The 71,422-nt window shown below is 32.2% G+C and overlaps 6 protein-coding genes and 1 long non-coding RNA gene across 10 annotated transcripts; 3 read left to right on the top strand and 4 right to left on the bottom strand.

The window, feature by feature from the left end:
• The first annotated feature begins 13,151 nt into the window (after positions 1-13,151).
• Positions 13,152-14,585, top strand: LOC118027978 (uncharacterized). The gene is given in 2 exon segments (XM_035031493.2): positions 13,152-13,168; positions 13,612-14,585. Coding segments are annotated over 2 exon segments (276 nt in total). The 3' UTR covers positions 13,871-14,585.
• A 6,325-nt stretch (positions 14,586-20,910) lies between these two features.
• Positions 20,911-23,724, top strand: LOC118027930 (putative HVA22-like protein g). 2 transcript variants are annotated; one of them, XM_035031431.2, is made up of 8 exons: positions 20,911-21,060; positions 21,146-21,263; positions 21,389-21,453; positions 21,612-21,710; positions 22,127-22,183; positions 22,269-22,332; positions 22,447-22,659; positions 23,273-23,724. In XM_035031431.2, the coding sequence occupies exons 3-8, from the start codon at positions 21,422-21,424 to the stop codon at positions 23,570-23,572; spliced, it is 765 nt and encodes a 254-aa protein (XP_034887322.1). In that variant the 5' UTR covers positions 20,911-21,060; positions 21,146-21,263; positions 21,389-21,421; the 3' UTR covers positions 23,573-23,724. The 2 variants fall into 2 exon arrangements, with proteins under 2 accessions (XP_034887322.1, XP_034887323.1); XM_035031432.2 differs by having other exon boundaries at positions 21,380-21,453.
• Positions 22,639-23,372, bottom strand: LOC118027931 (uncharacterized). 2 transcript variants are annotated; one of them, XR_012170219.1, is made up of 2 exons: positions 23,228-23,372; positions 22,639-23,025 (listed from the first exon to the last, which is right to left on the bottom strand). It is a non-coding gene; the product is annotated as an uncharacterized lncRNA (long non-coding RNA). The 2 variants fall into 2 exon arrangements; XR_004683916.2 differs by having other exon boundaries at positions 22,639-23,041; positions 23,228-23,366.
• Positions 23,725-28,827: 5,103 nt separating the features above from the next.
• Positions 28,828-34,393, bottom strand: LOC118027959 (transcription factor E2FA). 2 transcript variants are annotated; one of them, XM_073410269.1, is made up of 14 exons: positions 34,010-34,393; positions 32,283-32,475; positions 32,029-32,082; positions 31,843-31,928; positions 31,678-31,766; positions 31,512-31,566; positions 31,198-31,250; positions 31,061-31,111; positions 30,912-30,960; positions 30,742-30,807; positions 30,580-30,656; positions 30,244-30,472; positions 29,596-29,662; positions 28,828-29,510 (listed from the first exon to the last, which is right to left on the bottom strand). In XM_073410269.1, the coding sequence occupies exons 1-14, from the start codon at positions 34,202-34,204 to the stop codon at positions 29,413-29,415; spliced, it is 1,362 nt and encodes a 453-aa protein (XP_073266370.1). In that variant the 5' UTR covers positions 34,205-34,393; the 3' UTR covers positions 28,828-29,412. The 2 variants fall into 2 exon arrangements, with proteins under 2 accessions (XP_073266370.1, XP_034887363.1); XM_035031472.2 differs by having other exon boundaries at positions 33,998-34,391.
• A 2,792-nt stretch (positions 34,394-37,185) lies between these two features.
• On the bottom strand, positions 37,186-38,334 carry LOC118027963 (protein SEEDLING LETHAL 1, chloroplastic-like). Its single transcript, XM_035031476.2, has one exon. It carries the CDS (start codon positions 38,259-38,261, stop codon positions 37,206-37,208), a length of 1,056 nt encoding a protein of 351 aa, XP_034887367.1. The 5' UTR covers positions 38,262-38,334; the 3' UTR covers positions 37,186-37,205.
• A 4,408-nt stretch (positions 38,335-42,742) lies between these two features.
• On the top strand, positions 42,743-45,909 carry LOC118027961 (2-Cys peroxiredoxin BAS1, chloroplastic). The gene is made up of 7 exons (XM_035031475.2): positions 42,743-43,116; positions 43,265-43,339; positions 43,695-43,776; positions 43,870-43,949; positions 44,794-44,919; positions 45,296-45,409; positions 45,570-45,909. Exons 1-7 carry the CDS (start codon positions 42,919-42,921, stop codon positions 45,684-45,686), a joined length of 792 nt encoding a protein of 263 aa, XP_034887366.1. The 5' UTR covers positions 42,743-42,918; the 3' UTR covers positions 45,687-45,909.
• Positions 45,910-48,641: 2,732 nt separating this feature from the next.
• On the bottom strand, positions 48,642-53,562 carry LOC118027958 (cytokinin riboside 5'-monophosphate phosphoribohydrolase LOG7). Its single transcript, XM_035031471.2, has 7 exons — positions 53,386-53,562; positions 52,168-52,265; positions 51,273-51,303; positions 50,828-50,927; positions 50,573-50,643; positions 49,136-49,279; positions 48,642-48,993 (listed from the first exon to the last, which is right to left on the bottom strand). The coding sequence occupies exons 1-7, from the start codon at positions 53,491-53,493 to the stop codon at positions 48,898-48,900; spliced, it is 648 nt and encodes a 215-aa protein (XP_034887362.1). The 5' UTR covers positions 53,494-53,562; the 3' UTR covers positions 48,642-48,897.
• Positions 53,563-71,422: the final 17,860 nt, after the last annotated feature.

The following is a 71,422-nucleotide window of genomic DNA, read 5'->3' as shown; positions in this document are numbered from 1 at the left end:
TGCTTTCATGAAAAATCTAAACTCTTAATTTTATTTTTTTAATGCTGCATCGTATGAGCTTGGTCATGTGCACGACGATTGTAGCTAGCACTCAAAAGTCAAATTAGTATTTAAAATAAACAAGGATAGCTCCGCTGGATTATAATTTTTGTCTTAGACAAACAAACAAACCCTATAGCCGTTTACTCCGCAGGCTTTTACCTGTCAAAACCTTGGAAGAAACCATTACATATTTCTTAGGAGAAAACAACTAAACTTTGGCATGGTAATAAGTGAGATAATTAATGACTTCATTTCACGAGAGAAATATTAATTTTCACTAATTTCTTGACCAGACAGTATAGAAGTTGGTGTCTTTCCATTTCAATTTTGCTTCGGCATTAATTGTGTCGCACGTGTGTGGCGGCGCGGCGATCGTCCACCCTCAATGAAAAAAAAAACGGAATATTTATTCCTGGCAAAAAGGGAGAGACAAGGAATTCTTGTCTCTACAAGTGAAAATATGGACTGAGAGTCGCCACCTAGTATTCTGGTTACTAGGAACCCTAACTGGTCTCAGAAATGGGGTACGGAGACTGGTTGCGTAAAGAGAAGGTATTAGCACCCCAACTACGCTCTACCTAAGGTAAGCTGCATTGTTTTGTCTGATAAAATTTAAGATCGTGTTGTGGTTTCTTATTGTTTGGAATACGCATTACATGTAATGTCATACCCCGGGTTCTATTGTCCAAAAAAAAAAAAAGAATTAAATATCCAGAATATGCATTACGTGTAATGTCATACCCCGGATACTAAGAGACAAACAAAATAAAATTTTTGTTGTTTTTGAAATTTTGGCCAATATTCTCTTGACTTTAATAAACTGGTTATTAAAGCCAAAATGTATGCTAAAACATGGTTTTTTTTGGTGTATGAAAAATACAATATGATTTTTTAGCTTTGAGACACTTGGCCGTATGCACAAAAACATTTTTTTCTCTTTTTTCAATTTTTTTGTATTTTTGGAAGTTTTTTTTGACGAAAACCAGGTATTTTAATATCAGATTTTTGTATTTTTAACAACGTAAAATACCACCCAATATTAATCAAAATGACATAAAAATTACGCGGAAAAATTATAAAATGCTGAAAAAAATGTTTTTGATTTTTTTCTTTGAAATGGGTCGGGTTAGGCCCAAATACATGGGTTGGGCCGAACCTGGCCCAAATGCATGGGCTGGTTACTGTGCACATAGTAACCGGGTTACTGTGTGCACAGTAACCAGAGAATTAATTAGCGTGTATAGTAACCGGGTTACTGTGCACACAGTAACCCGTGAATTAATTAGCCAGTTACTGTGCACAACACAGTAACTGGCTAATTAATCTTCATCTGCATGCAAAACGTTAAGCAAAAAAAAAAAATGACAGTGGAGAAAGTTACCTGGAACGGTGTTGATGTTGGCAGCAGCTGATGCGGCAGGGGTGGTGGTGGCGGTGCTGGCGGTTCGCGGTGGCCGGCGGTTTTCCTTCTCTCTCTCTCTCCTCTGTTTTTTTCTGTTTTCTTCTCTGCTTCTTCCTTTCTCTTCTTTGCCTTCTCTCCTCTCCTCTCTCGGTCTTCTCCCTCTCTTCTACCTTCTGTTCCCTTTTCTGTTCCCCCTCTCTCGGTCTTCTCCTCCTCTATTTATAGAGCCAGTGAGCGTGGCTTTTCACTGTGGAGCCAGGGAGCGGGTCACGCGGCGACTGGTCGGCCATTGGGCACGACAGCAAGGCGCCGATCCCTTGATTTCGGCAGGGTGCGCGGCGGGTTTTTAGGAGCAGCCTGCAATCATTGGTGTGGGGCTCTAGCAACATGCGGGAAGAGGAACAGTGTCAAAATGACACTGTTCGTTTTTTTTTTTTTTTTGTATTTATTATTTTTTTGTGGGGACCCAAAAATGGGTTACAACAGTTGCCCCCCTCTTTACAATGCTTACGGAGCAAAGATTTGTGCATAGTAAGTGTTGTAAAGAAAAAATAACAATTGTCTTCCGAAACTGGTCGACTCAAAATTTGATTGACCTAAAACTTCAACTGGACCCAAAGTCCTGTGTGTGGTTGGGTTAAACTGAGATTCCTTTCGCCAATCCCCTTTAACCCGAAACTTAAAAAAGGAAAGAATGTGAAGTGTAGTCTCATTGTAATGGGTGACCTACCCAGATAAAAATGGAGAAATTGGTCAGGTTGTAATGGGTGACCTACCCAGAAAAATGTTGGTGAGGGCTCAAAGGCGCACTCAAAAGGAGGTAGGGTTACAAAACGCACTACCTGAATGGTGGTGGTCAAAGGCACACTAAAAAGGAGGTAGGGTTAGAAAACGCACTACCAAAGGGATGAGGGCTCAAAGGCGCACTAAAAAAGGAGGTAGGGTTAGAAAACACACTACCAAAGGATGAGGGCTCAAAGGCGCACTCAAAATGGGGGTGAGGGCTCAAAAGCGCACTAAAAAAGGAGGTAGGGTTAGAAAATGCACTACCAAAGGATGAGGGCTCAAAGGCGCACTCAAAATGGAGGTGAGGGCTCGAAGGCGCACTCTAAAGGAGGTAGGGTTAGAAAATGCACTACCAAAGGATAAGGGCTCAAAGGCGCACTCAAAATGGAGGTGAGGGGTCGAAGGCGCACTCAAAAGGAGGTAGGGTTAAAAAACGTACTACCAAAGGGATGAGGGCTCAAAGGCGCACTCAAAATGAAGGTGAGGGCTCGAAGGCGCACTCAAAAAGAGGTAGGGTTAGAAAACGCACTACCAAAGGGATGAGGGCTCAAAGGCGCACTCAAAATGGAGGTGAGGGCTCAAAGGCGCACTCAAAAGGAGGTAGGGTTAGAAAACGCACTACCAAAGGGATGAGGGCTCAGAGGCGCACTCAAAATGGGGGGTGAGGGCTCAAAGGCGCACTCAAAAGGAGGTGAGGGCTCAAAGGCGCACTCAAACGGAGGTAGGGTTAGAAAACGCATTACCTAAGGGTGAGGGCTCAAAGGCGCACTCAAAATGGAGGTGAGGGCTCAAAGGCGCACTAAAAAGGAGGTAGGGTTAGAAAACGCACTACCAAAGGGATGATGGCTCAAAGGCGCACTCAAAATGGGGGGTGAGGGCTCAAAGGCGCACTCAAAAGGAGGTGAGGGCTCAAAGGCGCACTCAAACGGAGGTAGGGTTAGAAAACGCATTACCTAAGGGTGAGGGCTCAAAGGCGCACTCAAAATGGAGGTGAGGGCTCAAAGGCGCACTCAAAAGGAGGTAGGGTTAGAAAACACACTACCAAAGGGAAAAGGGCTCAAAGGCACACTAAAAAGGAGGTAGGGTTAGAAAACGCACTACCAAAGGGATGAGGGCTCAAAGGTGCACTCAAAATGGGGGGTGAGGGCTCAAAGGCGCACTCAAACAGAGGTAGGGTTAGAAAACGCACTACCTAAGGGTGAGGGCTCAAAGGCGCACTCAAAATGGAGGTGAGGGCTCAAAGGCGCACTCAAATGGAGGTAGGGTTAGAAAACGCACTACCAAAGGGATTAGGGCTCAAAGGCGCACTCAAAATGGAGGTGAGGGCTCAAAGGCGCACTCAAAAGGAGGTAGGGTTAGAAAACGCACTACCGAAGGGATGTTGAAACACTGATCTGTCAATGTTGAAAGAAAATGCATTATGATTGATATGCATGTATACTTACCTCAGAAATATAGGCCCCCATTTCTCCATGGTGTCCTTCTTCTCTCTCAAAAGTTATAGTGTTGGTAGTAAACTTCGATGGCTTTTCCACTTTTGCTTACTCGGGTTACATATTGTGATCTTGACCTCTGGGAAGGGTTTGATGTCATCATACATCTTTGTCCTTCACCCTTTATCTCAAGAGTTGCCAATTTTGCCCGACATTTTCCTTAGAACAGGAATCATGGAGCCAGCCCTACCATGTGTTTTTGATTGCCCCCCAGCTTGATCATGCCCCCCAAGTGTTCAACTTGGGTTTAGTTTGGGGTGAGGATATATGAAAGGAAGTTTGGGTTTTTTGTACAATGAATGTTTTCATGCAAAATTTTTGGAACTTCCAAGTTATTCCAATCACAAAAATTATTTTGACATTGGTTCAAAATAAACTTGTTCTAAAAAATTCAAGTGATTCCTATGGACAGGTTTCTTGAAGTGATGAAAGCTTTTTGCTTTTGGTTAAAGATGAAGGTGACATCTGGTTGGTCACAAAAGGTGTAAATGTCAATTTGAGGGTTATTGAGAACCGAATGATTCAAAGCATTTATTTTATTTGTATGAATAATGATTTGACTTGCGCTAAAAAGCACTGCATACCGATCCAGATTGCTTGCCTTTGATCAGAAAGGGTTTTATCAGGTGCGTAATGTAGGCTTTAGTTATTGGTTACAAAGAAAAGGATATGTTGTAGGCTCAAAAGGTGTTTAAGGGACTTTAAGACTAAGGATCACAAATGCTTATATCCCAAACTCTTTTGTTCATACATTTTTGGACCTTAGAATTGATTTGTAAAATGGTCCACGGTGCCCCCCAGTGTTGGGCTTGGGCTCTTTCTCTTTGTTTTTGTTTTCTTCATTTGATTTTGAGCATCATTGCATTGGCCTTGTAATTTTTGCTCAAAATTTTGAATCCTTTGGATTTTTCTTCATGCCCTCTAGCTTTGTATAGGCACCTTTGATGATTGAGAATTTTCTTTTATGCCCCCCAGTATTATTTGGGCACTTTCATTGTTTGAAGACTTTTTCATGCCCCCAAGAGTTATTTGGGCACTTTCAATCATTATGGATTTTTTTGCACTTGCCCCCCAGTGTAAGGGTGTGATACTAGCCAGGGTTATTTTTCAAGAAAAATTTATTAGGCTCAAAAGGGGACTACAAATGATATATTTCAGCTTTGTGAAAGGATTATCAAAGATGGCCTTTCTTCATCTCAAATGCATGCATTTAGGATCGGTAAGCCTTGCTTTCATGCGAGTATGCAATGTGATTTCTCATTATTCATGCAAATAAAACCCAGCTTTTGGAGTCACTTCATGTTTTTTTTTTTTGTTTTTCTAGGTGTATGGTTACCTCTCTAAGGAATCACCTGAATTTCCAGAACTCGTTTGTTTCGGACAAACGTCAACATGATTTCTGTTTTTGTACTAAACTTTGAATTCCTAAAAATCCTCACATGCGATCATGCATAGTTTTGGAAGAAAAGGGAAAAGCACCACAAGATTTTGGGCGCGATGGTTTCATGCTTAAAGGTTATGCTCAATGTGTTATTTGCATGAAACAACAAAAATGAAGGCATGTGATGAACACAGCAAAACACATGATTTTATTAACAAGAAAGGCTCAGTGGACAAGGAAAGTCTTGTGGAATTTTTTAGCCAAATGACCAACAAAAACTAGAATAGGTTGAAACAAAAAATCAAGTTTTTGGAGACATGATCAAACTGAGGTAGTTATTTTGACAGAGAAAGAACAGGCTCCATTCTGCAATGATAATGCAATTCCCCTTTAAATTGTGTTGAGGCTCTTGATCATGTGGGCCCTCAATTTCTTCAGGTTGAGTCTTTGTTGGGGCTTTGAACAAAAATGATAGGTCAATTGGAGGGACCTTTACCAGAGGCATTTCTCAATATATGCTCGAGTAAGCTAGATGTGAGTCAAGCTTTTGTTCAGAGACTCCAACTGTTCTTGAAAATGGACGTTGCGGCGAGCACACTTCTTTATCTCCAATGTTTTTTTCCACTCAAATTTGGGTGTTGTAGATTCATAGGGGACCTATCTTTCTTTTCAGGTGCATGCATGCCGAATGTATGAACATGTAATCTATATGATGAATTCGCCCTTCAAAGGGGTGACATATGATTGTAATTGTTGCATGACGAAACAAGAATCTTGATTCTTGCCCAAACTCTACAATGAAAATTTTTGGAGTGACGATCATGAGTTCAAAATGTGCCAAGGAGGGTTTGCCCATATACAAATAACGATAGCACATACAACCTAAGGACAGGTTTTATTATGTGAACATGGGTAGGTTGGCTATTCAGTCTCTAAAAAAGGGTCTCTTGCTGTCCCAGTGATCGCCCTCGTGGAGGCAATATGGGGGCTTGTAGGCAATGAGATGGCACGTGTACCAACTGTTACCAGTCTAAGCACTCAGCGAAGAGTTGGGGTTTACACAAACTTAAACCTTGACTAAAAGTCGTAAGGTAAGTTGCTAGTCCCCCACTTAACTTAAAGTTTTTCAGTACAAACTCTCATATGAATGATGCATGACACAATCTATAATGCATGAACAAATATGTACAAATTTAAAGCATATGAGCAAATAACTAAGGGAAATTCATCTTAAAAATAAAACACAATAAATCCAAAGAAAAAAACTAGACAAAACAATGCTTAGTCCACAAGGTCCCCAGTGGAGTCGCCATTCTGTCGCACGTGTGTGGCGGCGCGGCGATCGTCCACCCTCAATGAAAAAAAAAACGGAATATTTATTCCTGGCAAAAAGGGAGAGACAAGGAATTCTTGTCTCTACAAGTGAAAATATGGACTGAGAGTCGCCACCTAGTATTCTGGTTACTAGGAACCCTAACTGGTCTCAGAAATGGGGTACGGAGACTGGTTGCGTAAAGAGAAGGTATTAGCACCCCAACTACGCCCTACCTAAGGTAAGCTGCATTGTTTTGTCTGATAAAATTTAAGATCGTGTTGTGGTTTCTTATTGTTTGGAATACGCATTACATGTAATGTCATACCCCGGGTTCTATTGTCCAAAAAAAAAAAAAGAATTAAATATCCAGAATATGCATTACGTGTAATGTCATACCCCGGATACTAAGAGACAAACAAAATAAAATTTTTGTTGTTTTTGAAATTTTGGCCAATATTCTCTTGACTTTAATAAACTGGTTATTAAAGCCAAAATGTATGCTAAAACATGGTTTTTTTTGGTGTATGAAAAATACAATATGATTTTTTAGCTTTGAGACACTTGGCCGTATGCACAAAAACATTTTTTTCTCTTTTTTCAATTTTTTTGTATTTTTTGGAAGTTTTTTTTGACGAAAACCAGGTATTTTTAATATCAGATTTTTGTATTTTTAACAACATAAAATACCACCCAATATTAATCAAAATGACATAAAAATTACGCGGAAAAAATTATAAAATGCTGAAAAAAAATGTTTTTTGATTTTTTTCTTTGAAATGGGTCGGGTTAGGCCCAAATACATGGGTTGGGCCGAACCTGGCCCAAATGCATGGGCTGGTTACTGTGCACATAGTAACCGGGTACTGTGTGCACAGTAACCAGAGAATTAATTAGCGTGTATAGTAACCGGGTTACTGTGCACACAGTAACCCGTGAATTAATTAGCCAGTTACTGTGCACAACACAGTAACTGGCTAATTAATCTTCATCTCCATGCAAAACGTTAAGCAAAAAAAAAAAATGACAGTGGAGAAAGTTACCTGGAACGGTGTTGATGTTGGCAGCAGCTGATGCGGCAGGGGTGGTGGTGGCGGTGCTGGCGGTTCGCGGTGGCCGGCGGTTTTCCTTCTCTCTCTCTCTCCTCTGTTTTTTTCTGTTTTCTTCTCTGCTTCTTCCTTTCTCTTCTTTGCCTTCTCTCCTCTCCTCTCTCGGTCTTCTCCCTCTCTTCTACCTTCTGTTCCCTTTTCTGTTCCCCCTCTCTCGGTCTTCTCCTCCTCTATTTATAGAGCCAGTGAGCGTGGCTTTTCACTGTGGAGCCAGGGAGCGGGTCACGCGGCGACTGGTCGGCCATTGGGCACGACAGCAAGGCGCCGATCCCTTGATTTCGGCAGGGTGCGCGGCGGGTTTTTAGGAGCAGCCTGCAATCATTGGTGTGGGGCTCTAGCAACATGCGGGAAGAGGAACAGTGTCAAAATGACACTGTTCGTTTTTTTTTTTTTTTTTGTATTTATTATTTTTTTGTGGGGACCCAAAAATGGGTTACAACAAATTGCCCTGTGCGTGAGCCAATGTACAAGAAAACAATTTTAATTACGGTATGGTAAACAGGTTGCTTTGACATTCACGGTGAAACCCAGTCATCCAATGATTTATTTTTATATAAAACTAAATGAGTCATTCAAGTTAGTGTACTAGATAGGTCACGGACATGCCAAACTTTTTCCGACACTTCCAAAAAAACAAAAATTCACCTTAATCCAAGTAAGATAATTTGAAAAACTTATGGATCAGAAAAATTCAAAAACAAATTTAGTAAAAAAACCAAATGTTCATTTAAAAAACCCCAAGTTAACCTAGATTAAATTTGCCAAACTGCTCTCGGAATAAACAAACAAAAATAAAAGTGAAAAAATAACATAATTTAAGAGTAAATAATTTAATGTAAAATGATGAAATTAAAAAAAAAAATATATCATAAAAAAAATCAAGAAAAAAAAATATGAGTTAGTTCGGGTTAACTAGACTAACCCATTACCCATGATATTAGATCAGGTTAAGAAAAAATTAGATTAAAAAAAAAAAAACCCAAGTTAAATTTAAAAAAAAAGCATTACAAAGAAAAATACAAGTTGACTCATGTTAGCTTGACCAACCCGCTTTCAAAATAACAAAATAGAAAGAGAAGCGAAAAAAATGACAAAATTCAAGGGCGAATAATTTAATACAAAATAATTAAATTAAAAACAAATAATTAAATTCATTAAACAAATTGAGGACAAAAACTAAGTCAATTCAGGTTAACTTGATTAACTTGCTACTCATGACATGAAATCGAGATAAAAAAAATATAATTATAAAAGAAAGACCTGGCAAAAAAAGATCAAAATTAAATAAAAAAATTAAATATAAAAATACAAATTAACTTTGAGTTAACTTGATAAATATATACTCAGAATACCTTAGGTTAAATTATTTATCCTTATATAATATAATATTTGATACACCAGTGACTCTCACGCAAGTAAGAAATTATATATATATATATATATATATATTATATATATATAGAGAGAGAGAGAGAGAGAGAGAGAGAGTACAACCATTTAGTTCGTTACAATAGAATTGAATTTGTTTATATATAAATACAAGCAAGGTTTCTAAAGACGCATGTTGGGTTTACCGTGGATCTATTTTCGGTGAAGTGGTTAAAGAACTTTTTTGTTATTCTTTGTTAAGTCTAACCTCGTGATGGTTTAACAGGCAGCCATGGTTGAAGTGTTTTATTTCGCTTGAACCTGATTTCTTTCCTTTTGATGTTTGAGCACACATTCCATTTTGCTTGTTTCGCCTCCAGTTTTCGTAACCAGCATGATACTCTCTCTTAGCGTGCACGTGGCCTCGTATGGCTGTTTTTGCGGTGGTATTAAAGGCCAGCCCCTTCTTTTCTTGTTAAACCTCCTTGGTGCCGCTGGACCATTTATGTGGATTGCCTTCTGTTTAAGCTTGTAGGAATGGGCTGTGACATAGGTTAGGTCCTGGTTTGGGCTTTTGTTTGCATGGGCTTCCTTTCTTCTTCCTGGTTCCATGGGCTGAGAAAGATAGGCCATGTTTTGTGTCTGTGACCATGCATATGTACTCGGGTTTACTTGGTAAACTTGGGCTGGGTCCTTTTACCCTTGTCTTGAGCTATTTTCAATATAAATACATAATAAAAAAAAAATATGAAGAAAAAGATCAAAGAAAAATAACAACAAAAAAAATTAATTTGGGTTCATATTTTTACATAGCCAAGTTCTTAAAAAAAAAAAAAAAAATTCATCGTGGCAAACCCTAGCATAGCATTGTAAGGGGAAAAGGGAAGAAAATAAAATCTAAGTTCTGCTCACAAAAACAAAAATCCAAAAATAAATAAATAGTTTAGTAACAAGTTTATTAATGCTATCAAAACTTCATTTCACAATATTATAGCATTTCCCTCTAAAAACCAAATAATTTGTTCTTTTTAGTTTGATGTGATGTTGGGTAGTGACACTAGGTTTGAGATATTTAATCACTTTATATCGGATTTTATTTTTATTTTTCAACCCATATATAAGTTATTTGATGTCATACCATTTATGTAGGTCTTTAGAGATTTTAGTTGTTTTCATGTAAAAATAGCTTAAAAATAGATTTTTTGAATCCAAATATCATTTTTTTTTTCTGATTTTCTAGCTACCTCTATAGGGTTTGATTCTGAAAAGCAAATAACACGTTATTTGTCTTGGCAGATAACCTATTGTCATTTTATTTTATTAAAAAAAAAAGGGATCCCTTATAAAAAGAAGAAAGAAAAGCCTAGGTGCGCGTTGTTCCAGTGGTTGGAAGAGTAAACAAATCAGTTATGACCTCCTTGGCTTATATTGTTATCAATAGTAGGCTCGTTGTGTTTCAGCTAACCATGCATCAAGAAGACTCCCTTGCTTTGGTTCGTAGATTTGATTCTTTCTTGAAAGAAGACCGCACCGCACCGCACAGACAGCAAATAATGCCGCTGTGGATGGCATGGTCAAGTGGTTCTGAACTCGACCATTCATTGTTCAGTCTCTATCTCCTTTAACTTGGATGAATTCGACTGAGATGGCTGATATTTATAGGAGTAGATATAATTAATCACCAATTAACAACAAGGAGGAGGCAGTTTTAGTGTAACCCTCCTCTCTCTCTCTCTCTCTCTCTCTCTCTCTCTCTCTTTCGATTGTTTTTAGTTTTTCCACAATTAATTTTATTAAAAATTAAATTTTATAATTTTTTTATTAACAAAAAAAAAAAAACTAAAGGTGGACTGCTCGTTTAACTTACCCCTCATCATAATAGTTCTTTGTATTTTTATTTTATTATTTTTTAATTTTATTTTTTAAATGGAGATTGAATTTTATTAATTTTTTTTTATGTTGTTATCCAATCTCATGACTTATGCCGTAAATTGATATGTTAACTTGGTCAACTCAAGTTTTATTTTTCTTTTTTTTTAATTTAATTTTTTTTAGTTTCATCTTTTAACATTTGATTAATTAAAAATTAAGTTTCATGATTTATTTTGATTTGCTTCCTATAAGATTTATTCTCACCTTATGACCTAGGTCATGAGTTTTAGTGGGTTAACCCGAGTTTATCTGAATTATTTTTTAATTAATTTTTTAATTATAATTTTATCCTTTAAATATTAAGTTTATTGGAGATAAAAATTTTATAATTTTTTTAATTTAATTTTCATGATGTGGTTATATTGTAATGTATGTATGTGTGTGTGTATAGCTTTGGTTAAAAATGAATCTTCCTACTAATAGATAAGAATCCATTAAAAACGAAATAAATAAAAGGAACACGTGAAAGAAAATTGCAATTTAATTGGAAGGCTGAGAGGGAAAAATTATAAGGTGAAGGCAAGTAAAGACATGAAAAAAAAATGATAAAAAAAAACGATAAAAAAAAAAAATTGTCATGGATAATTAAGATAGTAAAATCAAAAGGATTTGAATCTTCAATTTAGTTAGGTGGTCGTCGTTCTGAGTCATCTTCAACAATTCACAGATCATTATTACTCTTGGAAAAGAGAGCCTGCATCAAGTCAATTCCAGACATGGCCATAAAACTCCATAAATGATACTAAAATCTCTGCAACTCTATAGGGATAAATAATCGTCAGATTTCATTTTAATGGCAGTATTGGGAAATACACAAAGTCAAGTCACCAGAAAATAATATATAAGATTCCTAATTTATTTCCCACTGAAAATGCATTAAAGCAAATGTCTCCCTCTTCTTCCAACTTACTAATGTGTTTCAAATCCCAACGTCAATGACCTGCACCTATCTTTCCCCACCATGGACGCTCTCTTCTCGAAACCTGGCAATGATTCTGACCACCTCCGCCATCCCAATCCAGCGTCATGAATAGCTGTGCCGCTCTACGTCTAGCCTCTCTTCTTGAGAAAATTATGGGCTAATTATTTATCAAGTCCATAATTTTTCTTTTATCATATTCTGAATTTACCAATTTTATTGGTGGCATGCTCCATAGTGTGAGTCACCGTGTCAAAATTATAAATAAAAAATAATCTTAAAAAATCAAAATTTTCATACTTTGTTGTAGGTTGTCAATTTCGTTCCGTTCCATCTGAAATAGTCGAAATATTCCATATCAATTCAAAAAAGGAACAAAACGGAATAAATTTCATCTCATTTTAAATCTCGGTCTGTTCCGGATTTTTCGGCTAAATTCCGCCCGAAACGTTCCGGTTTCATTCTACATGTTTCGTACCGCTCTTGAAAAGCCAATGAATCAAATTGAATTTTGCTCAATTTCATTAATTAAACCACCCGATTATAAAAAGCTCTTTTTCATTACTATTTTCAATATAGCAATGATATTAATAATAATATTAAAAATTATTATTATTATTTTCATTAACAATGATATTAATTTTTTAAAAATTAGATTTATCACTAATATATATGGTTTATATTCATGTTGTTTTTTTTCATGTCTATGCTTTATAGGAATTTAAGCAAAAACAAAGGATGCTTTAGATTCCATTAGCCACTTGATAACATTGACCTAACTTTATATTTAAATATTTTTGTTAAAATATTTTACTTTCATAATATTTTGATATTTTGTTAGTTGAATTACTTTAAGTTAAAGATCTTTTTTAATCTTGACTATTTATAAATATTTTAAATTTTAAAATTATATTTGTTTGGCATTGTATTTGTATTGCATAGTTTATAATTAATTTATTTTGAATTTGAATTATGTTTGTTGAGTATATATATATATATATATATATATATATATATGAACAGTACAACCCTGAAACGGCATGCCGAAACACTTTAAAGTTGAAACATTCCATTCCAATTGAAAAAACGAAAACACCTACCGAAACGAAATTGACAACCTTAATTTAAGGAAGGAATGCCTTTTTGGCTAATATGCTGCCTACTGCCTGGCAATGCGAGGTGCTTAGAGCTTGTTCATTATTTTTTATGTTAAAATATATATTAATAATATTTTTTTATTTTTTAAAATTATTTTTAACATTAACATATTAAAATGATTTTAAAATAAAAAAATTTAAATTTTTTTAAAAATACTTTTAAAACGTATAAATATAATCTGAAGCTAATTTTAACTCATAAAGATGTATTACAAAGTGAAACAACAACAGAAACGAAAATTAGTAAACAATGGCTAACAATGCCATGTACTTGTGCTGGACGCATAGATTTATTCACAGCTTGCAGCTCATTCATTTGATCAGGAGAGGAAACATGAAATATTAACAGTTTGATTTTATTATCCCAAAGTAAATTTGCATTAAAAGCATAGATAGATAAGATTCTACAACTCTAATTATTTGTACTTTTGCCATTACATAAACCAACAAATGTACAAAAGTTAGAAATGTCGCTCCAGACATTTTTTGCCATTACATAAACAAAAAACCAGACCATGCATAAAGTAACTTACAAAATTTCTTGTCAACAAGAAAAAGAAAAAAGACTTCCACTTTATTACGCAACCATTCATTCTACACAGGAATATTTTGTGCTCAGACAGAACTTTCACGTGCAGAACAGCAAGAACCAATTCATAAATCACGTGACTAGCAACCATAGTAATAATGTAGTTGCTTCTCGGAACCAGTACTAGTTGTGTCGGTCCTCGTAGAGAAGACTCCATTCCAGATCTCAGTGAAAGCTCTAATAATAACCCCATGACAGTAAGGCGAATTTAGTTGCAAGAAACAATCAAGAAGCTGTCTAAGATCATCTTTCGAGTAAATCTCCTTCTCCAATATCATCTGCAACATTGAGTGTCTAAAATCCAAATAAGGGTCATCAGAATCTTTCTCAACAGCAACACTTTCACCTCCAACACGACCGAATCCTCGTACAGCTGTTGAACACTTCATGTTGTTACCTGTGTCGGAGAAGAAATGCGGTGGTGTGTCCACTGCTGGAGAAAATGTGTTCGGGGTGTCATGATTTTCATGGCCATTTGGAGATTGGTTTGTTGTTATTTTTGATGAAGAGGTTGAAGAGGAGGAGCAGTAGAGATCTTTTTTGTGTTTTTGGTAAGTCGGGGTTTGGAGTTTTGGTTTTGGTTTTGGTTTTGGCTGGCATATGTTGGAAAGTTTTGGTTTCTTGCAGCTGCTACAGCCTAAGTTCAGTGAGACTGTGTTGAGAAGGAACTTTTTCTTGTTAGCGGACATTGTTGATTGCTAAAAGATGCGCGTGACAGATAGGTAGAAGAAAGGAGTCTGTTGGGATTTTCCTTGAAGAGTGCCTGAGGAAGTGAATGAGTAGAGATGAGGCATTTGACTGAGTCTGGGGGAGGTGAGGGTTCTCTATAAATCCTGCATGAGTTAAGATGGGTCCATGCTCTGCCCCTGAATGATGTATGACTCGCCTGATGATATTTATTTATCACATCATGTTCTTGACCGTACACTCATTATTCTTGATCAGATAATTATTTTTATTTTTTTTTGGTGTGAGATCAGATAAATATTGTCATATTGGGATTGTGTAAATCAAATGTTTGACTTGGTTCTGAAGGCCATCTGATAAGCTGCATCGTTTATGATGAAAGTAGTTTAGAAACGTCACCATTGTTTTCTTCTTTCTAGTTTAATCCAAGTAGGTACTATGCCATGATTTGAAGACAACTGTAACGAAGCTGGAATCATAAATTAATTATGAAAATATGCTTGGAGATGATTTATGGTCTTTTTCCACGTACAGGTCAGGTCAGACTTTGAATGTAAGGCAACTAATACTGCATAAGAAAGCTTGAGTATCATATTAATTAAGCAGGCATTTCAGTCTTATAAAAAAGATAATACAACAGTCCCAGTGCCAAACTTCTAACTTTTGGCACTTTACATGTTCATAACATGATCAACTTTTACAAAAGTCATCAATTAAGATGGTAAAATTTAATTTTACCAGCCAAACGACGATAAAGTTCTGTTTATGATAAGAGAGGACTAGGTTGAAGAAGACAAGGGACAAAACTAGGCTAATCTCTGCCGTTGACAATGCTTCTTTCCCAAATGAAACAATATAACAACATGCACTGAAACCTATGAAGAACTCGAATATGTTTTAGCATGGAACATGTTCTTTTTAAGTAAACTCCCTGGATTAGTGTAGGGAATGGTGAAAAACTATTTTCACTCAATAATATGTGAAAGTTATTTTAATGGAAGCACAAATAATCCTGATACTTTCATCTCTACCCTTACAATGCCAGCAATTCCCACCAACATGTAGAAAATTTTGCTTTCCAGCCTAACACTCTGGTCAATCTATGAATACTTGAGAGATTCGGTAAAATTCCCCAATTTCAAGAAATATATGAAGTTATGATTATGAAAGATTCAGAATCGTACAAACTTCGCAATAGATTAAAGTAGAGGTTTGCTGCTCTGCTTTTGCCCTGGACCCATGCAAATGGCTTGGCCTTTAATGTTCATTTCTAAAAACTTGGCCTGGCAGTATCCAGCTCGAATTTACCACAAAGAGGAGTTAATTTTGAGATTTATCGTTAGTCAAGTCAGATAAGTGAGACATAGAGCAAGGGCGGTAGAGACAAAATTGGGTTCCAAACCTGTCCTGGTCTTAAATCATTGGCACACAGTACCCAGGGGTAAAAAAGAGTGCATGAAAAAAATGACAAAAGAAGAAGAAGAAGTGAGCTAACTGCATTTATAGCTGGAAGAGTGGTGAAGAAATGGGGTTACAATGGATTTGTTAGTTAACCGAGAGTTTTGTTTGCTGGTGTGATTCTCAATTTACTTTTAAATATTCCATTGATCAGATAAATAAATAAATAAATAGATGGGAATTAAGAAGTTAGGGTTTGAGTACACGCTTTTTTCATTGAAGTATCAAATCTGATGCAGCGGGAACTAAGCATTAATTATTCATGCGCTGAAACTAATGCTCACAGCGATGCCAATTCAGTAAACAAAGCAGAGCACATAAGCAATCATGTATTTTATCAGAAATGTGATTATATCAAATAAACAACTGTGAGAACATATATAGAACTGCTCATTCCACTTGCACATTCGCTTTGTTCATATTGGTGGTGGCTTTTAGTTGGAAACGTGTTTTTGATGGTATCAAGACAAAATTGGGTATTTCATTTCATGAAAATCAAAGTCACGGGGGGGCAAGGCTTTCGGCGCACAAAATACAAATAAATAATGAAATGACACACAATAAAAAAAAAATTTAGTGAAATATAATAATTTAAAAATGTTACAGTTTAAAATCATGATATTTAATTATATGTCATGGTTTAGAACCACAACAAAGAAGGCAACTAGCCTAGCCATAAGAATCAATTCAACTGGATTGACCTTATCTAAGGGGTCTCCTAAGCTATTTTAGTTGTAGATTGATGAGGAATACTAGATAGGAGATAAGGTACAAGGGATTGCGAGAAAATACATAACTATGCAACACTTATTTTTGGATGTTATTCATGCTTATTTAATAGAAGCTCATATGTCATTACTTTTTTAGATATAAACACTTATTTTTGTAGCAATCAATCAGGCAACCTCGAATTCCATTTGCTTTTAAAACCATTCTAGGCTCTCAATAACAAAGTTTATACACCGTCAAACTTAAAGTTATTGTCCTTGTTTTTTGTTATGTTGTATTTGTATATTTTTATAAAAATCAGTGTAATAAGTTGACTCCTTAAGCTTTATGATGTATTATTTTTTAGGTAATAATTTCAATCATAACAATGTGTATTAATGTTATCACCTCTAATTCATCAAATGTTTATTACCATGAATATTGTTTTTTCGTGGAGACGCCATGTGTTTTTTTTCCCATGAACTTCAAAGGGGTATTATAAGGAAATTCAAAATCTAGATTATGATGTTCTATACATAAATTTATATTACAAGAGTGACGGTTCACAAGTTAGGCCATATAATAATAATAATAATAATAAAGGTGAATTGGATTTAAGTGGTATAATTTTAGACCAAATTGATGATAAATACCTAGAAATAGAACATGTGAGTCTAAAAATACTTCATTTAAGTTAGAATTTCTCTCAAATGATATATCAAACCAATCAATTATTGAGAATGCTTAGGACTTAATATTTGATACGCTAGAAAATTATCATGTTGTAATACCTGAGGTACACCTAAATACATATATAAACCCTAGCTTTTTTGTGAAGTCAAATATTCTATGATTTATTTTGTGTATATTCATCATTTTTTAGAATCAAATCTATCATTTGTAAATTAATTATTTATTATATATATTCCTAATATTGTATAGGAAGTCATATTTGATAGCAGTTATAAGACACTTATGAACAAAATGATAAAATTCTTATAAAAAAAATGGAACATGGAAACTCTTTGGTCCATCACTAGAAAAGAAATTAATCAAATAAATGTGAATGGATTTCCACAGTAAAGTAAAACGTTGATGGCATGATTAAATGCTTTGAAGTAAGATTGGTGGTAAGAGATTTCATTCAAACATATAAAATCAATTACATAAAGACATTTATACTAGTAGCCAAAATCAACACACCTTAAGTTTCATTATCTTTAGTTGTGAACTTGTATTGGCCATTAAAATAATTTGATATAAAGAACACCTTTCAATATGAAAAATTATCCAAAGATCTCCCACTAGGGTGTATGATACCTAAAGTCATAATTAGAAGATGTACATATTGAAGAAATTATTGTATAATTGAAACAATATTTAAAAGTATGGTTTGGGAGGTTCATAAAATATATGATAGTCTTTGGCTACTATTAGAGCAATCCATATCATACATTATTTCTAAAGAAACAGGAAGGTAAGATTACAATACTTATTGTATATGTAGATGATATGTTAGTAATGAGAAATGATCCTAAAGAAAAAAAAGGGTCATGTAAGATTAACTTATCCTAAGAATTTGAAATGAAAGACTTAGGTCCTTTCAAATATTTTCTTGGAATGAAAATGTCTTGATCTCATAAAAAATATTTTCTATTTTAAAGAAAATATGTTTTAAATTTTGTATAAGAAATTGGTATGTTAACATGTTAATAAGTTGATACATCAATAAAAAAGCGTTTAAAGTTTTGTGTTGAGTCCAATTAGATATTGGTTAATAAAGAAAAGTATAAAAAACCTTGTAGGGAGATTGTTATACTTAGTACATACAAGACCATATTTAGCTTATGCATTGACTATTGTTAGTTAGTTTATGTATAATCTAATAACACAATATATGAATGTAATTATGAGTATTTTGAGATATCTGAAAGTTGCAACTAGAAAAGAAAATTTTATTTATTAAAAATATAGATTGTCAAAGCATAAATGCATATACTAATCCTGACTAGGCTGGAGTAGTAAATAATAGGCAGTATATTTCTAGTTAGTTTATCTTTACAGGTGGTAATCTCATTACATAGAAAAGCAATAATCAAAGTGTTGTAGCTTGCTTAAATATAAAAGTTGAATTTAAAGGTATGACTCTTCGACTTTGTAAAGCATTGTGATTAAGAATTCTATTGTAAGATTTTGTAATATAGGATTTTGGTTATTCATCCAAGCAACTTATTCAACTATTTATGACAATAAAGTCACATGTGTTATTACTTACAATCCAATTCAACATGATCGTATAAAATATGTAAAGGTAAATAGATTTGTTATTAAGAAGAAAATTGGATAAAAACATTATAGAGTATCCTAATATTATATTTAAGGATCAATTTCTTATCTAAGTAGTTTTAAATCGAGTTTTTTTTTTAAAGATTTTTAAACAAGTTAGGCATGTGTGTGACATTTATGCATCAATTTGAGAATAGTGCTTAGATTTCTTGTAAATTTTATAAAGATTGTATAGTTAGGACATAATATTTAGTTTCAAGATTTAATTAGAGCAAATTATATATATATATATATATATATATATATATTATTGTACACTTTACTTTCTTTAGAATAATATTAAAAGAAAACTAAAACTAGAATGGAAATTGATATGCACCTAGACTCGAAACATTATTTATTGGAATAATATTATGATGAAATTGCTCTTATGCCAATAAACTTTTAACTAGGCACTAAGGTCACTAAAGTCTTTTTATCATGATTCAATTATCATTTTTAAATTGTGTGGGAGTACAATAGTCTTTTTACTTTTTTGCACAGTAAAACAGCTTGACTACCCCTCAAATCAAAAATATTAAATCTAACATTCAAGGCCTTTTTGGTTTTTTCAATTATTTTGGCATAATATGATTACTTGATTACCCTTTAAGAGAAAAATCTATTAAAGTATCTTTCGAGAGCTTTTTAATCTTTTCATTATGGTTTTATGGTTAATATTAAGTTGACTCATGGGCATTTTTATATTTGATCAAATATTAAATATTAATAAAAAATTGTTGGTGCCTGTGAGGTTGTTCAGTGATCAAATGTTGCGCTCCTTAGTGGTGTTTGAATCGTCTTAGCATCTCCTCTATGATGAGGCTACACATATGGTAATGTCCCTCGACTTAATGTTGACCACCTTTTTCTTTTATTTTCTCTCTCCTCATCAATTTTCATATCTACCCTTTCAAAACTTCAAAGTAGCCCTTCATTTTATTATTCTTTCAGATTTAATCTATATTTTTTTATTTAGAATAATTTATAAAAAAAAGAATTTTTTTTCAGTTTATCCCCCTTTGAATAATTTAGTCTTAGATTTATTTTTTATTTGAAATAGTTTTTTTAATTTTATTTAAAGAAAATTCATTCTATGTTTTTTCCTATCAAATTTGTTTCATATTCTTTTGATTGCTATTTTTTTACTGTGACAGCTTCTTTTAATCGATTTTTTTTTATTTCATCCTTCAACATTAAATTAGTTGAGAATTGAGGTTGTTTATTGAGTCCGGGTCTAGGATTTTATGGGTTATGAGTTTTAGAGATTAACCGAAATTTAAGAGTTTTGCCTAAGTTTGCCTCTTTTTTTTTTTATCATTTTAGACCGTTTAGTTGGTTATTAGACAGTATTTTATAGCATTTGACAGTAAATAGAGAATTGAAGATAGAACAATTAATGCTTGTGTAGCTGCGGAATGAGGTAAGAATTGAAAATATGGAGGTTGGTTGTTTTCCTGATTGGCTGCTCTCCATGGCTTGGAATTGGACATGGCATCGATCAACTCTTGGCATACAACACACTAAAGTCAATGCCTATGTTTTTTTACCTGTCAACTACCTGAATTAAGGTCTCATGTTTCCAAAGTCAATGCCTGTTGATGTAGTTTAATTCTCTGTTGCTCGGCTTTTGATTTGGGGGCGCGCGCACACGCATATATGGGACGTGATTCCACGTTTGACTTGCATGTTTGTTTTCCAGCTATCTCTAGAACAAGGATGCATGGCTTTGATCTCTTAATTTCTTGCACGAGATTTTATTAATATCTGAAATGATAATTTGCCAACCAATTAAGTAGATAAATCTAACAACTAATCCATCTATTTTCGGTTGTTATTATCTGAAAATGAGATTGAGGGAATTAAAGAGATGAAATTAGTGATACAAACTTATAAATATTCTTTCTTTCAATATATAATATTTGGGAGCATTGCCCCAAATATGGAGAAAAGATGAAGAATTTATTACATGGCTTGGGAAACAAATTACATGGAGATTGCCCTAAACTGGAGCTTTACCAAAACTGCCTCCATTTCTTATGGCTCCTGAACTAATTGACAGAAACACCCTCAGGAAACAGGGAGCTTTTAACTGCCAAACGGTGAATCCGTTGGCAGAATCCCAAAATAATCCCTTCTTTCCCTCCACTTAAAAAATATTAGAGAGGCGTCCATTGCAAGAAATCTCTCCCTTCTCCATTTTTTTCTCCTTTGCCCCTCGCTATTCTCTTCTTTAATTAACTACAGGGCTGCTTCCCTTTTTCCTATATATACACACACACACACTCATTAATTCTGTGTTTTATAAAGAATTTTTGTCTGTCCTCTGCTCTCACGTCTCTGCGGATTTTCTTGCCATTATTCGCAGAAACAGAGATCCCTCTCTCAAAAGGTTTAAACCCCATTTCTCTTCTAAAGAATCTACAATCACTGTACTAATTCCATGTTTGGTTGATTTATATCTTTTTATAATGCAGAGTTTGAAGAATTCTTCACGTGAAAGCTTCTTCAAGATTTTGTTTCTTTGCATAAGTAGATCATTGCAAGTTCATTGGTGTTGGTAGTTTCTTCTTTTGGTAATTCATTTATTTACAGGTGCTTTATCTTCTTCTTCTTCTTCTTTGGATGTCAACTTTTGTCTTCTGGTTTACCGTTTTTTTTTTTCTTTTTGTATTGCATATTGATTGAATGTTGAGAATTTTCTCTTAAAGTTGTTTCAGCAACTTTGGAGAGTGTATGATCAGAGATTAAGGATGGTAGGAGATTTCATCATCAGATTTCTTGTGTAAGTTATTCAACAATATTCCTTCATTTCCCCCCTCCCCCTCTTGTTTCGTTTGTTTCTGTTGTTTCACTATGATTTTTATCTTCGTTGCTCTTTCCTTTTCTTTTTTGAATTACGTTTCTTGAAATTGAATATTGTGTTTTTTTGGATGATGCCAGGTTGCTTTTTGGATATGCATACCCAGCATTTGAATGTTTCAAATCTGTGGAGAAGAACAACGTGGATATTGAAGAAATTAGATTCTGGTGTCAATATTGGTAAGTCCCCATATGTTCATTCAATCAACCCATCAGACATGGTCTTCATTTTTATGTTGAAATTGATTCTATTCAAGGTCTCCTCAGAAAGTTTAGTTTGATGTTCTTTCGCGATAGCAAGGTGAATAATCCATTCTGTTTCAGAAATTATTAGAAAATGAAAGAAATTGAGATTTTGAGTTGGAATGGAGAACAGCCAAATCTTTACTGGTGGTGATGGGGATCATGTGTTGGGTTCTCTATTCCCTGATCCATCCTGGTGTAACTTCTTAAAAGCAGTAGCAACACTGCATAAATCATCATTGCTTAAATTACAAGGGTGTTCCAGTTCCATTCGTCGTCTTTATGCATGAATTTTCTTTTATCTTTATGCTCTGCAGTCGAATTATTAGTGTAATTCTTATTAAACTTCGCAGGATCATTATTGCACTTGTAACGGTTTGTGAGAGGATGGGAGACATATTTCTTTCATGGTAAGCAGGGTTCTGAGGTTCTCATTGACATTCCCAGCAGCACCTATTTTGTGGTGTCTGATTTTATTCTCATTTTATGGTGAAGGTTGCCGATGTATGGTGAAGTGAAGCTGGCATTTTTTATCTACTTATGGCATCCAAAAACAAAGGTAAAGAGAGAAGATGGTTAGAAGAGACTGGGGAAGGAATTCTGTTAAACTTTTGCTCAAATTTGTTCACCAAGTTCTGCAAATCATATAACGTTAAACTTTTGCTCAACGCAGGGAACTGGCTATATCTATGACACCTTGTTGAGGCCTTTGGTAGCGAGGCATGAAACGGGTATCGAAAGGAAGCTACAGGAGATGAGGGCTAGAGGTTGGGACTTTGCCATGTACTACTGGGATATCTGCACAGAACTGGGGCAAACTAAATTCTTTGAAGTTCTGCAATACTTGGCGAGTCAGTCAGGAAAGTTTACAAACAACAACAGTGAGGTACATTATTTTTCCTTCAAAACAAGCCATCGAATCAGTAAAATGATTCCAAAAGTGGACGCACAAGTAATTACTAGCTAGAAGCAAGCACTTTCACCTCCACAAGCAAAATAGAAGTTGCATTTGTTGTTCCTTCTTGCCCTGCCAATATTCTTTATTGCTTAGCATATCTGCATCCCACAAATTCCACTCTTTCTTCAAAGGGTATCTAGCTTGTAAAAGACCTCACGACTTTACCACTCTGCAACCCTCAAAGTATTTATGCTCAAATTCAAACTCCCCATCACACACTATCGTTACTAACCCAACAGTTCAAAAAAAGCTCTCGTCCCCATAGGCTATAGCTTTGTAATGGACTGCCCAGATCTTCAGGAAGAAACATCTGTCATTAGAACTAGTGAATTGGATCCAACTTCAGAATCAACAGGTTAAGCACATTGTATTTGTAAATAGAGCAGATTGACAATTTTGGCATTCATTAATAAACAGACACGCACATGCATTCACAACTTTGGTTTCTTTGATATTATATATAATCACAGCTCTTAATATACATAAAAACACTAACCTTGATCAACTAAACTAGCTGTGATTTCTCGAACCAACCTTGCAGAAGAGCGATGGCGATGAACCTAGCGCTACGTCTCCAAATGAGTTACCATCATTGGCCAAGAATACAAGCAGGAACTCCAACTCGCCACCAAGACCACCGACACCGCCTGGCAGCAGCACAATCAACCGAGAAGTTGCAGGATCCCCAAAATCCAAACGAGTACAAGTCCACCTCAATGAGGAAACAGAATCTGTTATCGCAATGGACACGGACAACTCAACTAACCTTGATCCTAATGTCAATGAAAAGCTCCATCAATTTCGTATGAGGCTACGAAGATCAAAACCAACTCAAGAATGAGAGAAAAATGTATTAAAAGAAAAACTGTACTAAAAAACAAACTCGGGAAAAAAAAAAGATAGAAATAATTTAAAAAAAAAAAAAAAAACTTTAGACGTCCTTCTTTTCTTCATTTCCAAATTGAATCCCAATTATTCTTTCTTTTTCTTGTACATGATTTTTTCTTTCTTTTTTTTCTACACTATTTCTGGGTCATATAACTCAGATATGCATTGAAACTGAAATTGAGAATGAGTTACTGCTATTTGTTAACGTAGACTCGAATGGCATGGAGGATCCGATCAAAAGCACTTGTTATGCTCGGAATAACATGACCACTAAGGAACCGAAAACATGCAGTGATGGGATTCTTGGTGGAGAACCGAAACCAGAGGCGTCGGAGGAAGTGGCCAGACGAATCAGCAGAGGGGGACATGGGCTGGAGGTAAGCCCAGGCAGCATGTTTGACAAGGCGGTTGCGAATGGAAATTTCATACGGGGATGTGGTGGTGGAATTCGAAGAAGTCGGAGAGTTAACGGTGGCCGAAGGCAGAAGGTCTTTAAGAGAAGTGTAGGATGAAGAGGATTTTGGAGAAAGGAGGGAGATGTCAAGGGGAGAAAGAATGGTGCCATTTAAGTGTGATGGAGGGAGGATGGAGGAGGGGTGGAGGGAGAGCTTTGTTGGGATAACTGATGACATGGCTATTGAGTTTCTCCGGCGAAGGGTGGCTGTTTGTGAGGGCGCTGGTTCTTGGTTCATCGTGAGGGAAAGAGAGGGGAGAGGGAGGGATGGAATTTTAGAGTTTACTTGGGAATACGGCGGCTGTTTGCATCGCGTTGTGGGTGGGTGGTTCGTTGGGTCAGTGATGGCTGAGGACTAAAGGGCTCCTGCCTGCCATTCTTTTGACGGCAACATTTTTTGACATGACGTCGTTAATGTTATCTTTTACGATGTCATTGGTGCTCCTTTGTTGTTTTATCGACAGTTATTCAGCTCCGCTGGTCCTACCTGATCCGAGTTGAGTTATAAGCGTGCACGATTGTACGCTTCTTTCTATTCAAATCTAAACATTTATTAATTTTCAATTATATGATTAATTTTCAGTTTAAAAATATTTTTAAATAATCAAAAATCAATACTAAAAATAACTACACTTTAAAATAATTCAATACAAATAAAATATAAAAATAAAAAGTTTTAATTCAAAAAATAAACATAAATCAAACATCATTCACATAATTAATATAAAAATAAAAATCTTAATTTTATGTAGTGGTATATAAAAAAAAGTCATCAACTAAATATTCTAACTAATAATTATTTTCATTAAGTTCGTCCTCTCTATTAAAATAAATCTTTTTATCCTCTAAAGTTAAAATAAACAAAAATAATCTCAATTATCTCTCATTTAAATCCTCTCCTTCAAAAACTATATTCTTACAAATTTACTTATTCAATAATTCAATATTATCAAAACTAATGGGAGGATCTAAAATATTTTTTATTTTGCTTAAATTCTTACAAAGTACAAACATGAAAAAAAAAAAAAAACAAGAATATAACCATAATATTAGTGATAATTCAATTTTAAAAAATTAATAGTAATTTTAATGAAAATAGTAATAATTTTTTTCAATATTATTATTAATATAATAATATTAATATTTTACCTTTATTGAATCCTTAAATTATAACAAACAAAAACCAAATCACTTTAGTTTTATCAAATTTTTATCTGGAATAGAACAGACAAAGTAAACCTTGAACATCTTGGATGGAATTTGAGCGAAAAATCTGGAATGGACCGAGATCGTACACAAAATAAAATTTATTTTATATTTTTTTTAAAATGGTATGAAATATAAAGGCTAGAATATAACGAAATTAATAATCTTGATTTAAAAAATATATATATTAAAAAAATTGTAAGATGTACTCATTAATTTTCCACTTACATCTACTCCTAATGATCTGCCCAGCTGCTGCTAAAAATTTCCCACCGGCAATGCTTTTATAAAGATGTACCCTTTAATTTTCCGCTAGTGAATATAACTTGTTTGATAAAACATAAATAAAGAGAGAGTGGCCAAACCTTCCATCTTCTTTCAAAGCAAAGGAGATTAAAAGCCCAAATTCATAAATAAAGAAACAAAAAAGCCCACCATGCTTTAAAGATCAACCTAGTGCATTTGTTTTTTCAGAAAGTGATTTTCAAAAAATTATTTTCCAAACTTTTTTATGTTTGTTTGCTAATAGAAAAGTTGATCAATGAAAAAAACACTTTCTAGTCAAAAGAAAATTTAGCTTAATTTTCAATAAAGTGTTTTCCTTTTATTTTGGACGGAAAACATTTTTTAGAAGTTGTGAAAATTTTAAAAATGTAATATTATTTGCTGATTGTGTCAAATTTGGTCCTCAAACTTTTGATTGCTATATATATTTTGTTTTGAATATTTATTTTTCAATTTCATCCCTTACAATTTAATTTTTATCTATCAAATTTGGTCCTCATTCTTTTGATTGTTACTTATTTTATTTAAAATAATTTATGAAATGTTATCTATCAAAAAAAAAAATTTTTTTTTTATTCAGGAGTTGCTAGTATTTTTTTAAGAAAAAAAATTCAATAAGATGGTTTTATTTAATGACAATAAGTTAATAGAATTTAGAAAGAATAGGTGATAACGATTATCTATAGAAAAAAAAATATTATGTAGCATAATTCCAAAACAATATGATGTTAAAAATGAAATTAAAAAAAAATGACTCAAGTTAACCCGAGCTAACAAAAAAAATTTGAGACATAGGCCATGAGGTCGGGTTAACCTCATAGAAAAAAAAAATGATGCCCAATTACCATCGGTCCAAATGTAGAGTAAAAAAATAAAAAAAACATAAGTCAACAAAAAAAACTCCAAAAAAATAAAACACCAACAATCTCAAGTAAGGCCTCTCGACCTTGCATGTCAAATCATGTGAACAAGAGAACCTAATTGAAAGCAAAATAACAAGAATTGTGAAGCCCAATTCTAAAAAAAAATGTAAAAAGGTGGAGCTGGAAAAATATTCAATTTTAAAAAATTACCAAAAAAAAAAAAAGAACAGGAGCTAAATTGGGCAAACCCGCTAGATACTTAACCTAATTTATGAGAGCAAGATAATCTTATAAAAAAAATAAAAAAAAAATCTCAAAGCTCAATCCTCATAAAACTCAATATTGAATGATAAAATAAAAAAAAATAGTGTAAAAAAGATAATAAAAAAAATTGATGTCGATCTGAGTTAACATTTCACACCCGTGACCCAGGTTATGAGACTAGGATCACCACATCGAAAAAAAATATGAAACTCAATTTTCAATCAACCTAATATTAAAAGATAAAATTGAAAAGACAAATCAATTTTTATTGAAAAAAAAAGTTGCAATTAAAATAATGAAGACCAAGCTTGATAAAAAAATAAAATGAAACAAAATGTTGAGAGATAAAATTAAAAATAAAAATCAATTAAAAAATGAATAAAAAAAAATAGCAGTAAATAGAATGAAGATTAAATTTGATATAAAAATCAAATGAAACTAAATGCTAAAGATAAAATTAAAAAAAAAATCAATAAAAAATGATTCAAAACAAAATAAAGAGTAATAAAAAGAATGAAGATCAAATCTGATATAATAAACAAATACAAGACACCTTTCAAATTTTACAAACCAACGCAATTCCCAACGAGAGGAGATAAAAAAGTAGGAGAAAAAAAAACTTGTTGGAGCCAAACCGTTGCACCATCACTCACACGCGTTGCACCACTAGGAAGAGCGTGACAAGATGCTTCCAATGTCGTTGTGGAGGCCATCATTTAGATGTCGGTGGACGCCTTATGTGCCATTTAAAGACCAAAGAAACCTCCCACCTGTTGGCACATGCATTGAAAGCGCCACCCAATTTTCCCTACTCGTTTACCATAGTCCCCATAATTGTTTTATTTTTAATTTTGATACCTTAACACTTTATTGTTTTAAATTAGCCAAATTTTATTTTATTTGCAAAATCAAGCACCGAAAACTTCCCTCGACATTGCAAGAACTCCATATCAAGGCAACCATAGGCAACTATAACGAATTACCAAGTTAAGTCCTAAATGAAACCAATTCAAAAGGATCACATTGAAAAAAAAATCAAGAATCCGAAATAAAAATATATATATATATATATATAATATATAAACTTTCTACTTAATTGTCCAAATCAGTTTTTGATTTTGTCAAAAAAAAAAAAGAAAAGGACTGAACATTTCTTTAAGCTTCATATTTAGTCCCCTAAACTCTAGATATTGTAAATCTATTAAACTGATTTTTATTTCCATATGCATGCATAATAAATTACCAAGACCATTAGTAAATCAAAACACTTTTGAAGAATCAAAATAGAAGACGAAAATTGAATGATCAAAAATTATAGGGAAAAAAAAAAAAGAAGATTGAGGACTATTAGTTTTTTTATGTATATAATAAAGAAGAGAAACATAAACTAGTAATTGGATACAAATTGAGTGTTTGAGAACACGATGCAAACATCATTTCAAAAAATTTTGAATTTGTTTTTTTGTTTAAAATAATTGTTTTTTATTTTCAAATCATTTTGATGTGTTAATGTCAAAAATATTTTTTTAAAAAAAATTTATTTTAATATATTTCTAAGTAAAAAATACTTTGAATTGTCACCGCTACAACAACCTCAAACAGCCCGGAAAAAAAGACAAGACGCAGGGCAAAACGGAGGACCCATTAACCTGGTATCTGACGTGGAGCTTGTTAAGGTCACGTGGTGCTGAGCTGGACTGCAGATGGTAACACAGAATATACATGCATCGTTATGCAACGCTTCTTATTCATCTGTTTTGAGAGGTTTTCTTCCGGAGTGATTTTGACTGAGCCAAAAAAATAATCATACGAGACTTGTACAAAAACAAATTGCCAATAACAACTTGTGTGAACAGTGAACTGTTCTTCATTTATACTGGTGGGATAACATATACATCCGTCATAACGGAAAATGATAATTTCACCGGTGACACTCACTCATTCGCTGTCCGATGATTGAAAAGTTTTTCCTTGAAGGATCATTGAGAATTTGGACCCCAATTTTCTGAAAAAGCAACTGTTGGAGGGAGGGGTTCAAGGAAAGAACGAACAACTCCATGGAAACATGACTGGTTTGTCTAAGTTCATTCAACCATCACGTGAGATTTTTTCAAGGATGAAATTATGGTGAAGCTGTAGGGAGAAACTTACGGCCACAAAAGCAGCTTGATTCCATCCCAATGAAATATGATATTGATGTTTACAACTTAGTCCACAAAATTAAATATGTAACTAGCCCTCGGCTGGAAAGCAATGCTGCCCCAATATTATCCTGGTTCCCGTGCAACATTCTTATAGCATGCCGCCACTATAATGGCGGCTGGCCAGATCTGTTGCCTTCCAACGCTAGACAAACTACAGCACCAGCTATAGCAACAACAACATGTACATGCATGATGGAATAATAAATGTTAAATCAATTGTGTTGTGTGTGCCCTAACATCATCAGATACACCACTACTCAGTTCCATCATGAACGTCCACCATTGCAAACAAAATTCCCTCCCTTGTTATCCTTTGATTTGCTTGCAAATAGACCACGAGGTCAATTTCTACCATGTAAAATTAACCATGGATTATCATCTGCCAACCTCTAACACTTTCCTGGTTTGTCTTTCTTAAGCCAACTCATAATTGACGAGCATAGAAGGATGCAGATTGGTACAGGAAAAGAATCTTCTCAATGCAGTGGATAAGTCAATATTTACCTCCGAATAGGGTTTACACACCAGGAGGCACTTCAGTAATCCCATGCAATGGAGTTTGTGTCCTGGGAGTTTGGACATCGGTCACCCCAAAATCAGCCCATTCAATATTTGCTGTTGCCTGGGTCAAGGATTGATTATTGAACTCTTACATGGTCCGGGGAGGGGGGGTATAAATGAAAAATAATTTCAAGGATACAGTCTGTCTTCCACATATCTGTAATACTAATGCCTGCGTCTGAAAGAAGCCAGTAATCTGAATCATCCTGCAAGAGCAACAAGAATCAGACAGTCAGACACAACTTACACATTTGAATACGACTATCAGTTTTAAGTCATCCAAGCAGTTGCAAAATCTTTGGTATGAAATGACAGCTTTGCACGTCTCATTTGTTTTATACATGCAATATACAAAACAATTTGGGTTGGAAACTATCAACAGACAGGTTTCACAGATGGCATTTACATGAATTAAGATGATTGAGTAAAGTCTCATAATTTGACACCTTGCTGCTTGAAAGAATTTTGGAAAAAAAACAGCATTTTAATCTATTTGTACTTTATCACGAAGTCATGCTTGACTTCCTATTAAATTATATTAATGTGGATTATCTCGGCTTTGTATTTATGAAACTGATACTGTACCAGGCAATCAGTAAATGGGCTTGAAACCAAAGCTTGAAATCATTGGCCAGACTAAGACGCAAGCATTTCACATACCCATCATTATCTGAACTAGTAAGTACCTTTGCTGAAGTCAAAACTATTATCCATTGAATATTTGTAAGACTCTTTCACAAGTAGTTAATTGCTAATAAGAACAAAAACAATGTACAGCTACACTTACATGTATATCAGAAGGAACAATCTTCATCATTCCCCCTAACTCCTGAGTAGCATTAGGATCAGAGAACATAGTTTGTGCCTGTTGTGCCAGAGATCCACTTCTTTCCTGGGTTCTCACATCAGTGGTCATCTCTGTCATTGGGTTTCCATGGGATGCTGAAATAGAAGCAAGTGGAATGCTCACAGATGCTTCAACGTTATTCATCTCCTCAAAATTCTCCTCAAATTGACTGGAAAAATAAACAGAAAGTTTAAATAAGAGAAGAGAAGCAAGAAAAAAATCAATAACCTGATTCACAAAAGACACCAGTGCACCATCTAGAAAGGGGCCACACACCTCACAAGGTAGACATCAATAGGACCCATAGCGCTTCTAAGGATTATCCTGTATCTCCTTTGTGGATAGTCAACAGCCTGTCATATATGGAAGCAATACCACTTTGGCATCAAGCACATGACATAGAGCACAAATAACATGAATCTTCTTTTGTCAACTTACCTCATCAGGATCAGGGACTTCTAGAGTAGTTCCATGGGGAGCTTTAATTGCTATGAGGGTTTCATTCTGGAACAAGCAACGATAGAAAGTTAACGAAACCATCAGACAGATCAGTGTCCAAACTGGAAAACTATTATGGCTCATATAAAGTTTGAACGGAATAAACTGACCAGAAAACAAGGCAGACTCTTGATATCTTCTTCAGTCACAAAAAGCCTCCTGTAATTGTGAGAAGATGGATAAGGGTTATTATGGTTAGCAAATAAAACACCTGGTAAATTTAATTTTAAGTACATAGGGTTTGCAAACAGGATTTTACTTCTGATTGTTCTCATCCTCACTCAGATCTCTCAATCGTTCCTGCATTTCTCTGCAGCAATTTGACAGCATCAGCATTATCCAAGCGATTCAAGATTGCAAGATTAACAGCTGTAACTAGGGAATCAACCATGTAACCTTATTTGATCATCTAGTGTGTGCTCTTCCATAGTAAGCTTTGCAATTTCTGCCTGCAGGAAAAGAAGCACAAGATAAGCCTCCTACATAGGAAAGCCAATATGTAATTTGTTTTCATCCTTCCCCTTTTCAGTTCCATGTCATCATTTGAATAGCTTCATAAAAAATGGACTATGGGGTAATGTGAACAAATTATCAGTGAGCAGTCACAAATCAAGATAAAAAGATATAGAACAATCAGACCTATGACAAATTGCAGAATATAAATTTAGTCAGGCTTGTGGAACAAACATATAATATCCACTTCCATTTACCTGTAACAAAGTTGCATCACCTTCTACCTGCCCTGGCCTTGAAGCATCAATACCCCTGGCCAACCATTCATTCAAATTAATCCTCACATGAGTTCCCACATGCTTCAATCAAACATAGAAACAAAATAGTATGAATTTTACAGAAAGTTTGTTGTCATCAACTTACTTCCAACGTATTCTGTTCTTGAGTGTTTTTTCTATGAGGCCAATTCCTTCCAAGACATTTGTTATGTCGTATATCCGTCTCTTTTGTACCTGTTCCAGTGAAAAAACTTTCAACAAGTATGATCCATTATCCTCAATGTAAATATACAATCAGAAACATAATCACCTCCAAGATTTCTGCTGCATTGTTTAGGTCAAGAATTCCATCATCAGCGTGTTTAAATAGATCGACAAACCTTTTTGTCAAAAGACCTGAAAACATCAGTAAAATAAATATGAAAGCTTTCACAGCTATACAAGACAATCAAAATAGACATGAAATCATCTTGAGTGCCAATATTTGAAAAAATACCAAGGGAACTATCATAACGACAGCTGCCAGCTGGAGTAAGAGGAGAAGCACAATCTGCAAGTTCACATATAATATTCATTAGGTTCCTCTTATGTTGGTGATGCTTGGACAATAAAGATTTGTGCAAACCCTACTCAAAGGATGAAAAGACATAATCTATATACAAACAAGCTTACCTACAAAGGCTAAGCAATCTCAAAGCATGAAAAAGGGATGCAAAAGAACTTGCAAAGTTGATAAATACATTTCCTCACCAGCCTTTGACACCGGGGTTTGAGGTCCTGCCCCACTGCCCTTTGAGGCCTTGGATTTGTTGTATGTCCTTCCTCCTTTTGCTGATACAGGTGTCCTGAAGGGAATATTAGATATGCTAGTGGATCCAGGACTGCTAGCACAATTGCTGGAGCCAACTCCATTATCATCCAATGCACTCTTCCGTTTTAATTGCTGAGAGACGCCAAAAAATACAACTTTGTGTTAAATGACTGGGAGAAGTAAAGCAAACTGTAACACCTCTTAAGAACATAAGGTTATAAGCTGTTACTTTTACGATACATTCCATTCCAAATATTGTCATAATAAAACACTAGGCAATTCAGTTTCAATTGGCAGAAATAATAGAGACCACAGCCAAATAAACTTTAGGACCTGTCACAAACATGTTAGCTGCTAAGATCACAGAAAAAGTGATTTCATGCATGATCATCAAGATTCATCGGAAGTTCTTATACCATTCCTTCAAACTCCATCACCACTACAGCTACAATCAAAAAATTATATGAAACTATGAGCACAAGTAACCCCTTCTTGTATAGCCAAGAAGGCAACACACCTACTACCAATATAATTGTCCTTAAGAATTATACAAAGCAACTAATGCAGTAACTGGAAATAGTGACCAGGTACGGATAAAAAAGGCTATGCAGCATTTCAGTGAAGGATTTCAACAAATGGACGTGTATGGCTGATTAACAGAGTTAGGATTTGAATGAATGTTTACATAAGTAGATTATTGCTAAACCAAAACCCATACCTAAAAGCAAAAGCAGAGAATAGAGATAGAAAACAAGTTAGCATCCTGTTATAGTATGTTTAGACTGGATAAGGGAAGGAAAAGAAGGGTAAGTAAAAGTGGCGTAGCAACCCTCCCCTTGTTTGCATGTATCAGAGGGGAAAGGAGAGTGGCATACCTTCTCCTTGTTGGATTAAAGGAGTAAGGGGGGTTTAAATTAAAAAAAAAAAAAAAGTAAATTAATTCTTTATTGTTACAGTGTGAAGGGATCACAACAGACGCTGTGGGTTTTCTTAGAAGAGGAGTTACGTTGTAGTAATCCTTTCAATCCCCTCCCTACCCTTAAAAAAGACTTATAAATCCTGGACCATTTGAAGGATTCCATACCCTCTCTTATCTTCCTTTCCATTTGAAGTCTTCCTGCCCAAACATGGTTTGGGTAATGAGACACAATTCTTATTCCCTAAACATGAAAAACTCACTTGAACATCAGCGTGAGAATTTTTACGGACAACGGGCTTCCATCAAACACTAATATATTTATACCAAATATAACAAATTACAAAATTCAACACCAAATCCAAAATTATCAGCAATAAAATAAGTCAAATGGGAATTCAAATTTCAAATAAACATCCATTCAGATTCTGCAAAAATAATAACTATTATAGTATAACTGTCAATCTCACAGCAGCCAAAATAAACCCTCAATTTCTTTTCAAATTCAAATTTTCCCTTCCTTTCCCACAATTTCTCAGCAACCAAACACACCACAACCAAAAAAATTATAAACGCATTTAAAACACAATTTAACTTTCATTGAAATCAATACTCACACATACAATCCCTAAAAAACACATTAAACACCGGCATGAAAACACAAAATTAATTAAAAAAATTCAAATGTTCATGAATATCTCCATACAAATATAACAGCAGAGAGAAATTGAAACGCACAGGGGATCTCACAACAATAGCCTCGGCATCCCGGTCGGCGGTGACTTTACTAGTACTCGGTGAAGAAAATCGGTGATAATCATCAGGAGGAACAAACGATGGCTTCATCGTAGCAAATGCAAGCTGCCGCGTTAAAGGAGGTTGGATCGGCCTTGATGGAGGCGGCGCCGCAGCCGGTCTGGTTGAGGCTTTAGCGCCGCCGGACATAATAAATGAAACCTAAAATAAAAAATCGGAGTAAAAGAGAGAAGAAATTATTTGATTGGTAAAAAAGATAATTAATTAATTTGAAGGCTAGAGAGAGAGAATGTGTTTAGAGAGAGAATGCAGGAGTGGGGAAAGTGGGGGAAGAGAGACAGCAGAAACCGAGGGAAGGAGGGAATTTTTTGTTTCGGATTTAGGTGGAGGGAAGATAATTATCTTTCTTTTATATTTTGGACCGTATATTTTTATTTTATTATTTTTTGACCCCATAACTCTTGGGGAGTTTTTGGTTTCTTGAGCGTTAAGGGATGTGATTTGAAATTATTTATTTCTTATTTTTGGCAAAATGTTGTGGAATTCACAATTTGTACCCGAAGAGTGACAGAAGTACAGAACCTTTCATTATGGAGCCTGCTAACTAGCTTATGAGATGTCTTTCTAACAATCTTGGACATTTGTGGGGCAATTCGTGAACTTTTTTATTTAAGAAAAAACATGGATCCTGAGCATCGCACATAGACCGCGTCATGATAATCATCTTTCTACACTAAATTTTTTACGGTGATATGGGAGGAAATTAAAAGGTTTTAAATTTTTATCAATAAAAAAAAAATTCACTACCTAATATTTTCATCATTAAAAACTATAACTGATTTAAAAGTCTAAATAAAAAAATTAATTATATAAATAAAAAATGTTAATACTCCTAATATGTCTTATTTAAAAAAAACTTGCATTGCCTATCTTTTTAATATAAACTAAGTTGAATGCTGTGTTTTTTAACTATTGATGTATCTAATTATTAAAGTTGATTTACAACAGTAGAGTGGATTGTAACTTTAGGGGTCAAATATAATCCATTTTAGAGTTAAAATATAAAGAAAAAATTATTTTTTTATTTAATATCGATAACACATTTTATGTATAAGTTCATAATTTTGTATATTGAAAGAAACAATATAAATTTTTAGTATTTTGAAAATGCAGACCAAGTTCTAATGAATAATCATAAACTGGTTATGATAATCATTAACTGATTTTTATATTTTTCAAAGTATGATAAAAAAGGCAATTTATTTTTCATAAAAATATACATGAAGATTTTTAGAATTTGATCGTACGCCCACAAACAAAAACATATTCTTATATTTTTGAAATATATAAAAAAAAATTTTTTGCTTGTTTTTGAAATTTCAAAGAAAAATATATATTTTTAATATTAGATTTGTATCTTATGGTACGAATTCTGAGCCCAATATTAAATGAAATTAATGGAAAAAACATACGAGAAACTCATAAATAATTTTAAAATAGTTTTTAAATCTTTTTTTAAATTTTTATTTTGTTGGTCTGACAAAAACACAAAAAATATCAATACTCCCCTTAACTAAAAATTAGATGCTTAAAATTTGTATATGACTGTGTTCGGGTAAGGTTATTTGACAATTAGCAAATTTGGTAACAATTTTACATTTTTCTTTCTTGACAAGCATCATCAGTTCACGTTATTTTCATCATCTTCATGTGCATTCACCCTCGTTAATTACGCCGGCGGTTTCCTAAGTACTGTTTCAGAAACAAAAGCATTTGCCGTCAAGGATGCAGTGACATTGTTCTTCGTCGTCGTCTGAAGTCTTAAAGCGGCAATTGCTTGGAGTTATTCCAAATCGAAAGTCTCGTCAACCTAAGAAACCTCTTCTTAAACAAGCAAACTACCCGTAATAAAACACAGGCAATTCAGTTTCAATTAGCTAGAACCGATTTCTTTTTGCTTATGGTTTGATGGGCACGGTTGAACGAGGATTACGGGGAGCAAAGAGAGAATTCACTGACGATTAGCATGCTCATCATTGGTTAGCTCAGCCGTGCATTGATTTGAGTTAAGCCATGAAGGGGTTGTGATGCCATGGGGGAAAAGGACCGGCGACACTGCTCCGAGTGTCTTCAGGGTTTGTTCTGGAACAGGCTGATTCTATCTCACAAAAACCCATATCTGGGAGGAATAATCAGTGGAACATATCAACGGAAGAAATAGCAAATCAAGTTATCCTGCGCAGCCAGTTGCATAGGTCTCGTGCAAAAGACGGGTAGATTTCGATTTCGAAATGCCAAGATGCATGGCGACTAAATTGGAAACTGAATACAGCTCGGTCCACCTTGGCCCTGCAAAGAACATGTCATTTAACAAATTGAATTCCTATCTCGACACCATACAAGTAAAGAAGTCTAAACTTTGAAGGGAAAACCATCAGCGAAAGTCCAACAAAACTCTCATATGTTAATTAAAAAATAACCACGCAAGTTTTCTCCTTGAAAAAAACCACATGCTGCAAAAGCATAGTCGCTTACCATGGCTGAAAACAAAAAACACAACTAATGAAAAGTCATAACTGTGAAAACTAGGCCCTCTCATTGTTTACCACCAACTCCTATACCAGTGTCCTCTCCTTTCTCTCCACAAACATGACGCGTACCTTGCTTCTTTCTTTTTTATATATATCGAAAGAGCAAAGAACTCAAATTTCATAGGGATTCCATCTTAAGTTTCAAGGCATACAATACCAAAAAAAAAAAAAAAAAAAAAAACCCTGATAACATTGCTTACTGGCAATTCAAATTTGACAACATACAGCTAGATGGAAAAAGCCAAAGTTGCCACAAGCATGTAGATTCACAAGCAAATTAAGGTTAGTCCGGTATAATACACTAGATTATATGTGCAATGTAAGAAAGAAGACACCATTTCAATTGCATTACAATATTCATCAAACTTATTCTAATAAAAGGCTCCTAATAGAAAAAATTAAATGGCATAGATAACATAAAGATGCAAATTCACAGCCAGAAAAGTTATGATATTTTCATCGAAAACGGCGGCCAAACACCTTCTTACGTAAAATCTATGGGATTGACGATTTTTGTCACAGCTGACAGTAACATACCGGCAGTGACACCATCTAGCCACACAGCAATCCAAGGATACATCCACCATACAAATATAAATTTACTCTGTGCTAGTAGAAGAATCAATGTCACAATTTACAGAATACAAAGGAGAACTTCTCAAAGGAACTGAAGAATTATAACAAGCATCAATCCTACTTACAAATTGCGCCTCGCTTGTCTTTAACAATGTATGTAGAGGAAAATACAAACCTTTCTCAACACAGCATTGATGTCGAGGCTTAATTCTATTCTCTAAACTAAAAGAAAAATAATGTGGGAATTCTTTTAATTCCTTCAGATCCCTTCCCATCTCCACAACAAAATAATTCAACTTGGGCTCAATATTATTCTCAATGCTGAAATTAAACAGTTGTGGAAATCTCCTAAAGATGGAAACAGCATCTTCATGAGAGAACCCAATTTTCTCAAAGTATTGGATTCTCGGTAAAAGTTTCGTTTCAACGCTACAAGACAGTAGATACGTGTGTCTTTTTACCTCTTCAAGGCCAATGTTTTTAAGGAAATAGAGAGTGGGGCGCAAGCAGTGCTTGACGCTGGATACGAGCAATCTGGGCCGTCGGTTTATGACATGTTTTAAATCGGAGCCGCTGACGCGGGCTTCGTGGAGTAGGAAGGTGATGATTGGGGTGATAGTGGAAGGAGTGGAGTTGAGGATTTCCGGGCACATGGAGATGATTCGGCGGAACTCTCGTGGAGTGAAGTTCTTGGAGGTCAGTAAATCAATGATGGATTTGATGTTTGGCAAGGAGGCTGAGAGGATGATCGGACGGTGGTTGTTTATGAGGGAGAATATGTCTAGGCCTATTGAATCAAGGTAGAGCATTTTTTCTTGAAATTCAGAATTGGATGGTGGTGGAGGGGTAGGGTGTGAGGATATGGAGGGGATTTCTGGTGTTTTGCGGGGCTTAAGAGGAAGGGAAATGGTGTTTGTTTTGAAGGAAAGAGTGGGAAAATGGAGGTTTCTTGGGCAAGAAAGTGGGGAGAAATAATCATGGAAGGACGATGAGAGAAAATTGTGTGATTTGGGATAAGGAAATGGGGGGGATTTGTTGCTGGTGTTGTTGGAGAGGAAATGGAGGAGTGTGTCTTGCATCGTGTCGGGTTACATTACATGGCTGATTGTGAGGGATGGTAATGCTAGTGCTTTTCTTTGGTTCAAGGGAGATGGTGGTGGATAAGGCTCAAGAAATTTTGATAAAATGACTTGGAGATGAAGAACAGGAGCTGGATGGAATCAGAAGAATTGGGACTGGAGGCTTGTCCATGAAGAACAGAGACAGGCCTAGCACCATGGACTGGATCATTTGAGTTGTGCCAGTTGCACGATGCTGGTTTCGGGCCCATAAATTAGCTGGACCCGGGCCATGTTTTTTCTTTTGCCTTGCGTTATGACACCCATTTTGGAGTCTTTAACGATGGTAGTTTTGCTTGCCAACCATGTTAAAAAACATAACAGGTAAAGCTTTTTTAATTCAATTTCATTGTGTTTTTATGGTGATTTTATGATGTTTTGGTGTTAAAAATAAAGTAAGTTAAATTTTTTTAATGTGTTTATAAGTATTTTTGTTTTAATTAAAATAAGTTAAGAAATTAAGCTTTAAGAGTAAAAAACGATTTTTTAGTGTCCACTGCAATTCTTCTTTTAATATTGAGAGGACAAGAGCAACATGAACTGGCTTGGACACTAGGTCCAAATCTTATTTATTTAGAATTTAAAATAAATATTTATTAAATTAATAGTTAAAATACTATTTAAAAACTCATCCAATTATAACATTCTTTTTAAATGATATTAGAACTTTTATGATTATATATGCAATAACTTTTTTAATAATTATATATGATTCTAATATTTAATAAATTGTAAAATAATTGCATTAATGAGAATAAAATACTTTTTTTGTTATTTTTATGGTTTTAATGAATTAACCATTCTTTTTTTTTGTACCACCAGATAAATAATTATAAAGATATCGTTTTTTTTATTTGGAACTTGCACTTTTAGATTATGACAAGTTTTTGTTTAAAAGAACATGCTATCAATAAAAGATAAATTAATAAGGAGATGGAAGTTTTACCTCCATAAATAACTTTTTTTCACATTTTAAATTATAGATATTTATATGAATATATATATTTATATATATATATATATATATATATTTTTTTAATAATCTATGATTTTAAATGTTGCTAGTTAAAAAAATTCAAAACAAAAAAAATAAGAAACATGGAATTTCAACTTAAGAAATACATTTTTTCTGTAAAATTTAATTTTTTCAAAAACTTGTGAATATTCATTTTTATTATTATATAATTAAATAAAAATTACTTTTAAAAATTTCCTCAAGGCATAATGTGAGCATAAAATATGTTATAACTCATTTTTGGGTTATTCCCCAATTCACATTGTTTTTCTCTCTTCAAAAAAAAATCAAAATATATTATTAAAAAATATAACAGTGAAAAAAGGATGTCAAAACACTCATAAAATGGTCAAAAACATTTTGAATGGCACTGTAGCCTTTTTTCTTCCCTGGACGCGTAGAAAACAAGGGAAGAAGAAAGTTTTGTTCCCTGTTTTCACTGACATTTCTCTTTTTCCTCTCTCTCCTAAACATCAAAAGACGCTAACCATAGCTACTTGCATAAACTCTAACCTGTGGCCTACCATGGAGCGGTGAAAAACAGAGGGAACGTGCCTTTTGTTGATTTTTTTGAGGCGGCTGCATAGGGACTGCCCTTGCCTTTATCCCTTTTGTTTTACCTATAAATACAAAAAGAAAGAGCACAAAAAAGGGTGGGGGGCTGAAAGGAAAAAAAAAAAAAAAAAACAAGAAGAGGGAGAATGGTCTGAAGACCGAAAGAAAAAAAAAACGAGAAAAACATAGGGAAAAAAAAAACATAAAGAGGAGAAGAGAAGAGAGAGCATAATAGAGGGGGAAGATCGAGAGAGAGAACAATGAAGAAAGAAGAGAGAAAAGGAAAGAAAAAAAAAGGAAAAAACAAAGGAGGGAGAGGAAGAAGAAAGAGAAGCACCACCTGTCACCGTAATCCCTCCACCGCAACAACAGCACCATTGTTGCCAGCAGCATTGCCTCAACACCACCACAAGTACCCTTATGTTGCCTCGTTTATTTTCCCTCTTGTTGTCCCTGCTTGCATTTGCATGCAAAACGTGAATAATTCACGTTCTATAACAAATAGAGAGGGGGCTGGTTATTGTGCATAAGCAAGTAACCAGCCCATTTGGTTTTGAGCGAGGTTTGGCCTAGCCCATGCATTTAGGCCGAGTCCGGCTCATTTAAAAAAAAAAATAAAAGAAAAGGATATTTTCAATATTTGTGATTCCCCCGCGTGTATTGTTTTACATTGTTTTGTTTAATCTTAGTCTATTTTTTTTTTGTCATTTTAAAAAAATACAAATCCGGTATTAAAATACCTGGTTTTTCATAAAAAAAAATTGAAAAATATTTTTGTGCATACGAACAAAAAATAATGTTTTAGCATGCATTTTGGCTTTACTAACCAGTTTATTAAAGTCAAGAGAACATTTGCTAAAATTTTAAAAATAACAAAAATTCTATTTTGTTTTGCTTTAGTATCAGGGATTACGAATTTATACGTAAAATATATTCCCGATATTAAAAAGGTATTTTTTGTTGACAATATATAAATATTTAGGTTTTTTACCCATTAAGATAAGAACCTTCTTTACCGATGAGGAATTTTCTTAAATCTTAGACATACATGACCAACAATTAGAAACCACAACAAGATCTTAGATTTTATTATACAATAAAAAAATACAGCTTACCTTAGGTAGGGTGTAGTTAGGGTGTTAATATCTTCCCTTTACGCAACCAGTCTCCGTACTTAATGTTTGATATTAGTTAGGGTTTTTAATAACCAGAATATTAGGTGGTGACTCTCATTCAAATTATCCACTAATAAAAGACAAGAATTCCTTGTCTCTTCACATTTTTCAAATATACCAATTATATTTTTTCTTGAGAGGACGGATGATCGCCGCGACGCCGCACATGTGTGATAAAATATAAGACAAAATAAAGTAAAATTTTGATTTGTAAAAAATAGATGTAAAAATATTTTATAAGTCGCATATTACAAATATTACAAGAGTATGATAGTTAGCAATAACATATGTACAATAAATTGTGAAATAGAGGAAAAAACAAAGGTAATAAAATATTTTCAAATTCAATTTTATTTAATTATATGGTAATTAAAATAAATAGTCAAAAAAACATACTCATATTTTTATCCGTGTATTTTTTCCTATTTTGACTAAACACGTCATTTTTTTTTATTAACAATATGATTTTTGAACCCCAAACTAAAAACTCAATTTATTCTCACCTAAAAAAATCTCATCCCACTACCATCACTTTATTATCATCACCCCTGCAGCACAACTACCATTATCTTAACACACGACACGTCATCATGATTTTATTATCACCAATTTTTTTATATCATTACTTACAAAATATCATAGATTTTTTCATGTAAAATAATTAATGAGAAAACATTTTTCATGCAAAACAAACTACTCTTTTAGTACATTTTGCCATTTTCAACTAATATATGGTATTTTTGCTATTAATGTTGATTGATTTTCTTTTTCAAATTTAATAGATTTTATTTCCAAAAATATCCATAAAAATTGACAGACGAGTGTTTATCATACAGTTATGTTCTATTTTGTTTTGAGCAGGAGTTACTGTGCTTAACATGCTTATGATTTTATAAGATATTTTAAAATTTTTTTAATAGATTTTCGAAAGCTTTCCTTGGCTGGTGGTTGATAAGTGAGTTTTTTTTTTTTTTTAACGTTATTATTTAATTAGAGTTTTATAAAAGCACGGGAACTATTTGCTTCGTGATGTTGAAAACTGGTTGAACAATATCTGAATTTGTTTTTAAATAATAATAATAATAAAAAAGACGAGAATAAAATGAAAAAGTAAAATATATGAAAGATGAGATGACAAAATTAGATAATGTTTGGTACTGTGGCAATATTTATTTTTTAAAATGTTATCGTTTAAAAATACATTAAAATAATATATTTTTTATTTTTTAAAATTTATTTTTCATATAAGCACATAAAATAATTCAAAATTATAAAAATAATAATTAAAAAAATTAAAAATTTTTTAAAAATAATTTTTAAACATAAAAAAACACTTTTAAAATAGACATTACACCAATAACAACCATAACTCGTTATATATTTCGTCCTTATTTGAGAGTGCGGTCCAAATAAAAATGGTTAAATGTTAATTTTTTTATTTTAAATTAAAATTTTTATATATTTTTTAAATTATTTTAATGTAATAATGTTAAAAATAAAATTTTTAAAAATAAAAAAAATATTATTTAAAAATATTTTTAAATTAAAAAAATAAATTTTATCATAACCTCTAATACTTTCTGCATTTAAGATGGCCAAAATGTAAGGAACAGGTAACCCACTTGCCCTACCCTGTACAGTCCACAATGTACATACTATGACTTAGTTTTAGTATCTATTATTCCTTTGGGTTTACTCTCTCATCTCATCTCTATACTATGACTTAGTTTTAGTTTTTATCAAATCACTCATCATTTTTCCACCTTATACTTGCTTGCCGCTACCCGCACCCAGACACCACGTACACCTACAAGAGAAGGAGCCCTCCGCTCCGCCCCTCTCCCTCCACCCCCAAAAAAAAATTTAAAACAAAATGGCCTGCTCGGCTACTTCTACCTCTTTCATCTCCTCTATCGCTGCCGCCAAATCCATGGCCACCCCTCTCTCTAAAACCCTAACTCTCCCCAACTCCTTCTCTGGTACACGGAAATCTATCCAATCTCCCGTCCTCCGTTCCATTTCCCTGACCCGCGGCTCTCATTCTGCGAAGTCCTTCGTCGTCAAAGCCTCTGTAAGTTCAAACATAAATAAATAATTCAGATTGGATCGATGATTTTTATGCCTTCAATTTGCATTTCTATAGTAATTCTTTGTAAATGCTTCTCTTGTGTTTGATAATTAGTTTCTAACTAGGTTTGCTTTCGTTTTCATCTGTGTAGAGTGAACTTCCATTGGTTGGAAACGTAGCACCGGATTTCGAGGCTGAGGCTGTTTTCGATCAAGAGTTTATTAAGGTAGTTTGTGCAGACAATGCTGTTGAATATAAGGAGTTATTGTCATTCCTTTTTTAACCGACCTTTTTAATTAAATTTCTTAATGTACATTGAAGTATTGTTTGGTAAAATTTGGACTTGAAAAAACGGTTAATTGCTGCTTTGGTCGTTGTAAAATCTAAACTGGTTAATTGTTAACTTGATTAACGATGATAATGTGTCAATCAAGCTAGTGGAGATAAGTTTTATTCAGGTTTCTTTGTGAAAATTGTATTCTTTTAATGAATGTGAATTTATTTTGTTACCACCTTGCAATTGCGGTCATGTTTTGTTGTTTATTTTAAACTCTAGTTTGATTTGGTAATTTTGGTTTCAGGTTAAACTATCTGAATATATCGGGAAGAAATATGTGGTTCTATTTTTCTATCCATTGGACTTCACATTTGTTTGTCCCACAGGTTTGTTTTGAATTCAGCAAATGTAATTTGAAGTTTCAATGAGTTGTGGATGCTAATTGTTCTTCAATTTTTTTTTGTCCCACTTGTGTGCAGAAATCACTGCTTTTAGTGACCGTTATGAGGAATTCAAGCAGATAAACACAGAAGTATTGGGTGTTTCAGTCGACAGTGTGGTATGTTCCTTTGTTTTTTCAAAATCAAGAAACAAAATCCTAGGAGTTGTATGACTTCGGCCTGAAACTTTGGTGGTTTTTATGTCTTCACTTGAAGTTTTCAACTTTATTTGATGATCTGGCTCGCACACAGCACACACATTTAGATAATGTCTCTAGATAATCTCATTGAAAACTTTTGTTTCTGTGAGGTGGGGGAAAGGATTCTTGTAGCCATCCTAAGCTTGCTTGGATTAAAGCTTGGTTGCGGTGATTTTGCATGTATGTATATCAGTATATGTATTGGTTTCCTTAACAGAAATAATGTGGGCCTTCCTTGCTAGAACAACTGAGAAAATTGCATGGCCTTTGCGTGTATTTTGAAACTGTATGACTAAAATCACAGCATTCTGAGTTGCTCAGCTGAAGTGAATATTGTGATGGACAAAACTTGGACTTGGTTGAAGAAGAAAATAGGAACGGATAATTAGTGTAAAGAATCTCAATTTTGGTTCCTGTCATAAATCTATTGAATTTGGCTATAGAAGTTATAATCTTCATATAATGCAATTGCAACCTTTTTGGTAGCAAGTTGGGTCATTACTGCTCAGTGGCTAGTATTCCATAAGCTTTTGTCTGTTCTAGTAATACATAAACATTTGCGTTAATAACTGGAATTGTTTATTGATATTGATCACAGCTGATTTTCTGGACAAAATTAGCTTCTAAGTTTGTTTATTGATATTGATCACAGCAAATGGAAGTATCCACTATCCATTTGCTGTATCACAGCTGATTTTGGTGTTGGACTAAAAATCAGAAATTGTTTATTGATATTGATTATGCCATGATACTCTTTGTGCAGTTCTCGCACCTTGCCTGGGTCCAAACAGATAGAAAGTCTGGTGGGCTTGGAGATTTGAAGTATCCTTTGATTTCCGATGTCACCAAATCCATTTCAAAATCTTATGGAGTGTTAATCCCTGATCAGGTACGAGGAGCTCTTTTTTATTTTTAGTCATTCTAAAAGAACACAATAACCCCCTTCGATTCTTTTAATGTGTGTACATGCACACATCCATGCATTAGTTGTCTTCTATTTATTACTGGCACGATTCAGTACGAAGCTAAACTATTGTGACATAGGTCTCATGCACATTTAGTTCTCTATTGAACGGGAATCAGGCTGTCTTGTTTATTCTCTTCGTGGTCCTGTGGATCCTGAAGTCAATGCCCGTTGTCTGATAATGTTGGGAAAAGGGTTCTCATAATAAACACCATGGCCATTCAGCCTCTGCACGCTGCTTGGAGGAGGAGCCCTTGCCTCTGCATTCCTTTTATTTATTTAGTTATGGTTTTAATTTCAGGGAGTTGCTCTGAGAGGACTTTTTATCATTGATAAAGAAGGAGTCATCCAACACTCCACCATTAACAACCTTGCCATTGGGCGTAGTGTTGACGAGACGAAGAGAACACTCCAGGTGATTTCACAAATACAGGGAACAAGATTCTAAAATCGGAAGATTTTGTAAATTAAGACTTGGTTTTATTATAGATCTAAAGTGCCTTTGGGCATGCATATGTTCTCCCATTCTGATTGATTTCTGTTTAATCGTTTTTTGCTTTTGCATTTTCGTGCAGGCCTTGCAGTACGTGCAAGAAAATCCAGATGAAGTTTGCCCAGCTGGGTGGAAGCCTGGTGAAAAGTCCATGAAACCTGACCCAAAACTGAGCAAGGATTACTTTGCCGCATTATAGAGGGGGGTTAGCATTTGCATCGCGAATTTCGTATCACTGTGAAGTGTGAATTAGGGAGATGTAAACGATTTTTATATATCGTGTAATGTCTTTTTAGACATGCGAGTCTTGAGTAGCAATTTTCGGAATAAGCTCACTGGACAGGAATCTCTCTCTCTCTGCTCTTCTCTTTCCTTGTAATGGAATGATATTGCGAAAACAATGGCTTCATTTCAATCCCCAATTCTAGGGTGCCTGGGCAGTATAATCAGCTTCTATCTCAATTCAACACACAATCACAACAGAATGAATCACAAAAGCATCAAGAATGGGGATGCTTTTCAGCGGGTTGAGATTTGGTTGTGCATGCGCTGACCCGCCGAACTCCAAAAACTCCGTTGGTTTTCATTTTCAGTCGACTGAGATTTGGGTGGGCTTAGCCAGCTTGCCATTGCCGAAGTCCTTTGCAAACTTTGGAATAAAATATGGTTTTGAGTTCATCGCTCAAATTTCATAATAGCTCAAAGGAATCTGCATGGAAACACACCTCAAGGCAATGCCATTTTTGTAATCTGGGTGTTATGTGTTATGTTTTCTCCATATTATCATCGCAATGTCACCATCAATTGTTGATAGCCGGGCTGTGATCCATCAATTGTTGCTTGGTGGATTGTCTATTTTTCATGCCTGTCCTCTGTAATTAACAATACCAAGTGCCTTCAATTAGGTGACCATGCAATGGTTGACTGTTTGTGTTTGGAATTCGGTAGTAATTTTATTTTAAAATGATTTTTTTTTAATATATTAAAATGAAATATTTTTTTAATTTTAGCATATTATTGGGAATATAAAAAAATTAATTTGAAATAAAAAAATAATTTTTTTTTTTAAATAGTAAGAAAGAAAGTTAATAAGAAAGATTGTATTAGACGCAAGCAATCAAATGCAATCACACATTAACAAAAGAAGATCATGTGCCTCGTAGACACAAGCTTGAATCACGGCTTCCTTAAAATATGGTTCTTTAGTTTCCAATCTCCCACAACAACGGAGGGAACTACTCCTTAATTTCCATGCTTAACTGAAATTAAAGAGAAACGGGGAATATTATTTAATCCAATTTTCAAATGTTAGCTTAAGCTTAAACTGAATTCGCAGCTCATTATATATCATTTCGATTTCAAATCCAAATATATATATATATTGCAAAGAAGACTTGGAATCTTAAAATGGGTTTCGTGTTATGAAGGATGTTGTATTTTTTAAATGGCTGTTAAAAAAGATGGAAAACTCCATGAACAAGAAGCCGTTCCCTCTCGGACATTATTTGGTTTATCATGACCTAAAAGATCAAATATTCTAAAAGATACTCTGATAATGTGTCACTTAACGTCTTCAAATAATCCGAATCATTCTAGAGGATTGCTTATTGGTGGGAGAAACTATTGGAGCGTAGTAAATTAATGCCCAGACGTGAAGACATGCGAGATGCACTGCCTTGCAGAAAACTTCAAATTAGTCTCCCTTGTGTCGTAATGTTCTGATCTTCCACGAACTGATTTTAAAATGAAAGAGAATACTTTCTCGAAGATATTGAATTCTGGTTGGGAACTAAGGAGGGGGTGTTTCGACTATTTAAACTTTGATGATTCCATGTGATATAAACTAAATCATAGGAGAAGAAGAAAATTATTTGCAGAGGTAAACGGATCGGGCTAGCGATAACAGGTAACTCTAAGTACTTAAATATGAGTCTATCATTATTAGACGAGGATCTTACCAAACAGATTACATGGATGGCCTAACAGATATATTTATGAACCAATAGGACATATTTAAGAAAAACAAATTTGGTTGCGCTAGACAAAAATAATAGCTCAAAAGAATAACATTTTATTTGACAGTTGGATTGTACTCAAATTTTTATTTGAGTTTCTAGAAGTTGTTTTTCTTTTAGCAGTCACTGCATTGCTATGCATACCATCAAATATTTAGATTTTAAAAATCTCGCTGAGGCCTCAGTTTCAATAATTTTTGTGATTTTCTTTTTTATTTTTAGATTTTATATTTTTTTTATTTGTAATTCTAAATTAACTTGGTCACGAGTTTCTAGTCTATTTAAGATATTTTAAATCTCATAATTTTTTTTTTCATTATTATTATTATTATTTAGAGAGAATAAAGTTGTGAATTTATTTATAATCTATTTGCCTATAGAAAATAATGTTTTTTTTTTAATTGTTATTTTTAACTTTCACCTGCATCATGAATTCTAATCAGTGATTGGGATTGCATCTTTTCTTATGTGGGACAAAGGCTATATACATATAAGCCTTGGAAGAGAAAAGAAAACAATTGTTTACCAACATGGGACAAATCTTTATGATTGAATTTTGGTTTTTTTCCCAACTCCATCAAAGAATTCTTAAGATTAATTTTGTATTCATTCATAATTGATTTTATAAATTTTAATATTTTAATGTATAGCACTCATCTAGAAAAGAATATTTTTCAACAAAGTGTTTAACTTAAAAATAAATAAATCTTATTTTTAATTAGTCCTTGAACATGCACCCATTATTTTCAACGTCACCATCCCTCCGTAAAATAGTAGTCTTGTTCCTTTTAGTCATGTCTAATATCAGGAGCTGCATCTGCTCATAAAACCTGAGCCATTATAGAGGAAAACGTGGGGTGGCAGAGACAAAAGGTTCAGATAATCTGGTCACTTGGATGCCAGAAGCACTAGCCAGCCATACGAGGGAGCTTGATCTGATGCTTAAAAATGGTTAAAACGTGCGTCCGTGTTCTGTTAAATTTACTTTACAAACAGGAAAACAAATTGTATTAGTTCAGCTTTAATGGATTCTACTGTAGATAAAATTACTTTTTTTCTTCTTTTAATTACTCGATCTGGTCAACTTGACTACATAAAATACACAATACCATCCTTCTCGTCTAAAGATGGAAACAGAATTATAAAAAAGCCTGAATTGATTCCATTTCTTCCTTCCAAGTTTTCACAAAAGGGAAAAAGGGAGCTCCTTTTCCATTACATTATATATATTGGACTTCGAGACATCAGAGCTGACTCAATGCCAAAAAGAAACCCAAAAAGCTCTTCTTCTCAAAGCTTGTTGTATACGGTATACAAGACCGTATATACCTGTATCACGCTGAGCAAGCAGGCAAAACCGAAGTCCATGTTGTATATACCCAAGCAAAGAGATTCCTAGGCAACCCCAGATTCAGGCACGCAAGTTAGTCTATCATCAACCTCCCCCCACACCAACTTGGCTGTTATTTCATCTTGTTCTGGCACATAATCCTGAAGTAACAAAAAGTTACCCAAAAAACAATGAGATATGTATACATAATTAGGTTATGTGAATCCACCAAGTAATAAAAAGTTAACCTTCTGAAATGTCAAGCAAAAAACCATGTTTTATGCAAGAGAAGGGAGCATTTACCTCTAGTTGTCTGAACAATTGTTTAGCTGTGGACGCAGACACGATAATGCGACGTGCGGCAGGCGATATAAAACCTTCATCAACGGCCTTGTCAATAAAAGACAGCAGCGAATTATAGTATCCATCTACATTCAAGAGGCCCACCTGCAAAAATAACATGAAAGACCCACCTGCTTAATTCCCTAATAAACTACATTTCATGATACCGAAACCGAAACATCTTAATTTTAAATACCAAATTAACCTAACCTACTATTAAAGAACACCATTGTTTTGACCATCAGACCTTCGCATTTTATTAAGTCTCTATTAGGAACTTTCTCCCATTCATACGGACATCATACAAAATTATATTGCTTGAAGATGGCATATCTTAAGCTAATCTTCCCATGTGAATCCATTGAAGGGCCACATGATTTGATTCAAAGCTGCATTACTTCTCTATCACAATCCATAACATTTATTGACCAAGATGGCGTCAGGTTAGCTTTAGAAGCGTATGCAACAACCAAACAGCCGTGAACTCGAGAAACATGACATATCTGACACATTCCAAGCTTCCAGGCGAGCTAAAATATTTTAAGATATACAAAGAGTTGTAGAACTGGAAACATGTGACGCAACAATAACGGCTGCTGCTATGTTATGGGGAAGTGATCTAAAGAATAAGAGAAAGTTGCTGGTCAGGGCATACTACTGTCTTAAATTCCCATCATTTTAGTTTGATAATTTTCTAGTAACATAAAAAGTACAGCACCTTGAACTCCTTTCTTCATAAACAAGATACCTTTACGTTGTGGTTCATTTAAACGAATTTCTATGAAATTTTAATCCTTCTTTATGCTGTACAAATATTAAATGGATTATCATGCTTGTTCATTGTTAACGAAGCTACCCAACAAAGTTCTAAGAATTCTTTTTTATCCCTTGACACATGCCACGCAGATGTTGGATACTTTCTGAAAATAGCCATGTAAATGTCCAATAAAAGCAAATGAACCTGACACATGGGCGATAATCATAGCTTGTCATCTTAAGCTGCGAATCAATGATTGTTCTAGTAAAATTCAGTTTGTTACCCATCCTTTTGTCTCTGCTAGTTTCTTAATCAAGCAAAGAAAAATGATAATAAAAGCAATTAAAGATGAAATCAGTGCATATACTTTTAGTTAGGTTTTTCTTGTAAGAGACAATTGCTAATAAAATGGAATCATTTAAATTTTGATGCCTTTGGAAAAGCATAATTGTAGCTCGCGCGTGTTAATCATTGTTGTTCTTGGATAAGAGAGTGTTGATCATTTTAACTAATCTTTTCTTCATAATGATTTCATGGTTTGACTTTCTGTTATGCAACAACACAGGACGTTAATTATTTGGATACGTCCCCGCAGATGATCATACTCGATAAAAAATAAAAAGTAGGAGAAAGATTCTTACAGGTTTGTGATGGATATTAAGTTGAGCCCATGTAATTACTTCAAGCAATTCTTCTAGTGTCCCATAGCCCCCTGGCATTAACAAAGATCACAGTTAAGGACATTGTGAAAAATTACTGTAATGCATGACCATATACAGGTCCAATTGCATGGGAATTCTGTCTTGATGCTTGATTTGTGATTGTAAGAACCTCTTAACACATTGCATATACTGTTCGTCACATCCCATAAAATAGTCTACGTATCAAATCCTTACCAGGGAGGGCAATGAAGGCATCGGCTTGGCGAGCCATTTCAGCTTTCCTTTGATGCATATCAGATACAGCTCTAACCTCCCCGACAGGCTCTCCTGTTACCTGCAAAAAGATTGTATATATTACAAAATATTTAGTACTTGTCATTAATCAATGCCTCGTTCAGTTTCACAGTGTTAGACTTCTTTTAAAAGCCAACAAACACACATCTGCTTCTTAATATTTAAGTGTGTTAATAAACAATTGAGGAGCTTGGCTGAATCGACAGATGGGTCACGAAATGCAAAGACAGTGGCAGAACAAAACAGACTAAATGTGTCCAATGACATCATATTGTCTAATCATTGCATAATTTTACTGCCATTAACGTAGACAAAGCACATGATCATGGAAAACAAAACTGAGGTTTTGCTTTCTACTAGGGTGTTTTAGTGTTTGTTTACATACCTCTCTGGGCATTAGGGACCTTGGGATAACTCTGCAAGATGAAAACAATCCAAAAACTGCAAGTCAGGAACAATATCCAAGCAACACAGGTTCAAAGAGAATAATGCATGTGAAGAAGGTCGGTGAGTTTTATTGATCTTAAGGAAGCAATTTGGTTGCCACCAGGCCTTCAATCTTGCAACACTACTTACTGCAGGGGTAGCGAGGTCTTTCTAAGAATCAAAATTGCAACTGCTTTCCTATTCATGAAAAAGAAGGGTGCTCCAATCACTGCCTTAAAGTTTGCATACTTTCTACCAACCTTTTCAGTCTCTTTCTTTCTAACAGGAAGACATGGGAGCATTACACTGACATTGCAAGGACCAAAACAGATCCACTTTATCCAACTCATGATCAAGGCTGCTCAAAAGGCTTCCCAAACTTTAGTTAAAAACTCGCTTTTACTTAATAGAACTCTAGCCATGGTCATAATAAGCACAAACCAATAATAATAAATTCAGTACCACGTCCATTGTTACTAGCTACAAAATTAACGTGTTCGAAACACAACTTTTTGATTCAAAAGAAGAAATTAAGAAAAGAAATTGTTAAATTCCTCATTTCTGTCTGGACCAGCATTTGATCCCATGAGGTCTGGCTTTGAGTAGGTTTGAGAAATGGGAATTCCAATTCATTGGAAATTAGGAAATCTGCATGGCTCAAGAGGAAAAACTGACAGTAATAAACAAATAAGCAAAAGAATGTCTGTCAAACCCCATTTCAATGTACCAAAGGGGAAGGTAACTATTATAATGAGAAAAAATGATGCTTGTCTTGTGAAGCAGACTTCTTTTACTTGACATCCAAAGATGTAAAGATCGAGTAGAGAGAGAGAGAGAGAGAGAGAGAGACTAACCCTAGAACATGGCGCCCACCATCATGAACCGCCTGAGAAACAAGGCCCATTAACCCCACGCTCCCACCTCCATAGACCAAATCAATTCTTCTCTCAACCTTCAAGACTCATAGAAAACCAAACCCAGTTAACACGTGTCACAAATAACAATCATCAACACCACAAGATATTCATTAGTATGATTCAATAAATTAACCATGGAATTCATTATATGACAATAATAATCACAAGCTTCCAGTGGAACAAATAAAAACTATAAAGACCGTTGAGTGATAAAAAATACTGGCAGGGAACCCCATAAACAAAAATCATGGAGTTTGAGTTTGTGAAGTAGTGCCCAAAGGGAACACGCTTAAAAGAGTCATGATATCAAGGCAGCACGTTTGGTTCCCCAGGGGATTAACCAAAGAATATTCATCTTGTTTTTATTTAGATTTTAATATTTTCTTTTTCTTGAAATTAAATTTACAAAACCAAAAAAGAAAAAAAAACAAAGGATCATGCAAGAAGGCTGCTCAACTGACAGGCAGGTTACAGCTAGCAGTCTCTCATGCCTAACATAAACCCTAAACCTTCTCTCCCCCAGCTAACTTCTCTAACAATCATAAGCCCACGTTGAAAGCTTGTTTTGTGGCAACTTGCAGACACACCACCACCACCACTCCCACACCCAGTACTTGAAGAAGGGGAAAAAAACAAAGAAGTATATTTGCAGAAACATGAAGCAAAATCATTCAGGCTAATGGAATGAATAAATATACAAACTTTTTTTTTCAAAAACAAAAGAAATAGACGATGAAAATATTGAAGAATCTAAAAAGAGGGTGTCTTGTTGCGCACTAAAAGCCAAAACCAAGACCATAAAAAAAGATAATAACTTTAACCAAATTGTGCGTTGAATGAAGGATTAACATTGAAATATTGTTACATATTCACCCAAAAGATTGAAGGAAAACTTTAGAATCTCTCCTTCAATGAGCAAAGTTGAATTTCTAAGACCCAGAAAGGGATAAGGGCGAAAAAAGAACACAAAAAAGAGGTGCAAAAAAGAAGAAATTGTCCAAAGTTGGAAATGGTCTAAAGAAAAGCTATTCGAAAGAAATGTTAAATGGTAGGGATGAATATGTGAAAAGAACCAGGAGAAATCCATTGTATCTGTGAGCTGATATGAAGTGTGTGTGTGTGTGTGTGTGTGTGTACATATATAAATACAATTACCAGTTCCTTGGCCAACTCAACAGCAGCTTCCTGGTAGCTGGCTTTCTTGCCTGAACTACTCCCACAAAACACGCAAACCCTCTTAAACTTGGATTCAGTATCCTCCATCTCCCTCTCTCTCTCCCTCTCTGAGCTCTGGCTTTCTTAGTTTTCTCTCTCTCAATGATGGTCTGTTTGAAGAATGAGATGGTTGAGAACGAGAACAAAGTGAATATTTGTTTAAATATAGAAAATTCCTTCCAAACTCACGTTAACCCCTTTAGCCGTGTTATTGGTAGGTATTTTTATTTTTATAATTTTCTTCTTGGAGAATAGGGAAAATTTTATACTTGCAAGTGGTTATTTATTTGTTTAGCGAATTAATTTACGACTTGTATACCTTCTTCTTTCTTAATTTTAATCTTGTTGCGTTTCTTTTAGATTATGACGATTTATAGTTATTAATTTAAATTCAATGATATAGATTAGGTAAAAAACTAAATAATAATAAAAAAAATAATTACCTATATATTTATTTAATTTTAATTTAATAATTTATATCTCATAAAAATGATTATTATATTTAAAAAAAAGAGAGAGAGGATACAAAAATATTAGCTGTCAATATGTCTATCTATATTCTATACTTCCCATTCATGTTAAAAATGAGATTTGATAAAAATAACACTTCTTTTTGACAAATTATTACAAAAAAAAAAAAAAAAGAGGATAAAATACAAAGCCTTTAAATTTCTCGGGTTAAGGGGTGCAGTAAGAAAATCTTAAATAATACTAATTTCTCCAGAAATACTCTTTCAAGATCACTTTTCAACAAATCATATTAATTAGTTGGTTAGTGCAGCCTGACGATGGGATTATAAATCTAGTACGTTACTCAATTGATTAGTGATTTCAGGCAAAGATCTTGGTAATTTAAAATTGCATAGAATTGTTTAATTTATTATTTATTTATTTATCTAGGGGAATGGTATATCTGATTTTGTTTCCTTATAAACTTTCGGTACATAATTTCTTTTTCTATCAGTAGTATATAAGAACACAAAAATTTTGTATGTGGAAATTTAATAATACACATTAGCTGTTAAGCATGAATGGGCGATTTTTTATACTCTGATTTCTCGTTTATTTATTGAGAAATTCCTTTTTTATCATTTATATTTAAAAATTGTTAAAATTATTTTCAATCATTTCAAGTTTTTATGTTCATTTCCTTTCCAAAGTTGGTTTTTCTAGCATTAATAAATAAAATGGGCAAAATAGACGGAGCCTGTTTGGAGTATGGTTAGGGTTGTTTTTTAAAATATTTTTCACTCGGAAATGCATCAAAATAATATTTTATTATTATTTTTTAAAAATCATTTTTGATATCAGCACATTAAAATAATATGAAAACATAAAAAAATATTAATTTGAAGTAAAAAAAAACTCTTAAATTTTTTTAAAAATATTTTTAAAACATAAAAATAAAATAAAAAGATAGGATGAACAAAATTTTCCAAAATAATCAACTTCTCTGTAACACAAAGAATACTAAGGACTTAGATGTGTCTTAATATATGCACACCTAAAACATAAAATAAATAGTTAGTAAATAGATAAATAATTGTTTTAGAAAAATCGATGAACAATTCCAAGTTCAAAGTAATAATAATAACAATAATAAAAACTATAATACAAGCAAAAATTGCATGATTTTCTTTCCAGCAATCTACGGGTAGCTTTACAATGAATTTCAAGAAAACCCTAGTCTAGTTGAACTTTTTCGTGCAATAAGTTCTTACTATCCAATACAAAAAATTAAACATTGAAAACCCCCAAGAAAATATAAAACCAACAAAAATAAGCATTGAATGGAAACAAAGCTCAAAACTATATAAACATTAGATAAATTAAAATATATGAACAAAAACAACACATTTTTTTAGTTATTTTTTAATTGGTTTTCAAATTTTTTTGAATTTTTCTTTTCATGGAGGTTTCTTGATTTCATGAATCAAGTCATAGTTTAAAAAGTTAACCGGGATAGAGTCTGTTTATTTTTTTTTTTAATTGAATATATATTTTTTTAATCAATTTCATCCTCTAACAACTCAATATTTTTATTTATTTAGTTAGTTTTTTTTTTCTCTTTCAATATTAGATTATATAAGAATTGAGCTTCATAATTGTTTTTTCAATTGCTTTATATAGAGTTATCTTAGTCTTATAAATTTATTTATTTTTTCGATTTCAAATTCATTTATAATCTATGCTAAACCTTAGAAAATATCATTAGTAAATATAAACAAATAGTTTCTTTTGTTTCTATAAAAAAAATAGAACTTTCTAATTTTTACCATTGTTATATATTAAATGCAAGATAAGAAAATGCACGTAAAGGATAATGGATATCTACTCCATTAATTAATCGCTCACTTCCAATTAACTATAAATTAGAAGAGGAGGTTTTATTATACCCCTCATCACATAACATTATTCATTATAGTAATGCTTTGCTTTTTTCTTTTTTTCTTTTTTTTTTCAATGAATATATATATTTTAATTATCTATAAACTAAAAAAAAAGGTTTTAGTGTGACCCTCTTCACAAAAACACCATTTATTGGAATAATGTTTTGCTTTTTTTATTTTCTATGTTAATTATTTTTTTATTAAATTTTTTATTTTATTCTTCAATATTATTTTTATTTTTTATTAAGTTATCACACTCACATGATACTGATTGCAGTTTTGATGGATTAACCCGACTAATTTTTTTTTCTTAATTAACTTTTCTTCTTCCAATCTCATATTTAATATTGGGATGATTGGTTGATTGGGGTCTCAATCTCTCCTCATCAAATATTATTCATTGAAATAGTGCTTTGTTTTTTTGTTCTTCTTCTTTAATTTTTTTTTTAATTTCATCATTTAATATTATATAATTTTTTTTATTGAATTATCATATTCTAATGACATGAGTCACAAGTTTGACGAATTAATTCGATGACTTAGGTTTTATTTCCTTTTTTTAATTAACTTTTTTTTCTTCAATTTCATCTATTAATATTGAGTTGATTGAGAATTAAACTTCATGATTTGTTTTGTGTACTTTCTATTATGTTATTTTAGCCTCATGACTTGAGAATAGTGCTTAATGGGTTAACCCAAGTTTGCTCGAGTTATTTCTTATGTTTTTTTTTTTTAATTAATTTATTTTTCCAATTTCATCATTAAACACTATGTCAGTTGGTAATTGAGCTTCATTATTTGTTTTGATATGCTTTCTATGGGAAATCTTGATCTCACGATCAAGGTTGCAGTTTTTGGTCTTTTAACCTCAGTTAAATCAAGTTGTTCTTTTTTTTTTTTTCTAAGAAATTCTCTCGGTCTCATGACTCAGGTCACATGTCATTCAACATTAAATTAGATTTTTATTGGGTTGTCCTCATCTCATGACTCGGGTTGCGAGTTTGACGTGTTCACCCAATTGACTTAGTTTTTTTTTCTTAATTGACTATGTTCTCCCAATTTTATCATTTAATATTATGTTTGATTTTGAATTGGACTTCATAATTTATCTTGATTTATTTTATATTAAATTATCTCAGGTTCATAATCCGGGAATAATGCTCAATGGGTTAACCTAGGTTGGCTTGACTCATTTTTTATTGAAACTTTCACAAATTTCATCATTTAACATTAGGTTTAACATGAGTAATTAAAAATTGAGTATCATAATTTATTTTGATTTATTTTTTATGGAGTTATCTCAGTTCATAATCAAATTGTGAATTTAACAGGTCAATATAAATTAAACCAAGTTATTTTTTTTTAAAAATTATATTATTTTAATAACTTGAATTATGAGTTTAACATATTAATTAAATTTGATGGCGGAGACAAAGCTGAAAATATTGGTGGTGGAGATCACCCCGTAAATAAATGGTTAATTTTCACGCGGCAAGTAAAAAAAGTTTCTGAATACAATCACAGATCCTCACTGGATGAACCATCCACGTGATTGCGAGTCAACTTCTACCCCGACAAGTGGCTTATAATGGACCTTATGTCCAAAAACAATGTCCGGAGACAATTTTATTATATTCGTCTCTCCTCCATGTAAACGCAAAATGAATTCAAAGAATTACAAACAAATCTTTCTTTGATATCTTGATACAAATAAAGCTTTTTTATTCTTTACCATTTATTTTCTTTTAAATTGCGGCCCTACCTCCATTATTTTAAACACACACAAGAACAAGCTTTTTATAAAGATTATGTACCTGGTATTTTTTTTATTATAATGTAACGTGGATAGCTTTTTTTCCTCCAATTATAAGGGTATTTTCAAATCAATTCACAATGTCAATTGAAACTAAATACATCTTACACATTGATTTAATGCATTTTAAAAAAATTAATAAAGTTTGGTGGAGAATGATCTCAAGATTTGAATCCATAAAAAAAATGGAGCAAAAATCCTTAGTCACAAACAACTTTTTAAAATTCTTTAGGCATTCTAACAATGTTTTTAAAAATTTTCAATTAATTTTTTTATGATTTAAAATTATTTTGAAATAAAAAACAGTTTAAAAAATAACCGTTATCACAATTTCAAAAACTATCTATATAAATTCAAAATTCAAAATATTTAATTGAATATTTTAATTTTTAATAAATATATTTTCCAAGACAACATTGTTCCTCTTTTTATGTTGGCGCTGATTATCCAGCTTGAATTTGAATGGTCAGATTTGTTACTTAAATTGTTTGATTGGCGTATAAAATTCAATCCTTCATTGAATGTTTTAGTATTTTTTTTTAAGTTATAATTACTTTTTAAAATATTTTTTATTCAGAAAATATATTAAAATAATATTATTTTTATTTTTTTAAAAAATTATTTTTTATATCAACGCATTAAAATGATTTAAAAACAAAAAAAATATTAATTTAAAACAAAGAAATATAAATAAAAATTTAATTTTTTATAAAAATAATTAAAAAAAAAAAAAAACAGTAAGCATACAGAGATTTTAAACAATTCTTTAGCCTTCGCCGCTTGTCTTAATTACAAAGCATGCTGCTCACGTGTAAACTCCAGTTTTTTTGGGTTCGCCTACCACGTGATGAAAGCTTGCAAAATAAAATAAACAGGGGCAAATGGTTGGCATATTTAATCGTTGATTGTCATTGTAGTGAATAAAAAATAGTAAGGTCTTGCAAAATAAACCACTAGGCTTTAAAATTGTTATAATATGTCGACAAAAAGATTATAGTCGACAAAAAGATTTCTTGATATCCTTTCAAGTCGGCTTACCTAGTTTACAACGGTTGCCTTTCAGTCATGCAAAATCTATATATATATATAGTCCTAATTATTTCTATTCATTATCTTAATTTGCTATCTGTCAGTATAATAAAACAATTTGAAGACCGTATAGACAGAGCTACATTTTTATTTAGACCATTAATATAGTTTTAAATGAGATGGTAAATCGACTCATAACTTAGGTGAGACCTAATTAATTTTTAATTTTTTTTATTAAAAAAACATTGTTTTAGTTTTTCCTTAAAAAACTATCTAAAATGATTTTTTATTTGGGAGGGGTATTAAAAAAAAAAACAAGCATCAATGGATCAACTCATCAAACTTATAGTTTAACCTTTAGTCGTCGAGTCATGACTAGGTCAGGTTTCAAAACACCGTTATGCACCATAGTTTTTCAATTTATGTGTTGATAAAAATTGGATAAGCTTTTCAACAGAGGTCGAAAAGAAAATATAAAAATGTTTTTTTAACTTTTATAAAGACAAATAGATTATTGCAACCATCTACCTCCTTTTGATTTGAATATTGAAATAAAATTGAAAGGATAAAAAGATGAAGGTTAACCATTCAACTAGATTTCTGATAAAAAAGAAACGAAAGATATGGATTCAAAAAATTAAAAATTTTAAGAAAGTAAGGATATGAGATATTCTTTTTATCACTTCTTGGATCCATCCCTTGTATGCGATATGATTTATTTTCAAGCATTAATTTACATTAAACAAGGGAATTAAGTTGAAATATTTTAAATTATTTCATGAGTAAATATCAATACTTGTTTATTTGATTTACCATAAACATCTACAAATGTGAAAAAGAAATTGAATTGCTTATTTATTCAGTTCGCTATGATATTGCAATTCAATGACATCTTCTAACTTCTCATAGTAGTCATTTTCAAACTTATTAGAAATCAATCCCTTAACACAAAACTCAATGCTATATGTCTTTCAACCCTGACTATACTCTTCAATATAAAACACATATTCATTTATAAAAATACTCGTTATAGCACTTCACCTTTCTTTCAGGACCTAAACTTAGGAAATTTAAAGTAACATTAGCATTTTCTTCCAATTGATAAACCTGATACATAAATTACAATTATTAACAATTAATGAGAAATGTATAACAAAATTAAGTATCCCGAGTTATAAGAATAATTAAACAGTCTTTATAAGTATTCTAAACCACGTGAAAAATTATTCATTTTATAATCGAAAGATTTGAATTTCAGTCAGTAGTGAGTTTTTGAACAATAAAATTAATGATGTTGCCAATAAAGAATTCAACAACTTATTAGTTTATGATAGTATAAGAGATAAATTTTTTGAAAGAAATGACATGTTAAGTATTATACTCATTGAATAAAAGGTATCAGTTCATTGCAGTTAAATAACACATAATTATGTGCTTGTCTAAATTCTATTTTTGTCAAACATCTTCCACTCATAATATTTTTTAAATACTAGTCATCCAGGATGGGAGAATATTGACAAGTTCCTGCTTGAAGGTATTGCCCACTGTCATCATGCCTTGGAATGCAATTGATTCTTATTCTTAAATGAGGCTTGAAATAATAGGATATAAATGTTGAGATCTCTTCAACAATATAAGCTTTGCATATTGAAGCCTCAACATATGTCTTGATTTTTACTTTTCTCTTAAGATTGAACAAGTACTTGTATAGAATTAAATAAATGTTTTGAATTAAAAAAAAAAAAAGAGATAATGGAACTTTAATGACGATGCATGTGTAATTTCTAATATCTTGAATGGATACATCCATCTATATTGAGTCGGGCCTCTAAATTTTTTCTCAAATGATAAATATATAGGTAGATGCTTCATTGAGTTGAAAAACAAAGGAGGGAATATCATTTTAAATTTGCAGATTATCTGGATAATATTTCTTGCAAGCCTCTCTATGTGTTATGTTTGTAACTTGTTGGAGCATATATCTTTAAAAAAATGACTGATCTTCGTGAGTGCATCCTATATCCCTTTTGATAATAAATCCTGGTAAGATAATGGAATGAATGTTTGCATAAATACATGGCAGTCATGGCTCTTCATTCCATACAATGTGTAATCCTCTAAACTCAACAATCTAGATATGTTTGATGCATGTCCATAAGGAAAACAAAAACTCTTAAACCATCTGTAGACAAGTAATTGTGCATTCTTGTTTAAGGAGAAGCTTGCTTTGAGTTTTGTAATCTATGACCAATCATAAACTAGCTCCATGTTTTTACAATGACAAAACATATATCCATTCTAACCTTCATGTTATCCTTTGACTTTCTTTTCATGTTCATAATCATGTTAAAAATATTTTCAAAGATGTTCTTTTCAATTTATATGACATTAAGGTTATGATGAAGAAGATTGGTCATCCAATAAGAAAGCTTCTAAAAAATTCTTTGCTTTATCCAATTATGAGTTAAACCAAAATCAGGAAACTTTTGCTTATCAGATTGAAAATCAAATACAATATCATTATATTACGACACCATGTCAAACAATTCTTCACTCGATAGTAGCAATGGTGCAACATTTCTTTCAAATCTACCAATAAAGAAGTTATTTTTGTATTTGTGATCCGTTGGTAAGAATCATCAATGACAATAAAAAAATGTTTTACCACCATTTGTTACTATTAAGGCCTTGTTATTTTCTATATAGTATGAACATGCTAATTTTTCATGCGTGATCCAACTAGAAACCGTTCCATACACAGGAAAATCATTAATAGTCCACTTCAAAGTTGTCTTTGAAAATTATGTTTCCTCGATACATCATACATAAAAATCTCATATGCTCACAACTGCTTTAACTCATCAATCAACAATCATAAACAAACATCTATATTCCAACTCGAACTATTAGGACCGGGTATGACCATAAGTAAAAACATAAAATATAGCCTTATACACGCCCCCAGTGGAGGTTGTAAATCGTAAGTATCATTAGCCAATAAGAATAGGGAGCATCAAATGACTCGAATGGATTGAACCTGTCTATACATAACCCAAGACGCACATTCCTTGATTCCACTGAAAACCAAGGATGTAACCTGGATTAAAATGTTTCCAAACTTCATTATTAGAAGGGTGTATCATCACTCCATTCACCATATCATTTGAATGATGTCATGTCATGTGTTCATTAATCTTTTGAGACATGAATAACATTTACAGTCTATGTGTTATTGGAAAGTATCTAATTTTTCAATGTGCAGCAAGAATCCTTCTCCTGCTAGTTCTGGGTTTATAACAAGTATGCCTATATGTTCTACACTTGATCAATTTTGTATTTTAAAGATAGTACAACATGCAGAAGTTTAGACACTTGTTAATTTTTTAGTATCCCAGGTCAAGGGGTTTCATCATGGATATAACAGCATAAAAATTCTCTTTTAGTCTATTCCTTTAAGATAAAATGTTTTTCTCTCGTTCCAAAATTCTATCATAACCAGTCTCACTCAACTTACAATTTGAGTTAATGGTGAACACCTATGCAACAATCGATAATTTACTATGATTTATGCACCTATCATATAATGGTTCATCAAAATATTTTAAAAGATAAAAAACATGGTAGTGTCTACATTAGGTTCTTTATCTACGATTAGATATTCATCGACACGACCCTGATTCATTTTAATTGCATCCATAGTTATATTCCTATAAGGATTATGATTGTTATCTAGAACTTCATGCGCGTTTAGCTAGAAGTTGACCTAATCGTCATTTCTACAATGGTCTCGTAAGGAATATATAGTTCTCTATGTGTAAATCAACACAAATATTTCTCCATTAACTTTTTTTTTTGTAGAAGATGCATCGTTACAATATCTGGATTGAGAAATATTTTTATTTTTACACCTCTTACATGGATATCTAATACCGCCTTCACTAATATTTCAAGTATTAAATAGTGTGTGATTAATAAAACCCTAAATCTCATTATGATAATCCATCTTAATCAACCCTTTAGGTGAATCTCAATACATCCATGAACAATCATCCATTACCTATATCAAACCTATTTAAAATATTAATGACAACATGTATTAATGAATTATGTAAACTAAATAAATTAACTAACATTGATTTAACTCAAACGTATTCAATCTATTTTAACAATACTTTTAATTTATTATCAATTATCCACATAAATTCAAATTTCTATATATTTACAAAATTTCATCATAAAAGACCCAAGTCACAAATTTGAAATAAATTTCAGCAATTTACAGACAAATATAATTTTAAAAAATCTCAAAGAAACCCTAACATTTATATATCATACATTTATAACAAACTTCTATGAAAAAAAGCTATAAAATAAGTAAACACTCAAACAAAATACATATACTACAAAAATATACAATAAAAATTAACATTTTAAAATTGGGTTCAAATAAAAAATTGATAGTTTTTCTTATTTGAAGTGGAGAATCCTCAATAAAATTTAAACTAGAACAAGGATATTGAAACTAAATGTTGGGGGTGATCGAATTTGTGGTGAGAGGTTGATTTATGATAAAATTATAGGGGTAATGAGAGCTATTTGTTTGTTGCAAAGCTGGGATAAAAAAGAAAAAAATGGGGGATGGGGAGAGTAGGGTTGCTCTCTAAGTTATAAATTAAATATTACAGATAGATTTAATGATGAACTTCATCGAAAATTTAATTTTATCGACCATTCTATCAGTCAAAGTAACATGTCATTTTATATTGTCTTTTTTTTATTTGTTTTTTCATTGTAATTCTCTCAGTATATACTGATAAAATATTTTTATCGAAATGTACCAATGGATATAATGAAAGAATATAGTGTGAGTAAAGTTCTTCATAATCTACCGATAAAATTTTTCTGTTGATGTTTTGTTTGTATTTGTCAATTTTTTGGTAGTGTTATTCGTGTTAACTCTCTCATTTTCTTTATTTTTAAATTTTATTTCTGTCTATATTTTATTTTTTTATAGAGTAAATAATGAAAAATATTTTCACAATACTTTAAAATTTCTCAATTAAGCTTAATTTATTTACAAATTCATAAATTAATCTAAATTTCTAAGATTGATAGACCCACGGTATCAAAGGGGTGTCATCTAATCACTCGCACGGGGCGTCTTGAAAGAGCAAAATGAAGGTGAATTCTTTTTGCTGGCGAAACTATCAAGTTGTAAAGATTGCAGGCTCAGGACAGATATTTGCAGAGGAAAACGCAAATGCTTCTGCGAGATAGATATGGGTTTTTTCCGCGTGACATTATAATCATTACCCTTTTTGCTTGAATTATGCATTTTGATTGATTGACGTGCTCTTTTTTTTTTTTTTTTGAAAGAAATATGAATTAATTTAATCAATAGCAAATAATGTTAGTGGTTGTTGATTTTTTCTTTCAAATAAAAAATGCAAAATATACAAGTTTTGTATTTCTGTTTGTTAAAAATTAAAGCAGAAACTGAAAATGATATCACACTCTTTGTATTTTAATATTGTTTACAAAACTACAAAATTTAAGCTATGAGTAGTCCATTTGATATGATTTGGTTAAAATTAAGGTTGAATTTATTTTTTAATTTTTTTTTTTTTTGAAATAGATTATTTTAATATTTTTAAATCGTTTTAATATATTAATATTAAAAATATTATTTTAGTATACTTTTAAATAAAAAATATTTTGAAAAAACAACTCTCTTACACTTTTAAATACTTACAAGTAAATTAGAATATGCATGTAATACTAAAATCAAAAAAGAGAGAATAATTCCACTCTATACTCAATGATAAAGGGAAGAAATTACTTTGTTTATAAAATAGTGAAGCTGTTATATTTTTTATTTTTTTTTTCAAAATAATCATTTTATTACTTAATTTTATAAGATAAATTTTTCAAATGTAGTTGACAATCAAATTAAAAGAAAAATGATCATAATATAAAACATGAAGAGAACAACACATGTCCAATCTCAAAGTTAATAAAAAGGTGCTTTTCAATCAATATCTTTTTCTCTCTCCTCGAATTGAGTTTTATTTTTTAATTTTAATTCAAAAATTTTTTTTGTTTATATTGTAGTCTCTAGATTTGAAAGAAGAAAAAAAAACTCGTTAAAAAAGAATAAAGGAGAAAAAAATTATCATTTAACCACATTACAATAACAAAAAAAAAAATCAGTCTTAGCATCAATAAATTTCATTTAATAAGAGAAAATCCATTAAGACATCTTGAAGCCTTCATCTTGGTAAAAAAAGTGTAAATCAAGGTTAAAATAGTTTTTTTTTTCTAGTTTGATTTTATATTTTTTAAACCAATTTAGAAATATTTGAGTTGAGAGATCATTTTGTTTACATAACAAAAATATTTATTAGATAATTTTCAATAAATAAATTTAAAAATAAAATTTTTAATTAAAAAAACTCCGACTCGAATTTCCACCTACATCTTCATTGATTGAAATTTGGGTAAGCGTTAGCAAATTACTTATCATAAGCATTTTAAGTGTCATTTTCCACAACTATATTGAATGGTTGCATTTTGTACGCCCAACAAACTTGTCAATAAAAGAGAGAAAAAAACCCTTCAAAGGATTGAAGAAGGAAAATAAAAACCTCCAAAATACATTAATTGCGACTGTGGTTCTCAAACATCACACGATCCCACATCAAGAAGTATTTGGAGCAAGAGATCATGTCTTTCGAAAGCAGAAGAAAAGACGACATGTGGGGTCTCGCTCTCTTGTATCGTCCCTTGCCAAAATCTTGACTTGGGGCAAAACGAAAGATTGATTTGCTGTTTCAGTAGAATTGACTGTCCTTGTTCACTTTCTTCTAATTAAACCATGGCGGTTTTCCCATGGCATAATATGCTCGATCACACACACATATATCCATTGTACCGAGATTTTCATCTGAAAATGATTAGCACACGTCGAAAAATACAACTCCTAAATCCTCATATACTCAATAATTTTCCATATCTCATGAATATATATAGTCGCACTCAACTCTCCCCCTTTTAGCACGGATCCACGCATGTAAAACACCAACTGGCCATCATTATGTAGTAGCCTGGTTATGATTTATTACACGACTCTATATAAAAACAAAAATGTTACCTAACTAACTAATTACGTATAGAATCGAAATAGAGAATCAAAACAAAACTTTAAATGGACTCCAAACCCAAATAATAAATTTAATATAACAACATCATTTATCGCAATTCAATAATAATCTTGAAGACCAGCAATTCCACGACCTAATTAATTAAGAGATGAGATGCAAATAAAGATTAAAATCATGGAAGCCAGACTTCCTCATGCGTGCGATTTAATACTAAAAACGTGCCTGAATTTCTCTACTCAAGAGCTGGGTCCTGAATGCTGCTCTTCCTTGTTAACACCAGACGCAGGAGGAGAAATAAAGTCTGAGCTTCTATTGATGTGATGAGCAACTCCGACAATTGCATACAAAGGATCACGTCCAGGGCCTGAGCTCTTATCCTGTTTACTAGCTTTATTGCCGACACTGGCCTTCAAGGACTGCCACGTTTGATCCTTTATCAAAGCTATCAGCGACGTGGAGAGATCTTTATCGTTTGATTGCGTGAGGGCATTTTAATTGAGGGGGAAAAAAAGGACGTGAAAAATAAAGACACGTGGGGCCCGAAGTGAAGTGGACACACGTGCGACCAGCCGCCGGCAAAATAACCGACGTGACCAGAGAGGGCAACCAGAGAATGCGTGTGAGAGTGTTTGTCATTTTGTGGATCCTCTCGAATTTTAGTTTTTAACGAGTAGAGTTGAAGATATTGAGTTTTTCTTTTTCTCTACAGCAGCAGCAGCAGCGGACATATCATAAACAGAAAAGTCCTGTCTGAATTTTATTATTATTGTTGTTGTGTCAGTGTCATTGTGTTGTGTCTGTCAATTTCTCATATCTTTTTTTGATGGATGATCTCGAGATCTTCAATATCTTGGAACCTGACAGCTCCATCTTGACGGTTTAGGCGGTTGAAGTTTGAACACTTTTCTCTCTTTCCTTGCCAGATCAGAATTATAAGCTGAAGGACTCTGCTTTCTGAAATATATAGCATTAATGCTCTCTTCTTCTTCCTCTCCTTTTTTTTTTTTCAAATAAATTAGTAAATTCCCTCCCGTTCTTGCGCAAATGTTTGGAAAATTTTATGGTGGAAATGAGCTTTACTGTGATATTTTATTAGTTTTTTTAGATTTATTTGGAAGAAAGAGATTGATATAAATAAAGAAGAGAAAATAGAATTAATGATTCATAAAAAATAATAAAAATATTTCATTTAGAATTTCTCTCTTGATTGTATTTATTTTTAAAAAATAATGGTCCAAAAAATTACTACTAAAATACTACTAATTACTCCTTTTATGAACAGCATAAAGTTTATATATTTGTTTATCAACTTTTGCTATTTTTCTAATTAAGAGTTATTGACAATTTCTCTAAGTAAAAGTATTAAAGTCAGTGTTAAACTAGTCTTGATGCCCACGCTTTGTCATGGAGTTAGATTATTTTTTATATATTCGCAAAATATGATATTTAGATGCCAAATTGTGGTAAAAAAAAAGATATTAAAAAAATCAATCATGAAAAATTATATAACCATAATAATCATGCAGATTAAAATAACTCGATAGAAAAAAAATAATAATTATATAACTGTTTTTTTTACTTTTCAAATTCCTTACTCGAGTTACTTGACTCAATGCACCCAATATGGATAAACAATGAAATCCAATTTTCAATCAATCAAATATTGAAGGATAAAATTATATAAAAAAAATTTCAATTATATAAGAGAATTAAAAAAAATAGCATTTAAAAAGAATAAGAATCAAAATAAAAAATAAAAAATAAATTTTATACTTGTTTGAATTGTGAAATTAAAAAGAGAAATCAATTTAGTAAAAGGACAAAAAAAAAAAACAAAAATGAGGGTCATAATTGATATGAAAAATAATATATATATATATATATATATGTATATATTGAAGGGTAAAACTAAAAAGAATAATAACTTTTATAAAAGGACCAAGAAAAAAAAATAAAAACAATAATCAAATTGAAAAACATAATATCATCATTTTAAATTGAAGGATGAAACTAAAAACCAATAAAGTTTTTTACAAAATAGCCAAGGTAAAAATTAAAAACTCAAAAAATAAGGAACAAATTAGAGAATATAATATTTGATAAATTGAGATTAAAAAATGAAATAAAAAACAAATATAATTTATACAAAAAGGCCAATATAAAAAATTAAAAATAAAAAAATAAGGATTGAAGTTAAAATACCAACAGCCAAAAGAGTTAAGTTGTAATTTTTGAGAGGATGAGAAAAAAAAAAATTCAACTAGTAATAAACCAAATTATCATTAGAGATACAATCCGCATCAACAAAAAGAGGATAGGATAACTTTTCTAACAACACGATAAAATAATATTTTTTGATATTGAGAGGAGCAACACATCATTTTTTTTTTTAGCTAAATATCAAAGCACCCTTAATCTAACTTTATAATAATGACAAAACCATTGTGAAAAGACTGGGAAGCCTCTTAACTCCAAGTTGAAATTTATATTTTTAAGGGTATTTTAGTTATTTTTCTGTGCATTTTAATTGTTTATATTTAATCAAATACCAAATTTTTGCTCAACTAATATTATAATAAAAAAAATATTGTGAAAATACAAAAATACACACTAGATTTAAGGTTTTTATTCCAATGGTATTTTTATTGTTTCACTTCACAATAAAAAAAAATTATTTATCTCCTATTAATTTAATCATAACAAATGGATTATCTGAAAAAACTTTCATGTCCTTAAAAAAAATTCTAATGTTATGTTTTTTTTTTGGTGTAATAGTAAAAACTCCGTTACATTATTTCGGTAAACAATGATAATGGATCTGGGTTATAATACTTTTCCAATGAATTTTGGCTCCTTTTAATTATTGAGTATAAAATCTTCATTGTTATATAAAAAACAAAAACACACAATAATTTTCAGATAAATACTGTGCATATATATAAATCATATGAGGACAAATCGTGTATTTTTTTCATATAATAAATGACTTCTTTTTATTTTTAACTATTCATCTAATATTTTAAGAACTATATGGAATATTAATTACATGACACATCAATTTGTACGAGAATATATATTATTTATTTGAATGCACTATGTATTGTTCTTAATTTTTTAATTCTATTTTTTATCAAGACAGATTATAATTCTAATTAATTTATACATATAATTTAGTCTTTTATATAAAAAGTCTATAATTAATTAAAAAAAACTTATAAATTATAGTTATATCTTTTAAATAAAGAACAAATCTAGATTCTAAACTTTACATGTAAACTCATCATTCTGCATTCTTCAAGGGAATTCTTGAAACCTTCGTAAATATATTTACTTTTAAGCTAACATTTTTTTTTTTAATTTATGCTTAAATTATTCAAATTCATTTTTTCTTAACTCTAAGCCTTTTGAATTCCAAACCACCACAAACATCGAAGATTTTTCTTGCTTCTCTTGAATTCTAATCAAAGGTATTTTGGTAATTCTACATATGTGGAAAAAAAAAAAAAATAATAACAAGGTGAGGGGTAGTTTAGGAAATAAAACTCGAGGACAAATTAGCGATTATCGTTACAAGCATCATGTTTTTTTTTTTTTTTTTTATAAAAAAATAATTGTTAAGTGTAAAATATTTTACACGAAAAAGATTTTAAGATATTTAATAAATAATAAATTTTTAAAGTATAATGGTATTGGAATGGTTACATGGTGTTGTGATGTCAATGATAAATTAGTGGTGGAGCTAGAGGTGGCTGAAAGCTGATGACAAAGAAAATAATGTGGTGACTAGGATTTGGTGGTGGTAGCGTGAGATGTGTTAAAGTATATGTTATTTAGCTAATCAAATTATTATATATGATATTAACTTTATTCATGCAATGAATATATTTTATTTATAATTTTATAAATGATTCTTTATTTTTAATATTCTTTAAGTTTGATTAATAAGTCTAAAGTATAAATGAGTTTTTGAAACAAAAATATTTCACAAAGAAAAATATAAGGTGATTATAATTATAAGGATTTTTATTTTATTAAATCATTGTTTATAAATATTAATGTTCAATATTCTATTAAAACTAAAAATTAATCAGAATTGTTGAAATTAATATATATTATGTTTTCTTTTTCCTAAAATGGAGAAGCTGTTATCATAAGATGAGTTATGAAGGTTACCTAAAATTAATATGGAGGTAATTGTTAAATGATAAGTACACTGAATTAATTAATATGAAAATTCTATTTGGAGATATTATCTGTATCAAAGAAAAAATTCAATTGGTGGTTGTTTAAGTGTGTTTGATATGATGATAGTTTTTGTGGTTGTAATTTAAAAAAAAGATTTAAAAAAGTTATAAATTGTACCTTTTTCATAATCAAGGTTTCAAAATAAAGTTTTCAGTGAAACTCATGGAAAAACATAATGTTTGTTGATTAATCAAATATTTTAAATATATATATATATAAAATAATAAAATACACAATTTTAAATACATTGTCAAAGGAAAATGATCCCTGAACTTAAAATAATTGTGACTATATGTAAAGTCAACATTTTACCTTTTTTCAAGGCAGTTCTTGCAACCTTTATAAACATATTTTTAAGCTAAGATTTGTTTTTAATTCATGCTTAAGCTATTCAAATTCAATTTTTATTAGTTCTAAACCTTTTGACTTCAAAAGCACCACAAACATGGGAGATTTAGATGAATAACTATAAATCTATCAAAATGAGCTCTTGTTATGAGCTTTAGTTGAGTGGACTTGTTAGAATAATGTAGGATGGAAATAAAGAAAAAAAAAAATTTAACTTAATTTGATAGTTTAGTAAAACAAGTATAATTTTGAATCTAATTATTAGAATAAACTGATATTTTAATAAAAGATTATAAAGATCCTATTATATATATAGGGTGAAGGTTTTATAGCCGTTAGAGGTTGGGAAGACCTTCAAACAAGGTCTATAATTTCCAGTTTGATATTTTTCTTCATTGTTGGTTATAAGTTTTTTTTTAAATTGAAAAATATTTTTCAAATTTATTTTATAAAATATCATAGATTTTCACTATGCAGTGTCATAGGACTATAATTTTGGAGCTTGAGAATCTTACTTTCGATACACTTTATATGTCACTTCACTTCTGTATCTCCAATCAATATATTAATTTGATTTGATTTTTATAGACTAGATTCATATAATAGAAGCTGAAGTACAATAGTTGGTGTGGTATGCATGCATATTTCATTGGTATAATTAGTTGAGCCTATTTAGATATACAAACGGTGTGCTTGATTACAAATCTAGTAAAGTGATAAAAAGCAAACAAAACAAAAAGTGTCGTTGGTTATGTATCATCAAACGGAAAGTTACAAATCTAGGCTGTCCAGTTTGAAATGTTTAGTAATTTGGTTGATTTCGTGTTTTTAAAAAAAATTAATTTTTTTTAAATTAATTTTTTTTTAATATTTTTAGATTTTTTTATACGTTAATATAAAAATATTTTTAAAAAAATATAATTTTGATATATTTCTAAATAAAAAACACTTTAAACTATAATTACTATTTAAATCCTAAAAAACTCTTAATA

Source organism: Populus alba, chromosome 6 (assembly GCF_005239225.2).
Source record: "Populus alba chromosome 6, ASM523922v2, whole genome shotgun sequence".
NCBI classification, from domain to species: Eukaryota; Viridiplantae; Streptophyta; class Magnoliopsida; order Malpighiales; family Salicaceae; genus Populus; species Populus alba.
The sequence above is the reverse complement of the archived record's forward strand: the minus strand, read 5'-3'. Positions and strand labels throughout refer to the sequence as shown.

What these genes read in the sequence shown, in the direction of transcription:
- LOC118027963 (XM_035031476.2), bottom strand. Translation starts at nt 38,261, where the DNA reads ATGCAAGACACACTCCTCCATTTCCTCTCCAACAACACCAGCAACAAA.
- LOC118027930 (XM_035031431.2), top strand. Translation starts at nt 21,422, where the DNA reads ATGGTAGGAGATTTCATCATCAGATTTCTTGT. An exon ending in TTCATCATCAGATTTCTTGT is followed by an intron (nt 21,454 to 21,611) that starts GTAAGTTATTCA and finishes GGATGATGCCAG; the next exon opens with GTTGCTTTTTGGATATGCAT. An exon ending in TTACAAACAACAACAGTGAG is followed by an intron (nt 22,660 to 23,272) that starts GTACATTATTTT and finishes CCAACCTTGCAG; the next exon opens with AAGAGCGATGGCGATGAACC.
- LOC118027959 (XM_035031472.2), bottom strand. Translation starts at nt 34,204, where the DNA reads ATGTCCGGCGGCGCTAAAGCCTCAACCAGACCGGCTGCGGCGCCGCCT. An exon ending in CTATTGTTGTGAGATCCCCT is followed by an intron (nt 32,476 to 33,997) that starts GTGCGTTTCAAT and finishes GGCGTCTCTCAG; the next exon opens with CAATTAAAACGGAAGAGTGC. An exon ending in AGATATGTGGAAGACAGACT is followed by an intron (nt 29,511 to 29,595) that starts GTATCCTTGAAA and finishes CCCAGGCAACAG; the next exon opens with CAAATATTGAATGGGCTGAT.
- LOC118027961 (XM_035031475.2), top strand. Translation starts at nt 42,919, where the DNA reads ATGGCCTGCTCGGCTACTTCTACCTCTTTCATCTCCTCTATCGCTGCC. An exon ending in CACATTTGTTTGTCCCACAG is followed by an intron (nt 43,777 to 43,869) that starts GTTTGTTTTGAA and finishes ACTTGTGTGCAG; the next exon opens with AAATCACTGCTTTTAGTGAC. An exon ending in GTGTTTCAGTCGACAGTGTG is followed by an intron (nt 43,950 to 44,793) that starts GTATGTTCCTTT and finishes CTCTTTGTGCAG; the next exon opens with TTCTCGCACCTTGCCTGGGT.
- LOC118027958 (XM_035031471.2), bottom strand. Translation starts at nt 53,493, where the DNA reads ATGGAGGATACTGAATCCAAGTTTAAGAGGGTTTGCGTGTTTTGTGGG. An exon ending in TTGAGTTGGCCAAGGAACTG is followed by an intron (nt 52,266 to 53,385) that starts GTAATTGTATTT and finishes TGAGTCTTGAAG; the next exon opens with GTTGAGAGAAGAATTGATTT. An exon ending in GGTCCCTAATGCCCAGAGAG is followed by an intron (nt 50,928 to 51,272) that starts GTATGTAAACAA and finishes ATCTTTTTGCAG; the next exon opens with GTAACAGGAGAGCCTGTCGG.